Below are 72,089 nucleotides of genomic sequence, written 5' to 3'. Positions count from 1 at the left end.
TACGTTTGAAGTGTAGTCACTGTTGTAATGTAGGAAATGTGGCAGCCATTTTGCACACAGCAAGATCCCACAATGTGATGATGAAATTAAAAGAGAGAATGCTGGAAACACTCAGCAGGTCAGGCAGCCTCTGGAGAGAAATAGAGTGAACATTTCAGGCCGAGGAAACTTTGATCAGAACTGGATCCAGATTTCCAATATGGAACCATAAAGTGGTTCCAGCACAGAATCCACAGTATTTAGATTTTGTTTTAGCAATGTGATAATGACCAGATAATCTGTTTTCCAGTGATGTTGGTGGAGGGATAAATATTTGCCAGGACACCGGGGATAATTCCCCTGTTCTTCTTCGTATTAATGCCGTGGGATCTTTTCCATCCACCTGAGAGGACAGAAGGGGCTTCAGTTTCAAATCTCATCTGAAAGACGAGACGTTAAGTCTTTCATATACTTCAGGGCAGCAGAACAAGGGGTTTGTCCCGAACACATTCTTTGCAGCTGGAATGAGACACCAAGTAGGGTGGTTGAGGCTAGGACACTGGAATCATTTAAGAAATTGCCAGCCACTATAATAGGGAGACACTAGGGTAGATATTCTGGAAGGATGAAATCAAAGGGCTGAAGGATTTTTTTCATCCTAACCTACTTTATGATCACTCAGTCACACAGTAAGTCATTGCACCAACCCATGGGGGCCACACAGGGTATTCATTTTAAATTAAACTTTAAGAAGGCTAATATTCTCTGTAATAACTGCAATAGTGTAATGGTATTTTTATGCAATAGATCACAGTGTATCTAACTGGAAATCTCCAACAGAAAGATAATGCTATTTACTGCTGTGCAGACAGTAATGTGGTCAGAGTGGAAATTAGTGCATCTTTGAATGATTTTGTATGGTTTCACAGTCTACTAATAAAGTGCTGTCACATTTAGTGTGATGAAGAGTTGAATAAGTCCCAGTCAATTTTCTGAATTATTTTGTATCATCCTAGTGTTAGTTTCTCTGATACAGTCGTACTAATAAATATTTTTCCTGATCTGCATTACTATTTTGATGCAGAGGGGTTTGGTGGTGTTGAGCTCTTTGATTTAACAAATGCATCGTTTCCTCGCCATGGCCAATTACGTGACCATTTTGCAATGCAATTGTGGTTGGAACACTGCAGATACTAAACTTAAGAGCCAGATCATTCATTGGATATATTGTCTTCACCAGTTTCTTCCACACAGCAGCAAGGCTGAGATCAGGAACTCAGTGGGGCAGGGGAGATGGTGGACATGAAATAGCCTCTTACTGCTCCAGTACAACAACCCATTACTCTTGTAAAGTTGCCTTTTCTCTTTGTGATATATATTACTGTTTCCTCCAATTTTCTTCCCACCTCTCCTGAAGGTGTTGACTTATAATTGTACCTTGTCCATTTGGCCAGTCTTCATTGATGAGCCTAGAATGAGTGTTGGCGGAGCATTTGTGGAGGGTACTGTAGCCAAGCTTGGTTGTGTCCTCGTTCACACGAGCTCTTTCCAGCAGGGATCACTGGATGGCAGCCAACAGTGAGAGTGCTTGACTGATTTATTTCACTCCCCCTAGCTCAGGCGAATTGAAGCCAATTGTAGTGTCCCAAAAGCTGCTGTGACTGACAACACAGTCAAGCTATCGAACTAAGACTATTCATGGTCGATGTGGCTTAGTGGATGGGAGCTATTTGGGAACAATGCGATCTTTATTTCCCATCGGGATAACAGGAAAGATCTTTGTTCAACATTTTCTCTGAGTCTTAGTACCTTTAGCCCTCTGCCTGGAAAGTGGGGGAGGGATGAGGATTGCATGGGTTTACCTCATCATGGCATACTAAGCATTTAAGCAAATTGGGGACTTGACGCATCTAAAATAAAATAATTGTCAAACAGCATGTCTTCACCAGGATGACACCAGGAATGGGAAACTACAGTTACAAGAAGAGACTTCATACGCTGGGGTTATTTCCAATGCAGCAGAGAAGGCTAATTAAGATATTATTTAGAACTTTTGCAAATTATGAAGGCTTTTTTCACAGATGGAATAGGGAAAGGTCATTTCCTGTGGTTTGGGAGTCAGCAATTTAGAATTGTCACTGAGAGTGATGAGAGAGATTTTGAGAAATTTCTATACACAGCAAGTTGTTGAAAATGGTTGAAGCAGAAACTATTGGATCTCTTAAAGGAAAAGTAGATAAATGTTTGATACAGAAGAAGATACAAGGGTATATGGAGAGAGCAGCACAGTGGGATTTCTGTAGCAAAGGACCAGCGAAGATACAATGGGCCAAATTACCTCCTTATGTGCTGTAAATGTCCATGGTTCTATCAGGAGGATAACACAGGCAAATCTGATCCAGTGCCCACCCGACAGTCACAAGCAAGAGACTCTGGATAGCCAGCAAGAACAGGAATTCTGTTTGATTTTCCGCTCCAAGCACACAAGTTGGCAGTGAAATATTTGCACTTTCTGCAGTTAATTAAACACAGTGGCAATCTTTCCCACAAAATAAATAAAACACAAGTACGCTAATTATTGAAGGGCAGAGTTGGCTATAAAAATATATAAACATTAAACATCTGTATTAGATTTGAAGAGGGATTTCCTCCCACTCTCTTAGACAATTAATCTGTCAAATATGAAACTGCTGTGAACTTCTGGAATTCATTAACTGTGATGTAATCATAGGGAAAGGGAGCAGGAATAGGCCATTTGGCCCGTCGAGCCTGCTCCACCTTTCAAACAGATCATGGCTGATCATCTATCTCTACGCCATTTTCCCCACTACCCCATATCCCTTGATGTCATTAGTATTCATAAATCTATCAACTTCTGTCCTGAACATGCTCAATGATTGAGCTTCCACAGCCCTCTGGGGTAGAGAATTCCAAAGGTTCACAACCCTCTTGAGTAAAGAAATTCCTCCTCATCTCAGTCCTAAATGGCCTGTCCCTTATTCTGAGACTGTGTCCCCTGGTTCTAGACTCACCAGCCAGGGGAAACATCCTTCCTGCATCTACCCTGTTGCACCCTATAAGAATTTTGTAAGTTTCAATTAGATCACCTCTCATTCTTCAAACCTCTCGAGAATACTGGCCCAGTTTCCTCAATCTCTCCTCATAAGACAATCCCGCCATCCCAGCGATAAGTCTGGTGAACCTCCATTGCACTCCCTCTGTGGCAAGTATATCCTTCCTTCGATAAGGAGACCAAAACAGTACACAGTACTCCAGGTGCGGTCTTACCAAGGCTTTATACAATTGATACAATACATCGTTATTCCTGTACTCAAATCCCCTTGCAATGAAGGCCAACATACGATTTGCCTTCTTAATTATTTGCTGCACCTGCATCCTAGCTTTTAGTGACTCATGAACAAGAACACCCAGGTCTCTTTGGACATCAACACTTCCCAATCTCTCACCATTTAAGAAATACTCTTTTGTTTATGCTACCAAAGTGGATCACTTCATACTTATTCACATTATATTCCATCTGTCATGTTGTTGCCCATTCACTTAGGCTGTCCAAATCCCCTTGTAGCCTCCTTGCATCTTCCCCACAACTTACATTCCCTCCTAGTTTTGTGTTATCTGCAAATTTGGAAATATTACAATTGGTTCCCACATCCAAATCATTGATATAGATTGTAAACAGCTGTAGCTCAAACACTGATCCTTGTGGTACCCCACTAGTAACAGCCTGTCATCCTGAGAATGACGTGAAGTACTTTATGATTTTTAAGCAATGTATTATTTTTGTTATCTGGCTACAGTGATTATACTTTATAGTTAATTGAACGGGATTGTAACAACAATAACTACTTTCATTTATATAGCTCCTTTAAAAAGTAGTAAAACTTCCCAAGGCACTTCACAGGAGTAATTATCAAACACAATGGGACACCAAGCCATATAAGGAGATATTAGGAGAAGTGACCAAAAGCTTGTTTGAAGAGGTAGTTTTAAATGAGGAAGGAGAGAGGTCGAGAAATGGAAAGATTTACAGAAGGAATTCTAGAGGTTAGGGTCTTGGCAGCTGAAGGCACAGCTGCCAATGCAGGAGTGAAGAAAATCGTAGATGCACAGGAGGCCAGAATTGGAGGATTGTAGAGTTTTTGGAGGGTTGTCGGACTGGAGGAAGTTACAGAGATGGTGGAGTGAGACCATGGAGTGACGTGAAAATAAAGATGCAAATTTTAAAATCGAGACATTGCTGACCATGTGCCAATGTAGGTCAGCAAGCAAAGGGGTGTTGAGTGGAACTTGGTGTAAGTTAGGACACGGTCTGCAGAATTTTGGATGAGCTCAAATTTAAGGAGAGTGCTAGATGAGAGCTCAGAAGTGTGTTGCAATAGTCGAGTCTAGAGTTAACAAAGATGGAAGTAGGCGGTCCTGGTCACGGGGAGAATGTGGGTCAGAAGATCAGCTCCAGATCAAGGTTGCAAACAATCTAGTTTAAATAGGACATCAATGGAAATTACCCATGACCTAAGGTTTACAATAAAAAGCTAATTTCTACATGTATTTGGTGAAGAAGGTGATCCACGGACAGCAAATGTACCAAGATACTCCAGAAAGTGAACATGCAGCAAATAGCACCAGCTGACTCCACACTATTTTTTGTTAATATGTTTTCTTCCCTTAAAGGCATAGGACAAGAGCAATTAAAATAATTTGCTATTAATAACTCCTTAATTAAAAAAGTGAACAATCTATTCTGATATGACATGGTAAAAGGGAAAATGTTCATCGTTGTAAACCTTTGTGGAAAATCTCAGCACTTGAAGCTACATTTGGAGGACGCAAAATTTCATTAATCTTCCACGTGGGCACCCTCTGAATAAAGTGGCAAATCGACTATAGACTTGAGGCTGACCCAGCCATAGCTACCATCAAACCAGTCATCACAGGACTCCAAACAGTGCTGGCTTTTTCCATCCCTGCACTGCCCATTTGAGGAGAGAAAATTATAGATATCGGCAATGAAGGAACCATCCAACCAGCTCACTGCCAGCTGCAATATATGATGTAAGGATACAATATTCCATTATTAGCCAGTCAAAGCCAACACACACAGAATCCAATTGCTGTTTGCTTTGTGGGCACTTAGCATCTACCGTCTGGAATGAGGAAATTGAAGCAGGAGCCCAATAGAATATTCCTTTCATTTTTCCAGCTATAAGCAAGTTGTGAGCTTCTTTTTCAAGGTGGCCATGTGGAGGATTGAGGAAATGCTACACCATCTTTTGCACTTTCTCTTCTGTTATCTTATGCCTCTGCATGGTAGGTGGTGTTCAAGGATATCAATGGTGTCCATCCAATCCTTTTCTTCTTCGTCTTCCTTTTCATTTGTCCCCAGTTTTGTCCTCTTTTTTTCATTCCTTTCTTGAAGGCACCAACTCAGTGGTGTAAATTTGCACAGTTGCATGATGGCCTCCACAACTGCACCCATTGACCAGATCTGTCAATGGGATAGATTACTGTGAGGACCATCACAGCCAAACCCCAAACGGTTCTCATTGCACATCCGCAAACCTGCACTCTCCAGCAGAATTCATCGGATTAGCATTAAATGGGAACCCTGGCTGATCATCTCCTCCATAGCCCGAATGCTGAAGCTAATTGAGAACCTCAACAGCAGAATCAGCTAAATCAGCACAGACCAGGGGCTGAACCTAAGAACTCCTGGTCAAGAAAGTGCTGGACTGGTTCTTGACTGGGGCATCATATAGAAGGTAAAATAAAAGAAAGTCTTGCATTTATATAGTGCTTTTCACAACCACCAGATGCCTCAAAGCACTTTACAGCCAATAAGTACTTTTTGAAGTGTAGTCACTGTTATAATGTAGGAAACACGGCAGCCAATTTGCACACAGCAAGATCCCACAAACAGCAATATGATAATAACCAGATAACCTGTTTTATTGATGTTGATTGAGGGATAAAAATTGGCCAGGACACCGGGGAGAACTCCCCTGCTCTTCCTCAAAATAGTGCCATGGGCTCATTTACATCCACTTGAAAGGGCAGATAGCGACTCGGTTTAACATCTCATCCATAAGACGGCACCTCCAACAGAGGAATTCTCCAGAGTATTTTATTTAGAGATACAGCATTGAAACAGGCCCTTCGGCCCACCAAGTCTGTGCCGACCAACAACCACCCATTTATACTAACTCTACAGTAATCCCATATTCCCTATCACATACCTACACGAGGGGCAATTTATAACAGCCAATTTACCTATCACCTGCAAGTCTTTGGATGTGGGAGGAAACCGGAGCACCCGGAGAAAACCCACGCAGACACAGGGAGAACTTGCAAACTCCGCACAGGCAGTACCCAGAATCGAACCCGGGTCCCTGGAGCTGTGAGGCTGCGGTGCTAACCACTGCGCCACTGTGCCACCCACTTTTTCTCTTATTAGTCTTGGGTATTTTCTCTGTTTTTTTGCCTCTCCCAAGAGATAAAATGGATGTGGGGAGGGAGGAAGTGTTTAGTCACAATGCTCCAGTCAGCGTGAGTATTGGTGAAGGCTTGACCATCCAGTTAGTCTTTTCCAGCCTATCCATTTCGTATGGTTGTAAGTTTGTGGGTCATCATCACGCTGAGAAGTGCTTTTACCCACTGAGTTATCAGGAATGTTTTCTCTTCGTATTAACCCCAGCCTTGGAGATTCAAGGGGATCTTGTTCTATGGTATGTAGCCTTGGTGAATCACCTCATTAAATATAGAAGTATTATTTATGAATACATGAACTTTCATTCATAATCATCCGAGTGGATTTATTTAAATACGGCTAATTAAGGCATTAAATATATGTTGGCTTACAAACATTTGTGGAATGCAGAAAAAAAGTGGGAATTGGACATTGTGGTTTTGTATGCTTTGTAATATATTGTAACCACCCACAACTTGGCCTGACATTTTATGTCCATAAAAATAACTTACCAGAATCAGTGATTCTCATTAATTTCAAAGTCTTGACTTGTCTTAAAAGAGTCTATGGGAAAGAAAACTTCTGTCACTTTATCTTCTGGAGGTTTGAGGGTTTTATCTGGCATCTCAGTGAGTGTGGTACTTTGTCATCCTGACCTTGTTTAATTTGTTTCTGACATCCTACCAAATTCTCTTGGCATGAGAAATTGCCTTCAACTACTCAGCTGCCTCTTCCTAGGGGTTTGGTAGAATTGTTCTGGTCCCAAAGATGTAGGCTGATCTCCTTTGGGCCTCCTCCATGACTCCTGTGTACATCTCCGATTCCTAGGTGTTTTAGGGAAGTGGAGTATTTTCCCCATTGTTATATTTGTTTCCTAGTTTCTCCCTTTCACTCTTATTGAGGTATGATCCCATAAACATTGACCATCTTCTACTACCTTGGAAAAGCAGCCATTTGTCATGTGTTTGACTAGACAGTGAGGCCTAGATTTTCTGTTCCTGACTGGAGACAAAAGATGTCAGATTTCTTTTGTCACCCTATTGTGACAATCTCATTTCATCGTCCCCGTGCCTTTAAATTTAACTTCCGTGCAATATTCGACTCTCTAGACCTGTCCAAATCTGCATTTGAAGTTACTGTAAACAAGCAGACCACAGTTCCATTTGAATCTCTCCAAAACCTGCCAATAGCTATTCTAGTCTAAACTACAGTGAAAGTTGAATAGGGGCATGTTATACATCATTGAAGACATCAGTGCCTGTCCTCACCTTATCTCCCCACACCCCACTTTAACACACACACACACACACACACACAATCAAGAGCAGGAACTTTACATGGAGTCAAGTTGAGCATTCCAACTGCTGCCCCTTTTGAGATCAACTAGCTCAGCATACTAAACTAACTCACTACGAGTTTGAACCAAGGGGCTTTCCAGGTCTCTATGTGTGTGTTACATTCTACCTTTACAAAGTGAACCATTGGGAGGGACTGCAATTATAGAATTCTAACATTAAGATGGTTTTTACCTTAATGCCTACAGGGAAGGTGATTCATTCTGGGAGATTTCCTTTTGCTGATCACGCTGTTTATCTGTTTATGTAGCAATGGAATAAATATAGGGTTATGTAATGGCGAACCACTAAAGAAAAACAAATGCATATTTCACCAGTGGTCGAACCACACATCCCACAAACAGCTTAGTCACTCTTTGCTTGTGACTGTTTGTCGATCACTGTTGAGTGTTCCAAAGTTCTCCACTGTGCTTCACAGAAACATACAACGCAGAAGGATTCCAAGAACTACCCAATTAGTCGCATTCCTCCTGCTTTTTCCCCATAGCCCTGCAAATTTTTCTTTTCAAGTATTTATCCAATTTCCTTTTGAAAGTTACTATTGAATTGACTTCGACTTCCCTTTCAAGCAGCACGTTCCCGATCACAACAACTCACTGCGTAAAACTAATTCTCCTCACCTCCCCTCTTTTGCCAATTACCTTAAATTTGTCTCCTCTGGTTACTGACCTTCCTGTCACTGGAAATATTTTCTCCCTATTTACTCTATTAAAACCCTTAATTTCTTGAGAGTTGTATCACATGGTGAAAATCATGGCATTCAAACATTTTCTACACTACCCACAATTATTCAGCAAACTTTATACATCGAACACAGGCATGCAATTCATCCCAAAATATGTCATTGCATTGTGAAAATGTTACATTGTCTCTGTCTCCTGGTCACTAACCAGTAATCACAGCCATAAAGTAGATACATCAAGTGAGGTCAGGATTAGGTTCAGCCGTGAAGCCAACCACAGTCGATCATCTGCCTTCTTAGAAAAAGAAAGAGCACCTGATGGCATTTTTGTAACACACCCCAGCAACAGTCACCATCTCACAAAATAGGAAGGGAGATAGGAGAAATGAGAATGCTCATTAGCGTTTAAGCTGTGATCTGAATCATGGGCCCTACCCAGTCTTGAGCAACCCTAAGCCAGTAGGGCATGAAGGTTACTGTTACTGTCCTTTAGTTCAGAATGATGGGGTAGGGTCAGGAAAACTCAATGCCACCATGCCATCTATTAGCATCTTCTGGAAAGATGGTTCAACTGAGAAAGTTGGATCGCCCATCCAAACTAACAGTGTGTGTGATTACAGCATAATCCACAAAATTTGGAGCAATGAAACAATCGAAATCCTGCTTTGATCAAAATAGGTGGACACCAAGATCCAAACCCAGGCCAGCAGTTGTAGAGACCCTCTCTGGTGATCTTGCGCAACCTGGACCTGTACAAGGTAGATTTCACCAGTTCCATTAGTACAGCCATTAGGAGATTCCCCCATCTGTTTGTCCTGCTGGTAATGTCAAAGACTTTTATGGTGCTGCTCTTGTAGAATCTGACTCGAACGTTTGGATTCCAAGCCTAATTATATGGAGTGAATGCTGAGTTACACTGTGAGGCTGCCAGGAGTGTACAATTAGTCCCCTTCTGCCTTTAGCTTCAGGCCCTGTAACACACTCACAGACACTTCTGCAACCCTTTAGTCAATATTTCAGCAGCCGTCAAAGCAGTCAGTGTATTATTTACATCACAGCAACACCCAAGGAGCATTAGATAGATTGCACTTTAAGGTACTTTTTGCCACACTCCAGCCTTGTGCCTTAGAACAAGAGATGGTGTGCGAGCTGAGAACTGTACATACAAACATACAAATTAGGAGCAGGAGTAGGCCATTCGGCCCTTTGAGCCTGCTCCGCCATTCAACAAGATCATGCCTGTTCTGATTGTAACCTCAACTCCACATTCCCGTCTACCCCCGATAACCTTTCACCCCCTTGCTTATCAAGAATCTATCTACCTCTACCTTCAAGATATTCAAAGACTCTGCTTCCACTACCTTTTGAGGAAGAGAGTTTCAAAGACTCACGACCCTCTGAGCTGTATAATGAGATTGACACATGGCAATAAAGGCAGTGTCTTATTTTGTTAACTAACTTTTTTTTCCAAATTGATATCAACATCCATATTCCCTTGAATTAACATTTTTTAATTATTGGCTTCAGTCGCCTTTGATAATGTTGTTAGATTTTATAAAAGATATTTGTGTCTTTTCATCCATTTCAATTTGTTTTCTTATTTTCTTATTTGTTCATGGGATGTAGGCATTGCTGGCAAAGTCAGCATTTATTGTCCATCCCCAATTGCCCTTGAGAAGGTCGTGGTGAGCCACTTTCGTGAACCACTGCAGTTCTTTCTTTATGGGTCCCCAGTCCCCACCAACCCCTCAAATCCCTGCTTGAACCCTGATTCCAAACACATCCATACACCAACTCCCATTCCCCAGCCAGCTGATAGGGAGATGATGTTCCATTTTCAGGTATAAACAAGGTGGGGGAAAAGATACCAGAGATCAACTGTTACTTTATATCCATTGAAGCTGAGATCGACAAACTTGGTAGAGACCAGGGACCTTCTTGTAAAGCCTGGCTCGGGTATAAAATTATAACCCGACCCAAGCCCGACCCAACGAAAGTCAACACGAACCTGACTCGGGCCTGAGTCCTTTAATTTTTTTTAATGCCCAACCCAACCCGAAAATAACAGACTTATTTTTGAAACAGAAAAAGATCATAGACTAAAGCAAAAACAATACAAAACAAAACAGTGCAGCCCGACCTGACCCGAGCCCGAATGCTGGTTGCTGAATACAGATCGGACCCGAACCTGACAGATGTCGTCAGCTTTGGTCGGCTTCGGGTCGGGTAGCCAGGCTTTACCTTCTTGTCCTTTGCCCAGTACCACACAAGATGGTACAATTATCTACTGGGCTATCAAAGAGCTGAACAGACAAGTTCAGAGGACAAATTTCAGAATTCTCCTAACTTACTAATAGTTGCAAGTAAACTTTCCCAGTGTGTTTGATGCAGGAATTGAGGGCCTGGAGCTGATTAAAGCACATTCATTATAACCATCATAATCATTACTTTCAACTGGTCCCACTAGATTATAAAAAGAAAAGGATAAAAAGAAGGCGGCAGATAATTTAAGGATAACAACCCAGTGTGTATATTGTTTCTTGACTTTGAGAACATTGTAATAAACATTTCAGCTGGCATCTGATGCTCAATCTGTGCCAAGTTAGTTGATCTTCAATGAGATGGTATTAGCAATGCTACAATTGTCCTGCTTTCCCAAGATTCTGAAAAAGAAATTTGTCTGGCCTCTCCATTCCTGGTCTCTTCCTGCTTTAATGTGCACGTGGATGCACTTTGAATGAGGACAGGATTGGGCTTGGTGGTGAAGCCTCAGCAGTGGAATAGCCTGCCAACACAGACTGGCTATCCCCTGCACTTGAAGAGTGTCACTTGGATAAGGTGCCCTGCGACCCTGAAAACATTCAGCAGGAGAGGGGAGAGATCAAAAGGGGGAGAAAAAAACTGGCAAAAAAACAGAGCCATGAGCATGACAGAAGTGCTTTGCTCAACTAACAGAAGCAATTTGATTGTCCGCCGCCTTACAACATATCATGTGGGATGTATACACCATCATAGATTAACAGCACTCCCTTAGCTAAATTGCTAGAAATGTAAGTTTCAGTGATGTAAGATTATTAATAATTAAGGACTAATTGGAAAATCACTTCCGAGCTTTTTAGTCTCTTTTGCCTCTGACACTTGCTATTAATGAACAGCAAGGATGGATGAATACTGTGGGGCTGCATCTATTGCCATTAAATATTTACAATCAGTTTGGGCCTTTAGCTAATAGGTGAAAGCTCAGGGTTTGCTGAGCTTCACATTATAGAAATATCAACGGCAATTAACACAAACTTTCCTGCAAGATGATAATTATCCCATATAAACAATTTCACTGTAAATATTGAAAGCAAGCCCACTCTCAAGATACTCGTGCAAGTGTTTACAGGAGCTTTAATTGTAGAATGCAATTAGTCACTAGGTTAATGCTTAAATGTGGTTAAAGAGTACTGCCTGCAATTTCAAACAGCTGTTATTGTATGTTTAAGTGGGTCTGTGTTTTATTCTTCACCCCCCACGCCCCTCTCCCTCTAGATTGTTTCACCTCCTCTTCTATGGGTGCACACTTTTACTGGACTCCAGTCTCAAAGACACTGCCAGCTATGTGCTGCTTCTCCCAAGTGTCAGCCCTTCACGTGGGAGCCTAATTGTGAGTGCAGAAGGCTATTTAACGCTGAACAGCCTCACAAATAAGCCTAATACGTTCTCGCCCACACATACTTGTCCAGCAGAAGCCATTGGGTGACTGCCTTCCTCTGTGCTCCTCAACCCAAGGCACTGAGGCCAATTGTAGTATCTTTGCTGCAGTCCTGGCATTTGGGGATTGAACTTGGGACCATTTTGTTTGTAATGACTTACTACTACCCTGGACAAAGCAATACTTTGCTCCTTCATCATCTATTAAAACTATTGCAGTAGAGCCAGTACCAGGTGTCAACTGCTGCACTTATACACTGTCTGATTATAAACAGTTTACTCCATTAAGGGGCATGAACAGTGTAAGGTGCAATTGACACAGGAAGGTACTTGTATAACTCCTGCCAGTGCAAAAGCTCAAATGATAATTTCTGCATAGTTAAGGATACTGGACATAGAATAAGTCAAAAACTGGGTAAGGACACAGGCAGACCTTGCTCCATCTCCATGTTCTCCCTAATCTGCTCATCGGTAGTACCAGGCTGACATCATCTATAAAAGTTGACAATATTTTCATAAGTTATAGTCTTTCCACACCGGTTCATTTCTATGTCAGTCTGTCCTTTTCAGTGTAGATTCAGAACTATTCAGCTTTGTTTTCTGTGCAGGTTTAGCTCTCTATGTATCACATCAAAAGCAACCAAATAACCAATCATCAATTTACAGGAGCTTTGTTGTGTATTTTGCTTTTCAAAAAATATATATACACAAGCTGCCATATTAATTTAAATATGACAGATTTCTTGGAAGTAAATGAGTTTTGATAATCTTATGCTTTTAAATCTTCTTGTTTTAGTTGTATAAACCGGATCAATGAAAATCAGTTTATAGCCTTAACAGAAGAGTGTTGTAATTCATTTCAGTTCTCACTCATTCACTCGAATTCATGATTTATTTCACAGGATTACAAGGAAGAGATTTTCATGTCTCCAACCAGAACCTGGGATGTGCCTTAAATCTGCAGAACCGCCTACTCGAGTCTTCAGATCGACAAATTGCTGCCCAGATTTTGCATGGATCCATCTGACAGGAAGAGGAAGGGGGTGGGGGGGGGGGGGAGTTGCTGGTCAGGTGAGTGTTATATTTACACTTATTCTAATACTTGAGTGTTTGTGTCTTTTATCTCCCTTCCTGTTTTCTAAAGTTAAAATAAGGAATTTCTTAAATTATTTCTTAATACCGAAGGACTGGTGGAACTCATCGGCCGGTCTCAACAGAGAATGAGGTTACTTTAAATTACAGACCGGAAACTTTTCAACTAGATCTTTTAAGGCGGAGGGAGGGAGTGATCTCACCAAAGATATTAGAAGGAATTCCTCCCTCCAGGTTACTGACCGGATTAGATGTGAATTTTAGCAACTCTTTGGGAAGTGTTTAAGCGCAAAAGCCGCGATCTTATTCACCGGTGTCACATTCTGAAAATCCCTGCAGGTAAAGCGAAAGACCAAACTTACAAAAAGTTTGTCACGATTGAAATGACCGAATATAGATTAATATACCCTTAGAGAGCCACGCTGCAAATGACTGAACTAACTTCAGTTTGCGATAAGGCTTGTGGAAAAAGTAGACTTTGGTGGCGATGTGGTTCGGGGGAATTAATGCAATCAAATCCCAGATTGAAATCAAACAGGAGATTCTCCGCCCTCCCGAAACAATGAGAAATAAACCCATTAGCTGAATTCTGGGGCCCAGCTGTCCTTGGCACGGGGTTTTCTGTCCCGGGATCGCGTTTTTCTTTTGGTTCTCACGTTGTTACAAAAAGACTTTGATTTGAAGGTGAATCTCGGAAAAACTCAGAAAAGAATTGACGTTTGACTTAATCGATAAACCTGTGTCTATCGATTGCTTAAATTTCATTTTGCAAACCCGGTTACCCTAAACGGCGGGGTAATTCAGAAACAAAAATAGGCAGATATAGAGTCAGAATGACAGCTTTTAAGTCGCATTGTGGGAGGTTATTAGAAATTTCGACCCAGTGTGCTGCAGAAATGTAAACATTCTGGGGATTAAGTTATTATAGTCTAAGGAGATCACTATAAGGAACATTATTAATAAACAGTAATTTTATTAAGCATTATTATCTTGAAACGTGATTGCTAGTGGTTTGAGAGGTATTTCCCCGGATTAGGTTGCATTGTTTGTATCACAAGGACGTCGGTACACAATGAGATATCGGGACTATCCTGGAGAACCTTGACCCTTCTTTACTCACCCCCGCCCGCCTGTTATCTATCAGACCTAGGCAACCAGTGAGGCAAATGAGGAGGTAGCAGTGTCTGTGACAGGAGCTATCTGCGGACCCGTCCGTGCATCCAGTCTAAGTAACGTGCCTTTTTAATATAATAATACTTATTAACGTGTTTATGGGTGATATGTCTCCTTTAGATGATTACGTATCTACCTCGCTCCCTATTGAGAAATAAAATCTTGTCACAGTCTTTAGCCTTCTCTCTGCCCACTTGTATTAATCTGTGTAGAAAATCACATTGCAAACTAGCAAATTCAGACATTAACTCCTTGTTACCAAATGAATGATTGACTTCTATTTAACACACTTCAGCCCACGAAAATAAAGAGTCCAAATAAGTATTGACCTGGGTTAAAATTGCACCTGTTTTTTTGCCCCTCTGCTGTTGCTCATTTAGTTCCCGCTTCACAATCTATCCAGTCTATTTGCCAGCGCCTGACCTTTGCGAGCCCATCCAACTTCATTAGCACATCGGGTCATCTGAACTGTGCCAGGCATGTAAACAGACATTAAAGGGATTCTTTTATCAATAGCCAGTAATTAAAATGTCAACGTTTAATTTTCAGTAGACTCCCATTCTGTTGGAGCAATCTTTTTCCTTAATAAGACTGTAATCGAAGAGAGAGAAAGCTAGAGAGAGCGGGAGAGAGAAGGGGATCTAATGTATGGGGCTGTTCAATCGATACAACAGTGAATTGATCTGCCTCTAAAATTAAATTTATTGGGGTCACGGGTTTATTTGCTGCTGATACAACGGTTAAATGGAGAACATTCATTTTGAATAGCAGCATTTATTAAACTTCCACTGAATTAGACCGCCGTGATTTATGTTCCAATCTAGCTCGGAGCCCTCCAGGAAAGGAGAGTTGCTTCTTTATATGACACGGCTTTGTAAGTTTTAACCGAAAAATAATTCGCCCGTCTGCTCCAAAAGTAAAACTGCTGCGTATTGCTGGGGGGTGTGGGGGAGGAAGTCTTGACTCCCAGTCCCACACACGACCATTAGCCCCTCTCCAGGCCCTGCCAAAAATCTCTTAAAGGGGCAAGTCCCATCGCTGTACGACTGGGAATGGGTTTGGGGGAAGAAAATATAAGGTCACCCGGTTCATTGTGGGATGTGGTGTTATTTAACTCGTCCCCCCAACCCGTTCACACACTTACTTAGGTAACCCAGATTACACACAGATATATTCGGCCTCTATGTAATTACTGACCCTCTCTCCATATACAGAACAACGCCAGAAACAAACTGTATTAGTCCTCGACATGCAAACCGTCCCCTATATATGTATACACACACACACACATATATATATATATATATATATACCGATCCTCTACCACAGTGACTTATGTATATAATTAGACTGTCACAAACTCATTACACACACGCACACACTTATTTTCCGGTACAATATTTTGTAGTAACTGAATATGTCAAATTTAGTTTTTACGATATGGGATTCCAGGATTTTTACCAATGTTTTTGAGATCGTATTTCTTTCGTTCCCCCCTCCCGTAAAATAGTAAATTAATCGTTTAATGATTTAATTTGTTACCATTTAAAAAAAAATTCTAGTAATCTAATAATTGGTGAGTTAAAATAATGATTAAACACTCAAGAGAGCAGCAAATTCTGTGTTTTGTTTTAATGTCAGCCTTACTGGGTTTATTATCTGAGTGTTAATTGATTTCTGGAACATGTGAATTAAAATATTGGACAGAGGATTACCCGAAGCGCAGCGTCTGTGCGAGCGTGTGGCGGTATCTTTGATTTTGACTTGTGTGCTGGTCAGTGTGAACGTGTGTGTGTGTCTGTGTGTATGTCGGAGTGATCCTAGTGACAATATGTATATGAGCGTGAGAAAGTGAGCTGTGCACAACTGAGAGTATAAATCTGGGGTAAATAATTTGGAGCGAGTGCAGGTGTGAGTGTAATACCCGCAGGTACCTGTATTTATTTAGACTATTGAGTGTAAATACGTGTGTGCAAGGGGCAGAGGTGTGTGAGTGTGTAAAGGGGCAGGGATGTGAATGTAAGGAGCAGGGGTGTGTGTAAGGGGAAAGGATCTGTGTGTGTAAAAGGGCAGGAGTGTGAGTGTGTAAGGGGGCAGGGGTGTGTGAGTGTGTAAGGGGAAGATGTGTGTAAGGGTCAGGGGTGTGTGTGAGTGTGTAAGGTCGGAGGGGTCTGTGTGTGTAAGGGGGCAGGGGTGAATGTAAGGGGCAGAGATGTGTGTGTAAGGAGCAGGGATGTGTGTGTGTGTAAGGGGGCAGGGGTGTATGAGTGTGTAAGGGTGCGGGGTGTGTAAGGGAGCAGGGATCTGTGAGTGTGTAAGGGGCAGAGGTGTGTAAGTGTCTAAGGGTAAGGGATGTGTGAGTGTGTAAGGGGGCAGGGGTGTATGAGTGTGTAAGGGTGCGGGTGTGTAAGGGGGCAGGGATCTGTGAGTGTGTAAGGGGCAGAGGTGTTAGGGTAAGGGGAGTATGTGTAAGAGGCAGGAGTGTATGTAAGGAGGCAGGGATGTGTGAGTGTGTAAGGGGGCAGGGGTGTGTTTTTAAGGGGCAGGAGTGTGTTTACTTTAGTTTAGTGATACAGCACTGAAACAGGCCCTTCGGCCTACCACATCCCCACCTGTCCCTATATTTCCCTACCACCTACCTTCACTAGGGTCAATTGCTAATGGCCAATTTACCTATCAACCTGCAAGTCTTTGGCATGTGGGAGGAAACCGGAGCACCCGGAGGAAACCCACGCAGACACAGGGAGAACTTGGAAACTCCACACATGCAGTACCCAGAATTGAACCCAGGTCGCTGGAGCTGTGAGGCTGCGGTGTGTGTAAGGTGTAGGAGTGTAAGGGGGCAGGGTGTATGAGTGTGTAAAGGGCAAGGGTGTGTGAGTGTGTAAGGAGGCAGGGGTGTGTGAGTGTGTAAGGAGGCAGGGGTGTGTCTAAGGGGCAGGAGTGTGTGTGTAAGGGGTAGGAGTGTAAGGGAGCAGGGTGTGTGAGTGTGTAAGAGGGCAGGGTGTATGAGTAAGGGGGCAGGGTGTGTGAGTGTGTAAGGGGGGTGTGTGAGTAAGGGCCAAGGGTATGTGAGTGTGTAGGGGGCTGGATGTGTGTGTATGTGTGTGTGTGTAAAGAGGCAGGGTGTGTGAGTGTGTAAGGGGGCAGGGGTGTGTTTTTAAGGGGCAGGTGTGTGTGTATGGGGGTGGTGTCTGTGTGTGTGTAAGGGGCAGGTGTGTAAGAGGGCAGGAGTGTGTGTGTAAGGTGTGGGAGTGTAAGGGGGCAGGGACGTGTTAGTGTGTAAGGGGCAAGGGTGTGTGAGTATGTAAGGGGCAGGGGTGTGTGAGTGTGTAAGGGGCAAGGGTGTGTGAGTGTGTAAGGAGGCAGGGGTGTGTGTAAGGGGCAGATGTGTTTCTAAGGGGCAGGAGTGTGTGTGTAAGGGGTAGGAGTGTAAGGGGGCAGGGTGTGTGAGTGTGTAAGAGGGCAGGGTGTATGAGTAAGGGATAATAAAAACAAGAAATGCTGGAATCACTCAGCAGGTCTGGCAGCATCTGTGGAAAGAGAAGCAGAGTTAACGTTTCGGGTCAGTGACCCTTCATCGGAACTGCTTGGAACCCAGTTCCGAAGAAGGGTCACTGACCCGAAACGTTAACTCTGCTTCTCTTTCCACAGATGCTGCCAGACCTGCTGAGTGATTCCAGCATTTCTTGTTTTTATTTCAGATTTCCAGCACCTGCAGTATTTTGCTTTTATTTTATGTATGAGTAAGGGGGCAGGGTGTGTGAGTGTGTAAGGGGGCTGGATGTTTGTGTGTGTACAAGGGGGCTGATGTGTGTGTGAGTGTGTAAGGGGGCAGTGGTGTGTGTGTATGGGGACAAGGAGAAATACACTGTGACAATCCTAATTAACCCTAACTAATGCACTCTTGATAGACGCAAACCGGTTTCTGTTAACAAATTGTATTTATAATGTGAACCAACAAACACCCTTAAATCAACAGGCTACATTTATATAGCGCCTTTAACGTAAAATAAACGTCCCAAGGTGCTTCACAGAATAGTAATCAGACAAATATTGACAGCAAACCAAGAAGGAGATACATAAACCCCACACCATATTATAATCCGTGGGTACCTTAAAGCTTTGAAAAGGGAGTGTTATGTTAATTTTTCTTTTAAAAGATGAGATTATGCTCTTTTAAAATGATGATCTTCATCTCGAATTACACTGCGCCTTCTATTCCCCGTTCAACCCACAATTAATAATTAATCATGCACCATATTTAACAATTACCAAAACATGCCTAGATATTATTTTTAAAATTCCTACTAATTTGATGCCGGGGAATGAGAAACAATGATAGAAAGTGTCAGTGTTACCCGTTATCGCTGTCACAGGGTCCTTTCTGAATGGGGTGGGTTGGTGAAAGGTGCTATTATGTTCATGGGACATGTAAATATTTCAAAAACATTGTAATTCCTCTTAATGCTGGTCCCTGACTGGTACATAAGGAAAGCCCTCCAGCATGGAATTGAGCGGTTCTGTAATGTCCAGTGTTATAGTTTGGGTACAAACAGGCTCACAATTCAAATGCACCTGTATTAAGAAAAAGTGGAAGGTGAAATTATGGTCTGTGGAGTTAGTCAAATCCGGAAGGAAGTCTAGCAATGGAAGGACTGAGTTTGTAGATGCCCACCAGCGTGATACAATCATTACAGATTGTAAACGTGTTCATCTTCACTGAGGATCGCTTTATGTAACATTCTCTTCTGTTCCGAAAGAAATATGAGCTGTTAACGTGTTCATGAGGTTTTAAATAGAGAGCATGCATCACATTGAAAGGGGTGGGTTGCTTTATGACAAACTAACCTCAACTATTTGTAATACAACTTTGTCTATAATGATACAGGTCACAGGGTAAAGGTCGTCATCGCAGAATGACATTGTGCTGAGTTCCCTAATTTCTTGTCCACGCTGATTTCTTTGTAAGGTGTTGGGAGGCGAGGATTACGAACCCAACAGTAAGAGTTAAGAAGAAGCCAGTGCTGAGGGTTGTCGGAGTTTCAAGAATTGCCCATTCCCGTTGGTCTACCTGAGAATGAGCAGGGACATTTTTGTCTCTTTTTGGACTCCCTTTTTGGAGTGACTCTAAACATTTTTAAAACTCAAGACATTGTAAAAGCAACACAGACAGACCCACAGACAGAGCAAGAACAGCACACGGACACAGACAGACCCACAGACAGAGCAAAAGCAGCACACGGACGCAGAGACAGACCCACAGACAGAGCAAAAGCAGCACAGGCAGACATGCACAAACTCTCACACAAACGCACACTCACACACAGAAACACAGAGATTCTCTCTCGCTCTCTCAGGCACACATCTGATGAACATAAAAAGACAGGTCTGGATGAATGAGGTTGGCCAGTCAAAGAAAATCATCCATGGGACTGGGTTTTTTAGTTTTCCTGAAAACAGCAGGAGTAAATAATATACAAGGAGGGAGTCGGTTTAATGTTTTGTTTTGCCTTGACAGTCCCAAATATAAACATCTAATACCTGTGAGACTACACTGACACCTCCACAGATATAGGAATGGATTTGACCGTCCCACAAATATTCATAACTAAATCCAGAGGAAACGATCAGAGACATTGTATAAATTTTGGAGGTATAGACTCGCCTTTGCACAGCTGCCCCCTTCCCATGCACACATCCTCAACACAGTGAGGTGTCAGCCGTGACACAATAGTTAGCTGTCCAGAGACTTGAGCACACATTCCAGCTGACATTCAGTGCAGTACTGAGGGAGTGCTGCACTGTCGGGGCAGAGATCATTTGGATGAGATGTCAAACCGATGTCCCATGGAAATGGCATTATTTTGAAGATTAGGGAAGTTTTTCCCACTGTCCTGGCTAATATTTATCCCTCAACCAACATCATTTACAGCAGACGAGGTGGCCATTTATCTCAATGCAGCTTATGGGAGTTTGCTGTGCGAAAATTGGCTGTCGCTTTTCTTCCCTTAAATCAGTGACTACACTTCATTGGCTGTAAAACACTTGGGGTCCTGAGTTGTGAAATTTGCTATATTTATTTATTTATTTATTTATTTATTTCTTCCTGTACAGCCCCTCCTCCCCTGTACTGCTGACATGGATACCTCCCTCATTCACAAGTAACTCCCAGATGTTTTAGTGCTAAAATCCCAAGTCCACTTTTCAGCACACATCTGCCTGGCGCTGTCAGTACATTGTTCCTTCTAGGCTGCTCCACACCTGTGATGTCACAAAAACTTTGGAAATGGGATTTTAAAAGTTACTGGGACCGGAACTCGGTCACCGGGTCTACCTCAGTCCAGGCTCCCCTAAATATCGCACAAAGGGGCCGCACTTGTGAAGACAGTCATCATTTTGGATGACTTAGTCATGCGGCTAGATATTAAGTGTAAGTTTGCTGATATAATGGTGCTTGTATCGGATAACACAATTTTTTTTCTGTTTGGAGAATCACGTGTGGGTTATTCGTACACACGGTAAATTTGGGGATTTTGTGCTGTGTTACAGAGATTGCAGTTTGACCCTGAATTGTTGGCTATGATCTCAAACGCCATCATGCGGGAATAGGTGAATAGTTCATTTTGCTTTTCACGCAGTTAAATTATCAGCACCTAGTTGTGTAATAATAAGGCTTATTAACATGTGCTTAATAATTACCCTAAGGGTCAATCTTTATAAGTAACTGTGAGGCACATGGAGGCTGGGGCATAAATTTAAACAGATAGCAAATACTGCCCAGTGGGCGTTTATTAAAAATAGCTTAGACACACCCCTCCACACACACAGCGATGAACTACAAGAAGTCAATTAGATTTCAGTTAGAATCATATTCTGTTCTCATTCCCATTGAAGTTAACAGCACTTTACATAGAATTTACAGCACAGAAACAGGCCATTCGGCCCAACTGGTCTATGCTGGTGTTTATGCTCCACGTGAGCTTCTTCACACCCCATCTGATTAACCTCCTCTTCATTTCTCCAGCTTATACTTACCCCTAGCCTTAAATGCATCAAATGCTTATACGAAGACAGATACAAGTCTCTTGAGCCCCCGGCGGATGGTTCTGTGGACTGAGGTGATCTTGAATTGTTGCCGATGTTGCCCGCTCTTGGTTGTCATTTTTCACCCTGTGGCCAACAGTAGCATCTCGGGCACACCCACAACAGCAAAAAGTTTCACCCCATGTTTGGTATTTGTTGAATTCAAATTTACCTTAGTGTACAGCCGAAAATATTTAACCAAAATGACAGTCGGATTTGATTAAATTGGTTCAGGCAATGTCAGCTCACATCTCATGTTGAGCAGTAATTTCCGACTTTACAGCGGCGACGACAAGAGAACTTCATCGGCTTTAAGATAGTGAAAGACGCTACACAAATTCAAGTCTTTCTTTTTAGTTTGAAAACGGTGTTCAACTGCATGTACCCCCCAGGTACGGATAGGCTGATGGATGGTTCATTTTAGATGCAGAATATTTTATCTTTAACTAACTAGAAAGGCCATTACTAGGATTCCGTGCATAAGTCACTTGTGGATTGTTAAGCCACAAAGTGCAGTTAAAACATCATTGGAAGCAGTAATGTTTTCCGCCCTCTTTCAAGTTTATGTACCAGTCCCAGGCAGTTATTAAAATACATATTGTGTTCTCTGATGCCCGGAGTCCTGCTTGTTGCTTTGCAGTTCCCACAGACAGTATGGCGTCTAAGAGATGCATTTTTCTCTCCAAAATACTCTGATTCCTATTTAACTTTACAACAATAAGCGTTGCGGTTAGTTCATAAGGAAAGAATAAAGAAGCGTCGCGTTCTAAGGGGTGTGGTGAAAATAGGGTATAATGTAGTCAGCTATCTTTATAGAAGCACCGGCTTCTGCCAGCCAAGTAACTTGTGCTTGGTGTTTGCGCTGTGGTGGGATTTAGTGCAAGAGAAATGCAGGGAGCAACCTGTTTGGTACATGGCTGAAGACCATTAGAGTTCAGAGTTTACTTATTAATTGTGTGAGAGAGAGTGAGAGAGTATGTGTGAATGAGTGTGTGTGTATGTGTGTGAATGTATATGCGAGTGTGTATGTGTGAGTGTGTGGTGAGATTCACTGTCCGAGGATCAGTGCTTAATAAAGCGCAACTCAAAAGAAAAGTTTGCAATTACCATGATTAAATGAGCCCATTTTAAAATATGTGATTAACTGTAGGCTTAACAGCTTAAACCAAACGTATTTTGATATTCCCTGAAATTCCTGTTGTTATCATCCTCTTGTTAGGGTCCTGCCGTTATATGTCATGTATATGGACTGACAAACAACCAGTACTGGAATTAACAAAGACTAATGGACAAATCATTAATGAATTGTCCCTCCCATCCTTGCTGATTTTAAAGACAGGGACTGCCTAAGTGCGCGTTCTTTTCAGAACCTGGAGTGAGCTGTGCGCAGGAGAATAGTTGTTTTAATATGCATCCATCTCCAATCTGCCCAGTGCCAGCTCTGGTTTCCACACACGATGCATTTACATCAACTGTGAAAGAGCTTTAATATGAGCCCATCCGTCCGCCCGCTGCAGCCTCACGTTTCCTAAGTAGTTAGGAGACGAAGTTCTATTCACTTATGGATTGATAAAAAGAAAAAAAGGTCCAGAACAAGGGGGAAGCCCATTGACTCAGAAGAGATGAGGTTAGTGACAGTTGGGGCCTCATTACCCTACATAACCAACTCCATGTTATTATTTTACATGTTCTGGGATTGTATTCAACAGGGGTCTGGTAAGAACTTACGTTTGTCTACATTTTTTAAAAAAGTTGATATATTTGCGGAACAGATTATCTCGGTGTATCTTTGTTTAAAAAGCTTTTTTTGTAATACAAAAACAGAGAGGATTATAAGTAAAGGATTGATTTACCTGCCTACAACCATATCGGATCCTGACACCAACACTTTCCAGTAGATGTTTTGTTTTTAGGTCTTAAACAATCAGGTGCGGAGCGTTTGCAATCGGGCTCTGTTCGCTTTATTGGCACTGACACTCATCGACGACATGATTGACTTTCTTGTACAGTTGCAAGCTGGCTTGAAGTGTCTGAAACATTGCAGAGTTTGAGCATGTGTGTGTGCGCCAGTGTATTTGCCAAGCCCCTTATAATCAGTGGAAGTCTACACTGCAAAAGGGCAGTTGTGGCTCACATCAATATGCATGTGTTTAAATAAATATGGATGTCCCCTAAACCTTTGATCGTCGCTTGCAGCGTGTAAAAGGTGAATAATAATATGCTTGAAAATGTTTTTAAAAAAAACAAAATCCGCAACTGAATCCCTTAATGAAAAGCCAGATGTTATTACAGTTGTTGTGAGGGTTATTTGGAACCGCGGCCTCTTCACTGGACATTCGAAGCTGATACGACTGTAGTCGAGGAATCATTGGCCGCGCTGATACACTCACTCTGACCTCTGAATAATTAAAAGGAGGCGAATAATTACCGTACAAGATTCTAATTATTGAGGAGGGGAGAAAGAAAGGGCGGACGTCGGCGCTGCAGAAAGCTGAAACGAAATACAATATCAGGTTTACGTCGATGCTCCTTTACTCAATAAATTTTGCATTTGCTTCATGCTCCCTGAGAGGATATCAAATCCGCGCTGTCGGTTAAACAAATAATACTTTTAAAAAATAGTTAAATATCTTCTATTTTGCATTTCAACAAATACCAGATATTTAAGTTCGAGATGTAAATTGAAAATGGTTGAGTTAGATTCAAAACTGCCTTCCCCCTCCTGAAATTCTCGTGTTTAGATGCTGTGTATAGAATTCATATGGAGTGAGAACTGATGCCAAATCTTCCTTTAGTTCAACGCAAGTCTGCTTAACAAAAGTAATAGCTCGGGGCATTTTCCTGGACGTTATTAAGTTCTGTTTGATTAGTGTAACTGTTCAAATTTGAATCCAGACAGTATGATTAATTACAGTTTAATTAACGTGTCCATTAAGTTCAGTAAACGGCGTCATGTTGCAAAAACAAAAAGAGAAGACAATGTCTGAAGATAGATAGATAAAACACATTTCGAAATAGGAAATGTTAAACATAGTCTTCGATATGTAACAAGCAAGTAGGAGATTTAGATGATTAGACCTCGCTAAAATAGGTTATGTATACTGATTATTCCCAACTTATGGATTGCTCTGAGATATTTTATTGAATTGTAAATATGAGCATGCAATTTTTTTTTCTAAATCACTATCATATAAAATATTAGCTTCGCATTCAGATATATACATAGCCTCCGTTTGCTTCCCACGTATCCACCGGTCTCTCTCTCTCTCTCTCTCTACATAACACTTCTACACAAAACTATAAGCTCGAGTGCACAACGTTATAAAATGACTTTGTATTCACTTTAGAAACAAACATTTACAGCATGTCCTGTTTTTAAAAAAAATACTGCATTTTATACACATTTTTAGGATCCAACTGAAATTGGACCTTAAAACGGATAATAATTTCAGGAAATTTTATTTGGAAGTCGAGAAAATGATGCCATTGATAGCACAGTTGTGTCCCCAGTAGGGCTAAATGATGGTTATTGATCAGGTTATAAATAGTTAATAGAGTCAGCATTGCGTTACACCACTTACCGCAGAATATTGCACAAATATATCAGAGTGTTTATGTACACACAGAGCATCAGCCGTACCGCACGTCGCAGGCAGACTGGCGTTTAAAGCCACATTAAAGGAGTGAAGACAGACCATCATTTTCAGCTGGAGAACTAAGTTTTATGTACCAGCAATTTTAATTGCGTGACTTCCAATCTCCACTGCTGCACACAAAATTTAGGCACAGTATTTTCCTTTAAGGTTTTATCACCATAACTTCACTTGACGAGTTCATTTCCCTATGTTAGTGTTCTTGTTTGCAACTACGTTGACACCGTTAGATTTAATTAAAGACAATTGTGCAAACGTGGATATTGGATGAAAGCTGCACCCCGTGCAGGCCAACAAAAGAAAGCCTCTCTTTAAAAAGTTTGCCCAAGGGCACAACTCAGCGGACTGGGCGTCCGGCCCCGGGCTGATTCTTAATGCCACGTGTGTTTTTTAAAAAAAAGCAATCACTACATTCTGGTTTTCCGATTCGTAATTATCCCCCACCCCCCCCACCCCGCCCCGCTAACATTATTAACAGATACAAATAGGACGAATTTCACGGTGTCTATTCTCTGAAACATCAATTGATATTCCGCTTTAAAAAAAAACGTACCATGACCCTCCAATACGTGGCAATAAAACTCTCTCCATCCTGCTCTGCCCCTCTTGTTCCCTCGTACTCTCTCCCTGCTCTCTCTTTTGCTTTCTCTCTCTCTAATCCATGGGTTTACTTCACAGCATCTGAATTCTAGCAAATGCACAACGCAGAAATTAACCTTTTTTTTTGTAAGTTGGAAGCTTTCTAAGTGTGTATGTCGCCGCTGCTCCGACGTATTCCAGTTGATTGGCAGTCTTTCAGTCTAAAACACTTTTTATAAAACTAAACCAAGGCCGCTGGTTTAGCAATAGCCGGGGATTTTGTAGTTAATAGTTTTTTCTTCCTCTTTCTGTCGACAATTCGTTGAAAGGAAAACAAAAAAATCAACTACATGTTTGATGAACTGAAACGTTTGATCCTTTGAAATAAACAGGAAGAGGAAGAGAAAAATAGGAAGCAAAAAACAGCAAAAAAAACTCCACTCCCCCACATCCCATGTTGCAATAAAATGGGAGCTTACCTCCTAGTGACATGTCTTAAAGATTTCTCTCTTTATTTTCTCTCTCTCTGGCCTGCACAAGATGTAACTGAATGAAACATGGCTTGATTGACGGAAAATAATGATTGACGTTAGCGGGCGTCCCGTAGACAAATAGTTAATGTAAATCGGCTGGCGCTAAGTGGGTGTGTCTTCCTATTATTTTAGCTGTCACTTGATCGATGTAAACCTATTCAACTAAGGATCAGCTTCCACCCATTGAGTTGCCATGTGGTTGCTCTGTTGCATTAAGGCGAGGGGACAATTTTGGGACATGGATTTGCAAGACCTTCCCTGAAATCCGCGATACCTCTACACCCCCTTTCCCAGGCAGAGAGGAAAAAAAACAAGGACCAGGGGATATCGGGATTACACACTGCGGGACAGGAGATTCGGAGCCCCCTCGCCCACCTGCAAAAAGGATAACGGTGCAAAACTGTGGTTACGACCTTCATCTGCCTCATGTCTCCCCGGCAGCAACTTTTATTTTCTGAAAATTGGAAGGCAACATTGTGTTCGGATTGAATAGACACAAAGGGTAAAGTTTATTTTTTCTCTCTGCCTTTCTCGCTGCTGAGTGTGTGTGCACGCATTTCATGACGGTTCGTTCCCCGTCCTATTAAAGTCGTGCATTCCTGGTGTATTCTGTGTAATTACACTTAACGTTTAAGTGAGCCGGTTTTACTGATTCCAACGTGTCAGGTTTACCGTTATCTTTTAGTCTAATCCCTGTGTATGCAGAGATTTTTTAGTCCTTTTACATGCATTTTTTTAAAAAAAGTCAAAAACCTTTCACAAACAGCGGTTGTGATCTATATTGTAGGAAGTACTCCTGATTTAAACCCACTCACTTATCTGATCCGGGCGAGAGATGTGATGTAAATACTAATTGACCGTATCAATCGTTATTGTAAAATCGCTGGAGTACTTAAACTCCGTCGCTCATCCTGTCTCTCCGTTTTTGGATTAAATACATTTAGCAAGATGATGTCTCGTAAGGATTTCAGCGCGGCGGAAGCAAACTAAGTTTATTTAAAGCGCGTCTTTTAAAACAAAATCTTGCTTTAAACATTGCGATTGTCTCCACGGCTGAAAATACCATTTCTTTTCTCTGCATCACAGAATAAGGCTGCCCCTCAATACAAGGCTCTTCTTGAATCCTGAACTGAAGCAGTGCAGGTAGGAATTGGACAAAAAACTAAAATAAGCAACTGGGATTCTAAATGGAACTTTGTGTTCTGTATTCAAGTATATTAATTATTGTATGTGAAAACTGGCACCGATATTTGTCAATCTAGTCGGATCTCACAACTGTGTGGCACTGGCTTTATTAACTGGAGAAAGTGCTTCAATATTTTTTTTTAAAAGAAAATATTATACTTTTATTTGAGAGCCAACATAGCACACAGAAAGGCAACTTGTTCCTGAGTAAATCAGCTGAAAATTCTTCATGTTTTTCAAAGAGAAAAGAATATTTTTTCTGTTATTAACGCATTGTAAATTTAGAGAGGATTTCTTGCCGTTAATTGGAATAATTGCATTTTTTTTACAAATACATTCTGGATAAGACGTAGCCTTAATTACACATTTGTACCGAGATAGCGTTCCATATATTTATAAATGCGAATCTCGTTACTTAGGTCGGAAATGTTTCTCAATCGTCCCAGAGTCTGATGAATTATTTTAATTATTCGTACCAAATTGCACGGTTAATACATAAACTAAGCTTTTTGGTCACAAAATGCTGGCCGTTTTATTCGGTTTGCATAAAATGACTAATCGTTTTGAAATGTAATTTAAAAAAAAAATTATATCGAATTTTTTGGCGCATTTTATTTCTATTTTCTCGACAGAAACTCCGGAATGGAGAAGATTTCCAGTCAGCTGGGAGTAGTAAACGACGCAGCCTCTTCTCCGACTTCGAAGCAGGAACTCCAGCCTTACAGCCAGCGTGAGCACCCCGGTTCCAGTAACCTAAAAACCAACACAATCGGGGAGGCCATTCTATACGGGCTGCCTATTGTCTCGTTGGTGATTGACGGGCAGGAGAGACTGTGTTTGGCCCAGATCTCCAATACCCTGCTGAAAAATTACAGCTACAACGAAATCCACAATAGGAGGGTGGCCCTGGGTATCACTTGCGTTCAGTGCACCCCGGTCCAGTTGGAAATCCTACGCAGGGCCGGAGCGATGCCCATCTCCTCCAGAAGATGTGGTATGATCACCAAAAGAGAGGCGGAGAGGCTGTGCAAGTCTTTTCTCGGAGAGCACTCGCCTCCCAAACTACCCGAGAACTTTGCCTTCGATGTATCCCACGAGTGCGCCTGGGGTTGTCGCGGTAACTTCATCCCAGCAAGGTATAACAGCTCTCGAGCCAAGTGCATCAAATGCAGCTATTGTAATATGTACTTTTCTCCAAATAAATTCATCTTCCATTCTCACAGAGTCCCGGACACTAAGTATACCCAACCAGACGCTGCTAACTTCAATTCTTGGCGGAGGCACCTCAAACTTTCCGACAAAACTCCGTCTGACTATTTGGCTCACGCTTGGGAAGATGTCAAGGCAATGTTCAATGGAGGGAGCCGCAAAAGAACCCTCCCCAACCATGGGTCCGGAGGCTCGTCTGCTCTGAAAGCTCAGGGACCCAGCTCAATCCCTCCCAGGAATTCCGAAATCCCCCACAAAGCCATGAGGTGCGAGGATGAGGGACGCAGTCTGAATCTTGGAAATAACGTGAGGAGTTACCCCGTTATCCCAGTCCCCAGCAAGAGCTTTGGCATGTTACAGAAGATCCCCCCTCCCATGTTCCCGCATCCCTACGGATTCCCGACCTTTGGGCTATGTCAGAAAAAGGACGACAGCAGTGTGGTGGGAGAGAAGACTCAAGGAGGTTTGCCAAGTATGTTCTGGTCCGGGAGTAAGGACACTGTCTACCCATCTTTTCCAATGTTTTGGCCGGCCGCCGGCACATTACCGGTGCCGCCATACCCACAGGCCCAGCCAAAAGTCACAGAGAACCCCAATGCCAGGCAGAATGAAATGGACGTGTCAGAACAAAGTGACCGAAGTACCAACACTCCCAAGGATAGTTTGGCAGACAGCGAAAGATGCTCCAGCACTCACTCCAGGAACGATGAGGACCGATCGGGAGACGAGGCTCGGTCCATAGAGGGAATGTCCCTGACGCCTCGAAAACTCAACTACATCTCAGCCTTCCGACCAGTGGTTAAAGACGCAGAGAGCATCGCTAAACTTTATGGTAATAGAGAGGTATACAATGGTGCAAGGCCCGGCTACGTGTCTCCGGATTTTATGAGTGAAAGTTCAAGCTACAGGTCGGTGTCTCCGGATGTGGACAGCGATGGAGAAGAGCCCGAGGTGGACGTGGAGTCTAACAGATGTCCGGAGGATGATCCTTCACCGGTGCTGGAAAACATCCAAGAGACAGAGATTCCACCCCAGGAAACTCCCGCTAACCCAGAACCCACACACGACAAGTCGAACAAAGAGACCCTGGCAACACCTTTTGGGGAACAAAGATCCGAGGAAGGCAGACAGACCGAGCAAAGTGTGGAAGAGAAAGGTCACGAGGTAACTTTTGTTTTGGGCTGGTCCTTTCTGAAACATTAATTCCGTAATCAAAAAAGTCTGTTGGAGATGTCATTTTCACTTTGTAGTCTGTCCAGTGAAAAACTGGAGAAACAGAAAGTAAACTAAGACGATATACTTGGAATATCTAAACAATAAATGTACAAGTTTAAACAAGCAATGCATCAAAAACCGAAAGACAATCCTGGCCCATGGCGTAGCCCTACTGACACCTGAAAATTAGCATCCAGACATATTTAAATAAGAGTAATTAACCAAATTATCAGAACCTATTGAATGCAGCTGAAATGACACGGGTGCTGTAAATGTGAGAGTGTAAGCACCAATCGGCGCCTGTATTCGGCTGCTAATTTCAGTCATTTTCTTTCAAGTATCCATAACTGCATTTATTAAAACTAGTACACACAAATAGAGATTGATACCGACTCGAGGTTTGGCGATCAATCCTTTAAATCCTGGGGATTTTTTTGGAGGGGGGTGGGTATGGTGTTCAGAGAAACAAAAAAAAAACCGAGTTTCTCCCCTCGCTCTCGTTAAACGAGAGGGATTTTAACCATGTATGTAAGTGGGAGACTTCGCACTATTACAGTAACCGCGTGCAGCGTTCTCTGATTTGCTTATCTATTTGCAGGTGTTTTCACATGAACGGGAGAATCACTTGCAGAGTGTGAAAAATCCGTCCACGGTGGCTCATGCAGCCACATACATCTGTAACACAGACACAGCCGGTAATCCCTCCCCCTTCTTTTATTAAGCTGACTGATGGTGTGTTCCACTTTCAACAGAAACGTTAAACTTTTCTCATCTTTAGCATATGTTATCGTCATCTATAAAAGTGTGAAAAGTAACAAGAATGAAAGTAATACCGACATAAAGAAGATAAGCTTGTGGGGTGGGGGTAATTGTTTCTTGAGCAGTCAGAAAAAATACTCGGTGTTCAATGGTTAAAGATAAAACATAGATGTCGAGGTAACCCAATCGGGAATGGACTTTCAGAAAGGGCTATGGAAGCAGATTCAGTAGTAACTTTCAAAAGGGAGGTGGATAAATACTTGAAGGAGAAAGGCTATGGAGAAAGTGCAGGGGAGTGGGACTAGTTGGATAGCTTTTTCAAAGAGCCAGCACAGGCAGATGGGCCGAATGGCCTCCTTCGATGCTGTAGGATTCAATGGGTATTGATTTTCACGCGTCATAATGAAACCGTTCACATTTTAACTTTTTAATTTAAAAATTGTGGACAATATGGAATAGCATGGACAAAACTGTTGGAAAGGATCTGTTGTGCTACAAACAAGGTTGACGTTTTCTTTATTGCGTGAGAGAAACCTTCTTTGAAACCTCCAGGCAATTTTAGAGGCCGCTCATATGGGCTATTGGTTGTCAGTCTTGCAATTAGGATAATGTGTCGGTTTCTCACACTGAAAATCGGTTTGTTGCCTCCCAAGAGCAAGATAAGGAGGACAATCAGTGCACGGCGGAGGACTCCGAGTCGAGGAAATCATATCAGGAGCAAAACAGCGTCTCCCAGGACACCTCGGCGAGCACTGAGCGGGGTGAGTGATCTTTGCTTGGGATCAACAATTTTAAGAAAAGGAATTCGTATAGAAGTTGGCTCAAGTCAAAGCAAATCGCATTTTTACCCGAAAGTTTGTACTTGGCATTTAATACAAAGATGTAAAGATATTAATGCCAATCACTGACAAGCAGGCCAAAGTGTACAGTGCATATTGAATAAAAACAGTGAATATCTCAATCAGATTTTACATAACATGCATCTTCAGCGCAATGTTCCATATTTTCATTATTTACCAACTTTTGGGAGAGTGTAAGCAAAGTGTTGTTGCTTTGTATTTTTCTGATCGTTTAATTTTTCGAGCTCAAGAGAATCCAAGATAAAGTTTCTTGTTCAGAGATACAAACTGACTCAGATTCACTCACCTCACAACCTGTGATCTTAAGGTTTCCGACCACACACAACACCCCATTCTCACCAGTAGGCTCAAAAACATTCCCAGAAGCTTTGTGGTGATGCTTTAACCCCAGGTTTGAACAGATAGATACTGAAATAACTTCACAAATAAACAGTGGTTTTTAGCTTATTGTATTTGACAAGGGTCAACTGTGCTTATGTCCATCATGCAGGTGAAGATGGGATTAGACTGGAGACCCCGAGAACCCAATTGGTCGAAAAAGACATTGAAAATATGGGGAAAGGTCTGAATTTTGACTTTCTATAAATCCTACATTCTGCTTAGGAACCGACTCCTCGGGTAGATTCTATCAATGCCACCTTTGCTTAGAATCCGTTACACTTACTCGGGAAGTGGGATTTCACAACCTATGCTGCAGCAACGTATAAATAATTGAGAATCAGGATCATTTTACTTTTAATGTTCTTAACCATTTGATTCCTGTAATCTTTTGGCACCTTTTCTGCCGAACTATTCAGAATATCCTGACATTTAAAGTTGGGACGGAAATTTAAGGAAAGACTAACTTTAACGGAACAATACCCTGAAGGTATAATTGGCGCCTGCGCAGAAAGGACCAAACGCTGAGAATCTATGCATGGATATACTCGATTTATCGAGTTTAAATTTAGTTTAACAATTTATTTTGTTCATCTTGTAGCTTTGAAATAGTTAGTGTGTCCCTGAGTCGACTCTCACCCTTGGAGGAGAGTCACAGCCTCTAATCTTTAGTATGTTTTAACATTTTTTGTCCTCTTTGATTTTTAAAATTTTTTATTACCAACTGAGTCAGGATTAGGCTGTTATTTTATATCTGGTGAGCAACCTTGTGATTACTGCGAAGTGTAACGGATCTGACTCAGTCTCTTGTAAATTTATATGTAAGTTATAGAACTTAGTGTTGGATTTTGTGAATCGCTGCTGCCACTTTAAAAAAAAAATTCTCTAGAGTTAGTGGTTCTGCATCTGGTCGCGTATTAAACCAGGCTGAAATGTAATTAAGCATCGTGCGCACCCTGGATGAATTAAGAGGTGTTACCGCTATTCCAATTGTTGGCAAGTGATGAACAAAGGTGTGGGGCATGCACAGTGAATAAAGTGTTAGTGTATGTGGCTTGCTGGTAATCGTGAGACGTCCGTTCTGGTCAATGAGTAAGATGGTTAGTGAGAACTGCAGTGTGTGGCATGGCTGTATAAACTATAGCATGACTGCTATAATATTCATGCTCACTGGAAACGCTCAGCTGAAGTGACACTTTGGTCAGAAACACAAATGCCTGCTTTCACACACATCCCTCACTCACTCCATATACATCCTAATACATTTTATAGAGCAGATTGAAAATGCCTTTTCCTTTAGTGGCTCATTCAGTGTCCCTGCAGCAGGTTTCTGTACAAATCTGGAAGTGGTTAAGACCCCTCCCCTCACTCTCTGTATTCATATTTCAGAAGAATTACAAAAACTGCTTTTGGAACAGATGGATCTTAGGAAGAAGTTAGAACGGGAATTTCAGAGTTTGAAAGGTATGTCACACTGAAACTGCTATCCAGAAATAATGTTAACCCGGTATATTACATGAACTTAAAACTCTTTGTTTCAGAAGGTTGAGCAGCTGTAACTATTGCTCCCAAATTCTGATGGATAAATCTGTTGTGATTTCATTTTGTTAACAAACTTATCGTCCTATTAAAAACAGTTGTGGATAATAGAAAATGATTTATACACCGGCTACAAAAATAGTTTCATCCCCTTTCATAATATAAGTATAGAGTTTCTATCAAGGCCAAAAATAGGACAGTCTTTGGGTGAGAAAGGAGAAGGGAATTGGTGACAGTTGTAACAACATGAAAGAGAGAACAAATTCATTAATTGGGATTAAACCCAATAGACAAGCCGAAGAGGATCATTTGAAATAAATCTATTCTTGATGGATCAAAAAAGTGTGTCAATAAATATTCACTTGAAATCTGCCCTACTTTTCTACAGATAGTTTCCAGGATCAAATGAAGAGGGAATTGGCGTACAGAGAAGAAATGGTTCAACAGCTTCAAATCGTTAGAGGTAAAATGCGATCACATGTCGGTGTTTATAGGACTGATCTGAGCACTCTCCAGTAAGCATTTCATTGAGTGCATTAAGACCATTTATAGTTAAATTATTTTTCAATAATTTCAATTGAAATAACACTGACCTTTTTATACGTTACCGTGAAACGTGCCCTTACCTTTTCACTACAGGCTGATTAGCCTCTGCATTTGAATCCTATGTACAAACGGCTGGAAGGCATCATTACAAATAAATGATTGAATTTTTCTTCCACTGCAATTTTCATGCTGTCTAAATTAAAAACCGAGGCGTAAAATTACCTGTGAAGTAGTGCCTAACTTTGGTTAATTTTCAACTGGTTTTCAGCTTGCCTTCCAGCGCATTCCACCTCCATGCGCACAGAACATTTGGCTGCGCCGCGGATTTTTGTGTGATTTTGATCTGTTCATCTAGAACTCATTTGAGTTTGCAAGGCAGCAGAGTGAGAGAGATAGGGAAACAAAAAAAAAGCTGGGGTTGTTTTATTGAGATCTGCTGAAGTTCTCAGGTTTTGTTCAAGCGTTTCTGCTGCTTTTCTCAGTGATGGACTCATTTCGTTTTGACAGACACTCTCTGCAATGAACTAGATCAGGAGAGGAAAGCACGTTATGCCATTCAACAAAAGCTGAAAGGTAATGACTTCATCCCAATAATCTGAATGGCACGGTTGTTATAAAAGGGGGTGACAATAGGCGAGACAACTATCCTTAGTCTAACGGGAAAGGGTCGCAGGTGGACGAGACAATGAAGAGCTGCAATAAAGGATTGAGGGAAAAACGATATTAAGAATGGAGAATATAAGGAGGCAGCTGGGAGTAGAAATAAGTTAAAGGTGAATATGGTAAAATGAGTTAAAATACTGGATCAGTTTTAGGTGGAAAGTCATTGAAAGTAAAGGAAAATAGAACAGAAAAATTATTTATTCGGGGAGTTGAGAATTTTTTTTTTACACAGCGAGTTGTTGTGATCTGGAAGGCGCTGCCTCAAAGGCGCTGGAAGCTGATTATATTGTAACTTTCAAAAGGGAATTGGATAAATACTTGAAAAGGAAAAACTGTGCAGGGCAATCGGGAAAGAGCAGGGGAGTGGGACTAGGTGGATATCTCTTTTAAAGAGCCAGTATAGGCACCGATGGGCGGAATGGCTTCCTTCCGTTCTGTAATATTCCATGATTTAGTAACATCATAAATATTGATTAAGTGCACGCTTCAAATCAATGCTGATGAGAATGATGTTACATATAGAGTGCACAATTTCCTAATCATTTCTCTGTTACATTTCCATCTCTCTGTACACCCAGAAGCACACGACGCTCTTCATCATTTCTCGTGTAAGATGTTGACGCCTCGACATTGCACTGGAAACTGTTCCTTCAAACCTCCTCTGCTCCCGCAGTGATAAACCAGCCGTTTACACAATAAAAGCGACATTATAAATTATCCTTAGTACTGTAAATAATAATTTAAGAAAGTTTTTAATAAAAGGTGCAAACCAGGACATATGGAAAGCCGAAGGCGACCGAAACCACTGACAACCAGGAGAGGCCACTGTACCTGTACTTGTCGATGGAGATTGTGAATATAAATTCAAGGACTATAAGCACGAAATTTTCTATATGAAGAATGAATAGATGACCTCAGGGTCACTGTTACATACCTACCTGTTTGACTTAATGTCCACTTATTTAAAAATATTGTTCATAAGAAATAAGTGGTTATGTGCAATTTATCTTTATGTAATGTGATTTCGTTCGTACAGTATTTAATGGTTGTAATTTATTGATTTATTTATTATTTATTTGCCTTTCTCATCCTGAAATCTAATGGGGAACAAAATTACCTTTGTATATTATCGATGTTATTAAAAGAGCACTTTAAGAGGTAATTCAGTGTGTAAAGATTCTGTTTGGAAATCTGTTAAGTGATTTTGTTCTTAAAATAAAGTCGGCCTTAAACCGTTTTCTTGACTTGGAATATTTTAATTTTTTGTTGTGGTGGGCGGGTGAACGTTTTGAAAATGGAAAAGACAAGATGCAGGTTCAGGTCCCGAGTGCAGGGCTCATCGTGGCTGGATAGAGGAGGAGAGAAGAGTTTGAGGCGGGCGGATGAAATGAGGTGAGACCTCGCTTGAGGGCGGTCAGGGGATGACAGAGGGAGGCGTGGAATCCCAGAGTTCTGAATTCTGGGCAAAGTGAGTTAAGAGTTGAGATTGTGAGACGAGTTTTGATGAGAACACGGGAATGCAGGGATGAGGGCGGATTATTCGGAGGTTTCAGATATTGGCCATCAATCAAAGTAACATTTTACAATGTACACTTGCCACATTCTCCCAGGATAGAACACACGTGATGTCTACATTTCCTTCTGCACAGACTTGTCACTTGCTCCCGCTTTCTATGCTTTCTCTTGCTGTCACTGGAGTCTAGGATTTACAGTATTAGACATTATAAAATCAGTGTTGATTTAAAATTAGCCTGGCCAAAAAAAAATCTAAGGTATTTTGAGCGGCTTTGATTGGGGAGTGACTATTGATGAGAATAAACTGACTCGGGTTACTGAGGTCTCGATGTCGTATCATTGTGCAGTTGCATAGCAAGTGGGCTGATGAAAGTTTTTCTTGGTTCGGCGTTTTTCTTCCTCCAAATAGTAAACAAAGGACTTTAACATTTTCGTTAGCAATGCCCAAGGGAGCCAACCTTCGCTAAAGCGTTTGCGACACATGGCCAATCTACCCCGCTTTTCAAAGGTCAAATTCACAACACCAAAATATATCGGATATAAAATTAGGGAACAATTCAACAAGTGTGGAGCCAAGAGATAAAGGAACGCGGATTTACATAAACCCAAATGTGGGAGATTGGAGAAATCATTAAACATAATGTCTGAAAGGGGAAAGGCCCAGAGTGCAAATAGTTTCAAACACAATTACCGCAAACGCATTTTAAACCCCTCCAATTTTCATTCCATTTTTGAGGGGTTGGCGAGGAGAGATTTTGAGCTCCTGGAAATTCTTAACACGGAATAAAAGCATCAGGGAATCCGTGCAATAGATGGTTTCTGGTTCTGAAAGAATAGGCTCCCTTGTACACAGAAAGGGTAACTAGTTACCTGACTTTTCATATACAGTTTGATGGAGACTGACAAATATTAGTCGTCCCTAAATAAGTAAAATTATAATTATCTTGGGACATTTTAAGGACTGAAGGTGGAGAATAGTTAAGCTTAAAGACTCAGTTATTAGGTTCTTTTTAGAAACTGGTGCTGAATATTTTACCCTTTTTCGGGTTTTTTGTTCCTCGTTAGCAGCGTGTTTGTGCTTCAGAGTCAGTGGGGGAAATCCGTCCGAAACGAACATCAAATAACCTGCAAATGAAGTGCAACCAAACTGGCGCTCTCACTTCAACTTCACGTTTTCTGTTTGAGACAGATTCCAGAGGGAAAAACAACGACATCTTTACAGAAAAAACAACGGACCCTGTTCAAACTATTTCATGTCCTGGTGTCTGTGTCTGGCGGAACGTGTTGGTTGGCCTGTCGCATGTGTGTGAGTAAGTCATTGTCAAACGCAGACCCCGGCCCGTTTTAGCCACTAGATTCATCCACCATTTATTGTGTGCGGGACCTTCCTGTGCACAACTTGGCTGCCTATGAAATAGTGGCTGCATTTTATGTGCAATCCATTGGTTGCGAACCATTTTGGGATGTCTTCAGAATGTGAAAGGTGCTATAATAATGCAAGTTCTTCCATACTTAGAGAAACAAACCAGGAAACATTTGCAGGAAAAATAATAATACCTGTGGGGTATTAGCTAACGCTTCATACCTGGGATGAAATAACTTTGGGATTCAGGTTTATCCATTTATAATAAACTGCTTACAGCTGGTGTCAAGTCTAATTAGTTGGATCCAGTTCCCTGTTGCTTTAGTCATGGGTTTGAATCCCATAATTGCCAACAAACAGACAACTTTCACCGCTATTCACAGGAAAGTGTTAAACACAATGCAATTTCTATGCTACAGTCACATGCTCACAGCCTGTATTTACCCTGAGCTCCTAACCCCACCCAAAAGTACTATACTGCCTGGTCGTCGGCGATGATCAAATGCAACCAATTAGCACGTCTGCTTGGTTTGAGAAAGTTAAGTTTATTTTTTGTTCCTTTTTTTTTCCTCCTCTGCTGAAGAAACTGACTACCCTCCAGAATCTCCAGGACAACCTCTTGTGTCCTAACTCGCACCAAGTCCTGTCCATCCACCAACCTGTGCTCACTGACCTACATTGGCTCCCAGTTAACAATGTCTCAATTTTATATTCTCATCCTCCTTTTCAAATTTCTCCATATCCTCACCACTCCCTATCTCTGGAACCTCCTACAGCCCCACAACTGCACGATCTCTGTGCTCCTCCAAGTCTCTTGCACATCCCCAATTTTAATTGTTCCCCCATTGGAGGCCGTATCTTCAGCTGCCTGAGCCCTAAACTCTGGAATTCCCTCCCTAAATCTCTCCGCCTTGCTACCTCTCTTTCCTCCTTTAAGCTGTCCCTTAAAACCTACCTCTTTGACCAAGCTTTTGGTCATCTGCTCTATTGTCTCCTTGTGTGGTGCGGGTGTCAAATTTATTTGCTAACACTCCTGTGAAGTGCCTTGGAATGGTTTGCTGCATTAGGGACACTATGTAAATGCAAGTAGTTGTTGTTGGTAGTTTCATGAATGTCTGTAACTTCCGGTACCTTGTCATTGGGCTATTTGACCATGGACAGCACCACAAAAGAGCTCAGCAAACATGCCCATGCACACACCGACATTTCAGTGGGGTGATTGGACTAAATCCCTGATTAATGACTTTGCTCAATAAGCTCAGGGCACTGAAGACAACTGTAATGTCCTGAACTGCTCCCTCAACTAATATCAGCTAAATCAGCGTAGACTGGCGGATTTCATAGTTTAATACCAGGTATTACTAGCAGAAAATAATAAATTAATTATTCGCTTTTATGTGGAGTGTTAGCATATTGTAACATCTTAATGTGCCTCTCACAATGAGTTACTGAAGGCATAATAACTGCTGTTATGTAGGTGAATAGGATTGTATGAATAGGGTGGTGTGTTATATCAGTAAAATCAATAGGTGGTGAGATTATTCTAATAGATAAATGGGGGGAACAAAAAGAAATTTAGTCATCAACTGTGATTGATATCAGGAAATGTCTCACACACAATGATCAATACCTGGAATAGATTATCAGCTGGAACAGTAGAGACATTGGGCCAAATTTTATTAGCACGCCGCACATCACGGCAGTGCACTTTGAACTCGGTGACCTCCGACGTGGAAGTGCTACCGCTGAGCCCCCACGATATTTTGCGTGGGGGCTCATTTATACAGGAGGGGGGCGGAGCGGCTACCCCCGATGACGGAGAGGGGGCGACCACTCCCTCGCCGCTGGCGGTAAAATTGCGATGGGCCTTCTCGGCGTTGGGGGTCATGGCGGGCCACTCCCGCAAATATTTTACCAGCCCCCACCCCCGCCATGACCCCCAACGTCGAGGGGCTAGTAAAATTCAGCCCAGTTACTCAGGAGGGAGTTTGATGCTGGGTTTGGGTGGGTTCTTGGTTTCCATGCAGGGATGAGCTGAATGAGTTGGATAGCCTCCATCATTTGTATTTATCTTTGTGACCTTTATGAACTAACACATATAGTTTGTGAGGATTTGGGAAACTTAAAATAAAACTTTGGAAGCAAGTCTTCTCTGGGATTAAAAAGAGCAGTCTTCATGAAATAATATTGTGCATGTTTGGGGAGGCAGGAGAACCAAACGTCATAAACATTTTGTCACCATGAAGTGTTCAAGTAATCTGGTGATGTAGCTTTCATCATGCGTTCATAAACAATTCAAAAATGTTTGCCAATAAACTTTTAAATGAGACAGTGTCTTTAATTTTTGTGGAGATTTGAACATTCTCTTCATTGCATCATTAGTGGTTCATCTCTTCAGCTGTCTGGACCTTAAGCTCTGAAATTCCCTTCCGAAACCTCTCCACATCTCTCTCCTCCTTTAAGACACTCCTTAAAACCTTTTCCACCAAATTTTGTCCACCTGTCCTAATGCCTCTTTGGCTTGGTGTCAAATTTTTGGGGAAGGGTGAGAGAATGGGTGAAAATTAGAAGCAACAGAAAATAGATGCTAGGATGATCACATTGATCTTTTAATACATTGCTTTGCACTGGGTTGGAGTTATACTGCATGTGGTGCAAGAAACTTGGTGTCAATGCTTCTTGGGGAGTCAGATGACTGACCTGACTTTTGATTTGTACACCTGCCTCATACTGATTTGTATCCAACACCACTTTGTGAATGAAGTGGCCTAATAGCTCAGTTAGAGATGTTCACACGGCTGTGAAATATTTGCCAGCAGTGGCAATAGTAAACAGGCAGAAGGAAAAATTGTTTTGGAAATAATCTGCATTGAATATAAAATCCCCCAGAAGGAGACACCAGATTGGTCACCTGACGAATGATCATCAATCTGAAACGTTAACTCAGTTTCTCTCCCCACAGATGCTGCCTGACTTGCTGAGTATTTCCAGTATTTCTGTTTTTATTTCAGATTGCCAGCATCTGCATTGTTTTGCTACTGATTAATTCCACTTGCAGAATTCCAGGTCTCTGCTTGGCATTCCTGTTGAGTTTTGTTAATATTGATGTCATATGATATTTAGAAAGTCTTAAAATATTTTTAAAAATTAATTTATCTACAAAATTAAACAATATTCTTAACTTACAACAGTGACTACACTTCAAAAACACTTCATTGATTGTAAGGTGCCATGAGACATCCTAGAGTCTGGAAGGGGGTTATATAAAGGCATGTCTTTCTTTTTCCATATATGTTGTGGATTGCAAATGTACATCACACCGGGTCAATGATAGGCACACATCCCAGAAAGCCAGTAGTCACTTTCTCATTGCAAAACAGTACACCCGATTGGAGGGACAGTATAACTCCAGTCTGCTGGACAGGGAAACACAAATGTCTTCCACATTACTTTAATTCAGTACATTTACAGTGTTGTTTAACAAGCAGAAGGAAGAAATTTGTGCAAATCTATTCCACACTTTGCTACAATTCAGAAGCAGGATTTGTGATCTGTGTTAATGGAATTCACACATTGAACATGGGGATGCAACAGCCCCGCATTCCCACGGCAGCTGTGAATTCTAAGCTGCGAAAGGAAATTGGGAAAGTTGGACTGCCTGCGCACTTTTTAAATGTTGGCCAGAGGTTGACACCAGCCATCATGCTCTTTGTTATCATTAACATTTGATTGGCTGTTGGGGTGGCAGATGGCCAAAGAGCAGCACAAAACTGGCGAAGTAATGGCATTGTTACACTTAGCCCTGGGGTTGACTTAGGGAAAATGTTAGAAGCTATTAGTAAAGACATTATAGCAGAACATTTAGAAAAATTCAAAGTAATCAGGCAGAGTTAGCATGGTTTTGTGAAAGGGAAATCATGTTTAACCAATTTATTAGAGTTCTTTGAGGGAGTTACATGTGCTGTCGATAAAGGGGAACTGGTGGATGTATTGTACTTAGATTTCCAGAAGGTATTTGATAAGGTGCCACATCAAAGGTTATTGCAGAAAATAAAAGCTCATGGTGTAAAGGGTAACATATTGGCATGGATAGAAGATTGGCTAACAAACAGGAAACAGAGAATAGGCATAAGTGGGTCAGTTTCTGGTTAGCAAAATGTAAGGAGTGGCGTGCCACAGGTATCTGTGCTGGGACCTCAACTTTTTACAATTTATATAAATGATTTAGATGAAGGGACTTTAGATGAAGGTATGGTTGCTAAATTTGCTGATGACACAAAGATAGGTAGGAAAGTAATTTGTGAAGAGGACATAAGGGGGCTACAAAGGGATATAGATAGGTTAAGTGAGTGGGCAAAGACCTGGCAAATGGAGTATAATGTGGGAAAGTGTGAAATTGTCGACTTTGGCAGCAAGAATAAAAAAGAAGCATATTATCTAAGTGGTGAGAGATTGCAGAGTTCTGAGATGCAGAGGGATCTAGGTATCCTTGTGCATGAATTGCAAAAGTTTAGTATGCATGTAATTAGGAAAGCTAATAGAATGTTATTGTTTATTGCGAGGGGAATTGAATACAAAAGTATGCTAATTCTGAATAAGGGTCGCTGACCTGAAATGTTAACTCTGCTTCTCTCTCCACAGATGCTGCCAGACCTGCTGAGTATGTTCAGCATTTCTTGTTTTTATTTCAGATTACCAGCATCTGCAGTATTTTTCTTTTATTACAAGAGTAGGGAGGTTATACTTCAGCTATACAGGGCATTGGTAAGACCACATCTGGAGTACTGTGTACAGTACTGGTCTCCTTAGTTACAGGAAGATGTAAATGCATTGGAGGCAGTACAGAGAAGGTTTACTAGACTAATGCCTGGAATGGGCAGGCTGTATTACGAGGAAAGATTGGACCGGCTAGGCTTGTACCCGCTGGAGTTTAGAAGAGTAAGAGGCGACTTGATTGAAACATACAATATCCTGAGGGTCTTGACAGGATGGATGTGGAAAGGATGTTTTCCTTGGTGGGAGAATCTAGAACTAGGGGGGTCACTATTTAAAAATAAGGGGTCGCCCATTTAAGACAGAGATGAGGAGAAATTTTTTCTCTTAGAGGGTCGTGAGTCCTTGGAATTCTCTTCCTCAAAAGGTGGTGGAAGCAGAAGTTTTGAATATTTTTAAGGCACAGTTAGATAGATTCTTGATAAGCAAAGGGGTGGAAGGTTATCGGGGGTAGGTGGAAATGTGGAGTAATCAGTTCAGCCATGAACTTATTGAATGGCGGAGCAGGCCTGAAGGGCCGAGTGGCCTACTCCTGCTCCAAATTCGTATGTTGGTGCTTGAAGGTGTTTGTGTGTGACTTTCTGTGGCTGTGATGCTCTCCTGTGCTTCCATTCTCTTGTTTAGGGACCAGGGTGAGTCTGATTGGGATTTTAAGGTCACTGGCCTGAAACGCTAAGTCTATAACTGCACAAATGCCGAGTGTTTGCAGCATTTACTGCCTTTACTTTGGTACCAGGTGGGGTTCAGGATAGTGGAGACCCAGGACCACACAAATGGGTCGATTCCTCTTTTATTACCAAATTTCTTTTTAATAAATTGGATCAGTGCATCAAACACACCCGTGTCACAATCTGACAGCAGACTGACTCTGCAAAAACTGGAAGCAATTGTTTGACTCAGGGAAGAGTGGCACACTGCTGCCACCGCCTCAGCAGCCTGGCTACCTTCAGGCTTTGCCTCCTGCCAACAACTGAACGAGGAGCAGGACTGAGTGATTGACAGCACTGGGGAAATGTGCCAATGTGTAACTGGAGTTCCTCAACAAGGTACTCACAAACTGATACCTACAGTAATGATGTCCCAGCAAACCAAGAGGGCAGACAGAACAGTTAGATATAGACAGAAATGACTTTCTATCAAAGTGAGAGGACCTGCGCATTCATTAATAGTATTGTGATGTAATGGTTTATGTGCTGGACTGGTAAACCAGAGATCTCACCACACACATTTTGAGAATTTGGATTAAATATATTTTAAATATAAGAATAAAAAGCTGGTATGGATAAAGATGACAATGGAATGACTGTCCTAGCAACCAAACTGGTTCATTTAAGTCCATTAGTGAAGGAAATATCCGCTTTGGCCAATATGTGACTCCAGACCCATAAAAACATAGTTGACTCCAGGGATAGGCACCAACATATTGCAACATGGACATTTGACAAAATTATTGACTTAGCCAGGGACATGGGGGCAATTAATCTGTATATAAAGTGTATAGCCAACCTAATGCCATCAAAACACAGAATGATTTAAAATGCATTTTTGCCTATTTAGTGAGATACGTGTTATTGCTTTTGCTTGGACAAGTAATCAATGTCTGCCCGCACACGTGATATCGTGATGTGGAGAATTCAGGCCGATGTCCATCTGTCAGGAGTGATCTTGATCTTTTTCTCTCTCTCTCTCTCCCCCCTCCCTGTCTCCCTGTCTCTCTCCCCTCTCCCTGTCCCTCTTCCCCCTCCCTGTCTCTCTCTCTCTCCCCTCTCCCTGCCTCTCTCTCTCCTCCCTCCCTGCCTCTCTCCCCCTCCCTGTCTCCCTGTCTCTCTCCCCCCTCCCTGTCCCTCTCCCCCCTCCCTGTCTCTCTCTCTCTCCCCTTTCCCTGCCTCTCTCTCTCCTCCTTCCCTGCCTCTCTCCCCCTCCCTGTCTCCCTGTCTCTCTCCCCCTCCCTGTCCCTCTCTCTCTCTCCCTCCCCTCTCCCTGTCTCTCTCCCCCCTCCTCCCTCCCCTCTCCCTGTCTCTCTCCCCCCTCCTCCCTCCCTCTCTTGCCCCTCCCTGTCTCGATTCCCCTCCCTGTCTCTCTCTCTCCTCTGTCTCTCTCTCCCCTCCCTATCTCTCTCCCCCTTCCCTGTCTCTCTCCCCCCTCCTTGTCTCTCTCCCCCTCCCTGTCTCTCTCCCCCTCTCTGTCTCTCTCTCTCTCCCCCCTCCCTGTCTCTATCCTCCCTCCCTGTCTCTCTCCCCTCTCCCTGTGTCTCTCTCTCCTCTCTGTCTCTCTCTCTCTGCCCCCTCCCGTCTCTCTCCCCCCTCTATGTGTCCACCTCTCACCCTGCGTCTCTCTCTCTCTCTCTCTCTCTGCTCCCTGGGCTGCCTGACTCTCAGCATGCTCCCTCCACACCTGTGTGCTGGCTGCTTCCTGCTCTCCCCTTGGCCTCTCTCCTGCTCTTCCCTGCAGCAGCCACTCCCACTCACTCCCTCAACTGTGTGGAAACAGCAGGAGCAGCCAATCTCAGTACGTCTGCACCATGAACCAGCCAATGCCAATCAGCGCTCACCCAGCCCAGGCTGCCCGCTGTCACTCACAGTGACCACAGTCTATCAGAGGCGGTTCCAGTCCCTTTACTGGGGAGCTGTCAATCAAAGCCCAGCTCCAGGCTGTCACTCAGAGGATTTGCTATCACAGAGATTGGTGTTCGTGCACGGACACATTGCTGACCCTTGGTTGACACTTAACTGCCCTCTGAAATGGCTGAGCAAACCACTGAGTTGTACAAAAATCAGTTGAAGAACAAAACCCACCATCACCTTCTCAAAGCAACTCGGAATGGGCAATAAATGCCAGCCTTGCCAGTGATGCCCAGATATCTCACTATTCCTCTGTAAAGGCATTGAAATAATAAAAGTTAAACATGTATATTTATATAAAGTACATTGATGCAGAAATTATCAACTAGGAATTTCTCACACTGTCATCCACTATCAGTTACAATGTCATCATGGAATAGAGAAAGTAATTAATGGAGGTAAGGATATTATGGTCTGTAATGACACTGTAATCACAGGTGGGTTGGATGTGGGTGTAACTGGTGAGGGCAGCATTTGTTGCCCATTCCTAATTGCCCTTGAGAAGGTGGGCGCTTATCAATTTCTCTGAACAGCCTCTAATTACCACTTCAGCAGGACTGTTAACCTATTTTAAATACAGGGATTAATAAATGTCCTCCATTGACAGGCATTTCAAGTGCATTCGTTAAAGTGTTCTGCTGCTGACCAATATCATGGGCTGGCTAAATGAAGGGGGAAGTGTGTATGTTAGTCTAGTGATCATGGTAGTGGCCTAATAACCATGGGGTTAAATTTTTTTTATTCATCATGGGATGTGGGTGTCACTGGCGAGGGCAGCATTTGTTGACTGTCGCTAATTGAGAAGGTGGTGATGAACCCCCTTCTTGAACCACTGCAGTCCTTGTGACATAGCATAGCAAATGATTAAAAAATAAAATCAATAAATCCAGTGATTTGTGAATTGGTTAAATCATGTTACCTTAAGCGAGTCGATCCTACAAGTAACTCCAGTCCCACGCTATACGGCTGTCCCTTGAGAAGCAATGGCCAATCAACAGTATCTTGTTGCTGGGATAGACCTGTTGGGCTGAATGGCCTTTTCCTGTGCTATAAAATTCTATGTAAATAACGAGAACATTAATAAAAATGAACAAGTACCCCCAGATTTGATTCGCACAGGTGAGGTGACAGTGTCCCACAGGTCAGGGTTAGTATCTGTTCTCTATTGACACAGATTGATTTTACCTGCACAAGGACTCAAAACCAGAACTATTACCAGAAACTAAATTTCTGATCTCACTGCTAAACATAAAATGTGTGAGACCGCTTCTAAGAGTTAACCTCCCTAAGCCTCTCCCTTTCTTTAACTCTCTCCTCCTTTAAGGCACTACCTACCCCTTTGACCAAGTTTTTGGTCACCTGTCCTAATATCTCCTTATGTGGCTCAGTGTCAAAGTTTCTTTCATTACACTCCTGTGAAGCAACTTGAGACACTTTACTATGTTAAAGGTGCTATATATATGCATGTTGTTGTTGTGTATTTGCTATTCACCTCAAATTCTCCATGTGATCACAAGTTGCGCATTCTCACCACTCTGTGTAAAGAAATTTCTCCTGAATTCCTTACTGGATTTATGAGTAACTATCTTATATTGATGAACTCTAGTTTCCTCTCCCCAGAACAAGAATGCTGTGGCCGATTGTAGCAACGCCACCATTGCTGAGATCACTCGCTTCGTCAGAGACAGAGTACAGAATGTGGGGTCTTCTGGTCTACACATCCGACAGCCACAATAGGCTGCTAAAAATCTTTAAGCAGTGGGCAATATTACCTTAACATATCTCATGTCCCTATCACAAATGACAGTGATTATGTAACGAAACACAGGTACAGAAAAAGATTTTACCAGCCATTCCTTTTCCATTTTGTGACAGGAAATTAAACATTGGGTCTGGAGTTGATAAAATTGTGATATTTCACAGTATGGATAAATGATTATCCCCGATCCTGAAACTCCCATGACCCTGAGAGATAGGCAGCTAAAGAAGCTGAAAAAGCTTGGAAGTGGTATCATTTTCTTTAAAAAAAAATAATGTTTTAGTAATTTTTCTTTGTATCGGTCACAAGTTGTGAATAGGAAGGGCAAGTTTTTTATTTGTCTTGTTGTCTAATGTCACCTGGACCGAGATTGCGATTTCCCCAAACTCATTTCACCCAAGGCCCTCAAAGCAATCAGCGAGTGGAGACTTTCATCTTATCTGTACAGGCTGCATTCAAAGCTGGGTCCCAGAGGTGAAAGGCCAACCTGATTGTACCAGCTGAGGTATTTCAACAAACAGATTGATTCCGAGTTGATTCTGAGGCCAGAGGAAGAGGATGTTGATGTAGATGTAAATGTGCCTCTCTCTCTCTCTCTTTCTCTGTATATCTGTGTTTGTCTGTTTCTTGCTGTCTGTATACTTCTGTCTGTCTCTCTTTGTCTATTTGTCTGTGCATGTCTCTATCTCTCTGTTTATCTGTGTTTGTCTGTATCTGTCTGTTTCTCTTTGTCTGTCAGTCTATCTGTTTTTGTTTCTTGCCTGTCTGTCTGTTACTGTCTGCCAGTCTGTTTCTCTTTGTTTGTCTGTCTGTCTGTCTGTTTTTGTCTGTCTGTCTGTTTTTTGTCTGTCTGTCTGTTTGTTTCTTGCCTGTCTGTCTGTTTCTTGTCTCTGTCTATTTGTTTCTTGTCTGTCTGTCTGTTTTTTGTCTGTCTGTCTGTTTGTTTCTTGCCTGTCTGTCTGTTTCTTGTCTGTCTGTCTGTTTCTCTTTACCCCTCTGTTTCTGTCTGTCTTTCTTTCCTTGTTCTGAAGGACTCCATCAACAACACTTAAAAAATCAAACATTACAGAGTTTAACTGAGTGAGAGGCGGGCAGACTGATATTCTGAAGCATCAGGAAAAACTGCAAAATCAAAAGGGCCGGAACTCAGCATTAAGGCAGCTCAGTTCTGGGGTCGGAAATAAGTATCCAGAGGGATCCCATGGAAACTGAACAGACACACTGATCTCCAAAAAAAAACTAATCTTGTGACTGAGTGGAATTCTGCTTCTACACAGAAGATTGAATGCACTGAATACCATATTTAACAAGACTTGCTGCAGGCTTTGAGAAATCTCTGCCATTGCCTAACAAGAAGTAGGACAGCATTGTCATTACTGATTCAGTTTCATCACCGGATGACGGATCCACAGTTGTGGTGTGCTTCATCTGGTGGCCCTACTCAGAACTCACCAAAATGCTGCAGCTAATTTTATTGTATTGGGGTAACCTCACCTATAGGCAGTCAAGATCCACGGTGCAGGACACCATCAAAGCTGAATGAAGCAGGAAAGAGAACCAAGTAAGTCAGCAGGTGGTGATTAGATGATGACAGCTTGCCTTTCAAAAGCCTAACATTTATTTGGAGCCATATCAGGCTCTCAGAAACATCTCAAAGCACTTTACAAACAATTAATTACTTTCGCGCAAACACAGCAGCCATTTCACACTCACCAAATTCACAGCAACAATTAAAATAACAGGAATTCTGATTTTGATGTGTGTTGGTTGAACGAGTAATGTTGAGCGTAAAAGATCGCATGGAGATGCCACCTTTAGGATGAGATGTTAAACCAAGGCTATGTTTGCTCTCTCAGATGGGTGTAAAAGATCCCACAGCCATTGTTTTTGAAGAAGAGCAGGGGAGTTCACTTGGCCAATATTTATCCTTCAACCAAATGCAACAAATCATGTGATGATTATCACATTGCTGTTTGTGGGGTCTTGCTGTGTGCAAATTGGCTGCTGTGCTTCCGACATTGCAACAGTGACTACACCTCAAAGCATTGTAAGATATGTAAGGGACCTAATGCATGTTTTAGTTGGCTGCAAAAATTGTCCAATATTTGGTCAGATGTGTTCCCAGTGTCCTTGGGATGTAAAACGTTGGTCCCAAAACTGGATCTTGTTGCGTCCACTGTTGAGAAGACCTTTCTGCCAAGTTGGGCAGCGCAGAGGCTAGCAGGTGCTGAGGTTCCTTCAGCTGCCACTATGGTCGTTATGAAAAGGTCAGTTTAAAAAATATTTAAAACAATGTTTTCATAGCTCAATGAGTGCTCCTCTGACACCACCCAATTCCGTTACCACTTTACTCCTCCTAATGGGAATGACCTTTGGGCTGTTACTGGTGAGGGAGATCACCTGAAATTCATCTTTTTAAAACAGGTGAACAACAGCTCACCCACAAAATAATAATGAGACCCTGGGCACAATTTGGGCCAGCGTTGATCCTCTTAGTTCAGGCAACAGGCCTTGGGCCTTTTGGTTCAGACCTCAGGCCTCCCAGTTCGGGCGTCAGGCCTCGCCGGGCCTCCTAGTTCAGGCCTTAGGCTTTGGGCCTCCTGGTTTGGACCTCCTGCTTCAGACACGCATCTAAAAACAGGCCATGACTGACCTTTACCTCATAATCCTTAATCTCACCAACTGGTAGAGGTTTAACAAAGACACGTTTCCTTAAAGAGCCGCTGCTTCTAATTTTTGGGCCTCCTCATTTGGGCCTCAGGCCTGTTGATTTGTGGCTCTCAGTTCAGGCTTCCTCGTTTGGGCCTCAACTTGAGCCTCGTGGTATGGACCTCTTGGTTGTGCATCCAGAAACAGGTCATGACTGATTTTCAACTCATAATCTTTAATCGATGTTCGAGTTTTCACAGACTGCTGATGTTGCACGAATACATACTCCCTTAAAGAGTCTCTGCTTCTAATTTTGGCATTGTTTGTCCCATCATTAATTTCAAAACATCTCTAACTAATGGATGAGCAAAAGAGAGTAATTTAGAGCAGCGATGTCCATAAATAATAGCCAGAAAAAATTAGTGAAAAGTACATAATATTTATTTAATTGCGTAAACAATTCAGTGTATCTGACTTTTCCACGCACAACTGAGTTACCCACTGCAGACTGAGTGTCTTTGCTGAGCTCCTGTTCCACCAGATTAAATAAACAGATCAATCAAATAAATAAACCTTAAGCTCAATTACTATTTAATGACAGCATCGTAACACAATATTTGGGAAAGTTTACCACTGGAGAGTAGGTCTTGAGGAGATCATATTGGAGTATTCGGAACTCTAAGTGATGCAGATATATTGAACAGCCTAATAATGTGTTTGGCATTACCAGAAACGGCCTGAGTGACGTGGTATGTTGGTTCATTAGTAATCCAGAGGCTTGGATGAATAATCCAGAGAATCTAAATTCAAAATTCTCAATGGCTGCTTGAGAATTTATTTGAATTGCAAAAAAAGAAAATGCTGGTATCTGTAAAAATGATCATGAAGCTGTTGGATTGTCCTATAACCCAACTGATTCACCTCAGGGAAGGAAACTTGCCACCTTTACCCTGTTTGGGCCTATATGTCACTCCAGTCCCGACGTGATTGACTCTTAACTGCCCTCTGAAGTGGTCTAGCAAGCCACTCATTTGTCAGGGCAACTAGGGATGGGCCATAAATGCCGGTCTTGCCAGTGATGCCAACATCCAGGAAAGGAATAATAACTGCACAAGCAGTGGGGAGGAAACCAGTTTTCGTTGGTTAAACCCCGGCAGGAGCCTTGTGCACTCTTGGCGTCCCTAAAGCTTGGATTTGCCAATTTGCACCATGCAATCTGGAAATTAGCTAATTGTGACGTGTCCTTACAAGGAGAGGGTGTGCATTCCATACCGAGCAAACAACAACAACAACTTGCATTTATATAGCATCTTTAACATAGTAAAATGTTTCAAACCACTTTGCAGGAGCACTATCAAACAAAATCTGAAACCGAACCACAGGGGGAAATATTTGGCCAAGCAACCAGGTCAAAGAGGTAGGTTTTAAGGAGCACCATAAATGGAGAAAGAGAGATGGACAGGTGGAGAGGTTTAGGGAGAGAATTCGACAATTTAGGGCCCAGGTAACTGAAGGCATGGTCACCAATGGTGGAGCGATGAAAATCAGGGATGCGCAAGAGGCCAGAATTGGACAAGCGCCAAGATCTTGGAGGGTCGGAGGAGATTATAGAGATAGGGAGGGGTGAGGCCATGGAGGGATTTGAAAACAAGGATGAGAAGTTTAAAATTAAAGTGTTGCTGGTGCAGGAGCCAATGTAGGTCAGCGAACACAGGGGTGATGGGGGTGCGGGACTTGGTGCAAGTTAGGATAGGGGCAAAAGACAGGTGCTCAATAGGTAGAGGTTCCTCAGTAGTTTAGTGCAGTGACAGAGACAGATACTGTCAGAAAGCACTAGATGGATATATCTTTCATAGAGAAGGTGAATGATAGACTGGTGTATGGGATTAATTGAACCATGGGAACTGCCCGATGGGCCATAAGTCTCTTGCATGCCTGAGCACTTCTATTACTAACATTATTCCGATGTCCATATAAAAGGTGAAAGGCTTGAATACATCAAAAGTAATGCCGGGAGTGGGGGTGGGGTTTGGAGAACGGATGGTGTTCGAGGCCTCATGTGGTGCGTTGCTGAGCAACACAAACACCATTTTTCCGAAAGAAGTTACCTGATCTGATTCCCAGACATGGATTGGGAAATATTTTCTTCTTTAGACCTCAGTTTCCTCCTCTCTAAAGGACCAAGTTCATGCTGAGGTATGGGGCCATGCTGCTACTTGGAGAGGGGATGGGGGGTGCGGTGGAACTGGAGTGGGGGCAAGGGGCGTTGGCACCACAGTCAAATTCACCTGTTGCCCGTACTTCCCAGCAGAGATCACTGAGCGCAGGTCAGGAGGAGGAACCATGTCCAATATTTACACTCCGAGTCCAATTGTCAATGACACATCTGGGACCACCTAATGCAGCAAGACTACAGCATGAAGATGGGCCCCCTATTGGTCTGCATGGTAGCATAGTGGTTATGTTACTGTGCCAGTAATCTGGAGATTTGAATTCAAATCCCACAGTAGCTTGGGAATTTAAACTTAATTAACTAAATCTGGAGTTAAAAATCTAGTATCAGTAATGGGGAGCATGAAACTATTGGATTGTCATAAAAACTCATCTGTTTTACTCTTGCCCTTTAGGGAAGGAAATCTGCTGTCCTTACCCAGTCTGGCCTACATGTGACTCCAGACCCCCAGTAATGTGGTTGACACTTAACTGCCTCTGAAATGATCTAGCAAGCTGTTCAGCTTTATTCAAGAAGGCAGCTCACCAGTGCCTTCCCATTTTGCCAGTCAATTAGATTGTGGTTGATCTGTATTTTAACTCCATGCCGTGGTGCCATATCCTTTAATACCCTTGCCTAACAAAAAATTTATCAATTTCAGTTTTGAAATCTTCAGTTAAACCCCAGCCTCAACAGCTTTTTGGGGGAGAGAGTTCCAGATTTAACTAGGTTTTGTGTGAAGAAGTGCTTCCTGATATCACCCCTAAAAGGCTTAGTTCTAATTTTAGGTTTTGCCCCCTTGTTCTGGACTCCCCCCCACCAGAGGAAATAGTTTCCCTCTATCTACCCTATCAACTCCTTTAATCATTGTAAACAGTTCAATTAGATCACCCTTAATCATCTGTACTCGGAGGGACTAAAAGCCCTGTTTAAGTATCCTGCCCTGATAATTTAATCTTTTGAGCCTGTGTGGGAACATTGGGTGAGGGCAGGACTGGGACAAACTCTGATATTTGTTATAGCATGTGTTATCCTGGTGATGCCCACTGTCTTGCTTCATGCTGAAGAATGGCCAATTGGGTGAAACACTGAGGTCAGGGGTCAAGGGTCAGGGGTCGCTAACTCCCTCCATCGCTTCAGGAGAGGAGGGTACAAAATTAGAAAGATATAAAACCAATAAAACAGAAAGAAAGAAATTAACCTTTAGAGCATCAGCCTCTCCAGGGGATCCTCTACCTCTGGGCTGGCCATTTCTTTAACATTTCAACACACACAAAGATGTTGAAGGATCACTTAACATTACCGTTAACATTACAGTAATAAACCTACAGAAAGGTCAGAGAGGTTTATTACCGTAATATCACTACAGTATTAACTTTAAAAAACTTTTGTCAAATCTTTATTTGCAGTCTCATTACTTCTAGCCTCCCATTCTGCCCCAGTTTCTCTCCTCCCTGCCCTGGAATCAATGACTCTTGCTAGAATGTGATTCTAAAATTGCCACCTGCCCCCTCCTTCCAATTGGCCATTTTATCTATAACAGCAAAGGAGTATGAGTGTCACATTATTGAGAAACTGGCTCTGATTGGCTGAAGGCTGGTTGAAAAGGCCAGTCTTCTTCATCCCATCTGAAGGTGGATTATTAAAAGAAACAAAAACTTGCATTTATATAGTGCCTTTTATGACCACAGGATGTCCCGAAGCAATCTACAGCCAATGAAATACTTTTGAACTGTAGTTTCTGGATCAAACTTTCCAATTACCTATTGGTCATCTGCAGAAAACTAGGAAACTGCTGATTCTGAGGGAGTGCTGTCGAAAGTGTCGTTTTTTGGATGAGACGTTAAACTGAGGCCCTGTCTGCCCTCTCAGGTGGCCGTAAAAGATCCATTGGCACTATTTTGTAGAAGAGTAGGTGAATTCCTCCTGGTTTCATGACTAATATTTACTCCTCAAACAACATCACTAAGGAAATAAATTATCTGGTCAGTATCTCATTGCTGTTTGTGGGAGCTTGCTGTGCACAAATTGGCTGCTGCATTTCCTACATTACAACAGTGATTACACTTCAAAGGTATTTCATTTTCTGTAAAGTACTTTGGACATCCCGAGGTGAACGGTGCTATAGAAATGCAACTCTTCCTTTCTTTCTCTGCTGGAGCAAAGACATGAAGTCTCACTAAAAGGTAAACAGATATACTGAGACGTTATCCCAGCAACTATGCTCAGGAGTGGGGTAAAATTAATGAAATAAAACCTATGGGGACAGATTTCTGTTTTCATTCAGCAGCATGCTTAAAGAGGATGTACACTGGTAAATCCCCAAATTTTAAAATGATTCCATATTATTTTTTTTATCAAGGCTCCAACACAAATTTCAAACAGAAAATGTACCAGACCCTCCCCAGCAGTTTCATGCTGGAACACAGGTTTCCTATTGACAAGGTGGGACCAATTGTGAAACCTTTAAACAAAGCAAAAAAATGCAGATGTTGGAAATATGAAAAAAAAATAGAAAATGCTGGAAATACTCAGCAGGTCTGGCAGCATCTGTGGAGAGAGAAACAGAGTTAACGTTTCAGGTCTATGGCTTTTCATCTGAGCTGGAAGACTTTAGAAATTTAGCAATTTAAGCAAGTACAGAGCCAGGGAAAGGGAGGAATTGAGGAAACAACAACAAAAACATACATTTAATGTAATAAAACATACTTCACAGGAGCATTATAAAACAAAGTATGACACCAAACCACAAAAGGAGATATTAGGTCAGATGACCAGAATCTTGGTGAAAGAGGTAGGTTTTAAGGAGTGTCTTAAAGGAGGAAAGTGAGGTGGAGAGGTGGAGAGAAGGAAGGAGATTATTCTGGAGTTTAGGACATAGGCAACAGAAGGCGTGGCCACCAATAGTGGAGTGATTAAAATTAGGGATGCACAAGAGGTCAGAATTAGATGAACACAGGTATCTGAGTGGGTTGTGGGGCTGGAGGAGATTACAGAGATAGGGAAGGGCTGAGGGCATAGAGGGATTTGAAAACAAAGATGAGAATTTTAAAACCAAGATGTTGCGAGACAGGAGCCAGTGTAGGTCAGCGAGCACAGGGGTGATAGGGGAACGGAACTTGGTGTGAGTTAAGATACAGGCAGCAGAGTTTTGGGTGACCTCACGTTTACAGAGGGTAGAATGTGGGAGACCAACCAGGAGTGCTTTGGAATAGTCAAGTTTTGAGGTAAAAAAGGTATGAATGGGGTTTTCAGCAGCAGATGAGTGAAGTCAGGTGATATTACAGAGGTGGAAATAGGTCCTAGTCATGGTGCGAATATGAGGTCGGAAACTCATCTCAGAGTCAATTATAACACCAAGATTGTGAGCAGACAGATTTAGTCTCAAGACTGTTGCCAGGGAGAGGAATGGAATCAATAGCTAGGGAACAGAGTTTGGAGTGGGGACCGAAAACAATGGCTTCAGTCTTCCCAATGTTTAATTGAAGAAAAGAACCAAAGGGAGGGACTGAGATGGGGTGGAAGGCAGGAGAGATTAAATGACAAAAGGGATGTTAGTGCATGGTAAAAAGGGGATGGTAATGGGACAGGTAAAGAAACAAGAGAGGTGTCTAGAGAAGATGTAAATACCAACAGCAGAATCATTCCCAGCACCCACTGTCTGAAAAAAAAAATGGGAGCAGAGGTTATGATCTGAAGTAATTTAATAAAACTTTTAATGTGGCTTCTGCAATAATTATAACTAATGAGCTACAGTGGGGGATCAGGGGCCATAGGACAATGGAAATTCATTGATGCACTAAACCCTCGACAGCCAGTGTGGAACTGAGTCACACTGACAAGGATGGTCCGAATTTGGAAACCCCAGTCTATGATCACTGCCAGGCAACAACAGCTGAACTTAATGCTCTGGAGGGGCGAAGAATATCAATATTTTCAATCTGCAGGAGAGCCACACTGAGGCTACTAGCTGGAAAATGAAATTATATAGACACAAAAACAGAAAATGCTGGAAATCCTCAGCAGATCAGGCATCTGCAGAGAGAAAAATAGAGTTAATGTTTCAGGTCTGTGACCCTTCATCAGGGTCAGACTTGACTGTGATGCCCTCCATATTTGAGTAGCATACACAGTAGACAGTTCCTGTGAAGCCCAAATTCCTGGGCTCAGCACTTCAACAATCTTTAATGTCCACCTGAGGGTTTAATGTCTCATCTGAAAGGCAGCATTTCTGACAGTGCAGCACTCCCTCAGTACTGCACTGGGAGTGTCAGCCTGGATCTTGTGCTCAGGTCTCATGGAGTGGGGCTTTAAACCATAAACCTTCTGACTCCAAGGGAAAAGTGCTACCCACTGAACCACAGCTGACTTGGTTTTGACACAGAGTACTAGGAAAGGTTAGGGAGCACCAGTGAAGCAGTTGGATTATTCCTGGCACTGAATTTCATTTCATAACTTCTTGAACCTCTGGTTCACTAGTGCAGCACTCTCACCATTGCACCGCCACACCCAATAGCAGCAGGGCTGCTGTTTCCCTGACAAATATTGAGTACCGAAAGTAGGGATCTAACCCGCGGCTCAATTCTAAAACCACTTGTGTCCCGAGCGTTTTCCGGGTACTGTCTGTGCCCCCCAGCCCCCGTTAACAAAATCCAAATGTGAGATATTGCTGATGTCAGCAGGTATCGGCCTTTATAGAATTCAGACTTCTCACCCCCATTCCTGACCTAGGCCTGGAGGCTGCAAACAGGCATTGGGCCAAACAGACCGGCAAGGCTAACTTTCACCAAAACAATGTATAAATCGATCTTAAACTTCTCATCCTTGTGTTCAAATCCCTTTGTGGCCTGGCCCACCCCTCCCCTATCTCTGTAATCTCCTCAAGCCCTACAACCCTCTGAGATCTCTGCGCTCCTCTAATTCTGGCCTCTTGCTCATCCCTGTTTTAATTGCTCTGTCATTGGCAGCCATGTCTTCAGCTGCCTGGGCCCTAAGCTCTGGATTTCTCTCCCTAAACCTCTTCACCTCTCTACCTCTCTCTCCTCCTTAAAACCTGCCTATTTCACCAAGCTTTTGGTCACATTTCTCATGGGAAATAGCAACTGTGCCATTTGGTGCTGTCAGGGTTAAAATACACATGATGAAAAACAGCAATAATAAAATAGTTTAATGGCTTACTGATTAAGTTAGGGGAAGAGTGGTTTCGGGTAGATGATTGCGAGCAAAAGCCAGAGTTTTGAAACGTTGTGGTCACATTGGATCATGTTCCAGTGCAATATTGCCACCTAGTGGACAGGGAACAAAGTGCCATTGCTTAGACTCAAAACCGAGCACTGGTATGACATTTCTGCAAGTGATCTTGAGGTTCAAGTTGATCTGTGACAAGCAGGATTTATTAATTTAATATGGGCAAACTCTCCTATCTTTAGTTTCACTTGTGGTATTGTAGTCAATACAGTAAGTAAAATCTGTTTTCTATCAAGATGGATTTTCTTTTGGGCCTCCTTATCTCGAGAGACAATGGATACGCGCCTGGAGGTGGTCAGTGGTTTGTGAAGCAGCGCCTGGAGTGGCTATAAAGGCCAATTCTGGAGTGACAGGCTCTTCCACAGGTGCTGCAGAGAAATTTGTTTGTTGGGGCTGTTGCACAGTTGGCTCTCCCCTTGCGCCTCTGTCTTTTTTCCTGCCAACTACTAAGTCTCTTCGACTCGCCACAATTTAGCCCTGTCTTTATGGCTGCCCGCCAGCTCTGGCGAATGCTGGCAACTGACTCCCACGACTTGTGATCAATGTCACACGATTTCATGTCACGTTTGCAGACGTCTTTATAACGGAGACATGGACGGCCGGTGGGTCTGATACCAGTGGCGAGCTCGCTGTACAATGTGTCTTTGGGGATCCTGCCATCTTCCATGCGGCTCACATGGCCAAGCCATCTCAAGCGCCGCTGACTCAGTAGTGTGTATAAGCTGGGGGTGTTGGCCGCTTCAAGGACTTCTGTGTTGGAGATATAGTCCTGCCACCTGATGCCAAGTATTCTCCGAAGGCAGCGAAGATGGAATGAATTGAGACGTCGCTCCTGGCTGGCATACGTTGTCCAGGCCTCGCTGCCGTAGAGCAAGGTACTGAGGACACAGGCCTGATACACTCGGACTTTTGTGTTTAATATGGGGTGGATGTGAGATGATTAATTGCAACATATTGGACATATAGAATTATAGATTTATGGAGTTATATTTATAAGTGCTCAACTCTTATGTGTGTTATGTCCAAGTACATAAAATTTACAGCCTAGTAACAGGCCATTCGACCCAACCAGACATGCTGGAGTTTATGATCTCCATGAACCTCCTCCCAAACTACTTCATCTCACCCCATCATGGAATCATAGAATCATAGAAAGTTTACGGCACAGAAAGAGGCCACTTGGCCCATCGTGTCTGTGCCAGAAACATAACCTTTATTCTTTTCTTCCTCATGTGCTTATCTAGCTACCCCTTAAATGCATCTCTGCTACTTCCTCGACTATTCCATGTGGTAGCAAGTTCCACATTCTCAACACTGTCTGGATAAAGAAGTTTCTCCTGAACTCCTTATTCGATTTATTAATGACTATTGATTAATTATGGCTTTAGTTTTAGTCTCTCCCACAAGTGGAAACATTTTCTCTACATCTACCTGATCAAATCCCTTCATAATTTTAAAGCCCTCTCATAGGTCACCTCTCTTTTCCAGAGAAAAGAGCCCCAGTCTGTCTGGTCTTTTTGGATAGTTATAACCTCTCAATTTTTTTTGCACCTTCTCCAGTGCCTCTATATCCTTTTTGTAATATAAAGACCGGAACTGTGCACAAAATTCTGAGTGTGGTCTAATCAAGGTTCTAGGCAAGTGTAACATAACGTCTCTGCTTTTCAATTCCATCGCTCTAGAACTGAATTCCAGTGCTTGGTTTGCATTTTTTGGGACTTGTTGACAGTTAATGTGTTTTCTTGGCTTCTGTTGTGGCACTTTTACCTGTGATGACAACAACCTTGGGGAGGTGGGAGCAGCTTGTTTTTTCATTTTCGCTGTTGAGGGATGGAAGCTGAAGAACAAAGTCCATTGTGTAGGAGACCACCAAGTCTGCAAAGTACAGAAGAGAAGTCAGTTGGAACATCATGGTTAGAGAAAGCCAAGCTTCGATTTTAAAAGTCTGAAGTTGTAAGAAGAATGGGAGACAGAGAGATGTAAAGAGTGCCACAGTTTTGAGGACCCTGAAAAAGTAACAACTTAAGCGTAGGAGGTCTGAGCAATGAGTCCTAATTTCAACACAATGAGGATGCACAGAGCAGGTAAAGGGTGCAGGAGGAAATGATCTCTTCCAGTTGGGAATCAAACTTTCGGAATATCATAAATATTCCCACTAGTGGGTGAGCCCAAAACTAGAGGCTGCAAAAATATATCACGAATAAATTAAATTAGGAATTCAGGGAAACTTCTTTGCCCAAAGAGTGGTTAGAAAGTGCAACTTGCTACCAGGAGAAGTAGTTGAGGTGCATTTAAGGGGAAGTTGGATAAGTATTTGAGGGAGAAAGGAATAGAGGGATATTCTGATAGGGTGAGATGAAGAAGAGTGGGAGAAGGCTTGTGTGAAGCATAAACATCAACATGGACCAATTGGGCTAAATGGCCTATTTCAACATTGTAAATTCTATGTAAATGATTTTTGTAAAGAATCCCCATCTCACCTTGGCCAGTCACTATCTGGCTCAAAAGGCCAGGTTTAGTTAGCAATTGGGGCTGTCAGAATTGTTACATTAGGCAGGATCATTCTCCTCAATCTGTAGTGCTTTAAGACATCTTCCTGCATGTGAGTTTGGCTGTAGAAAGACAAGCTATTGCTGAATATGATAATCTTTTGCTTAAGGGACTAGGTATCAGCTGTGGCTCAGTGGGTACCACACTTGCCTCTGAGTTAGGAGCTTGAGGGTTTAAATCCCACCTCAGAGGCTCGAACATGTGATCCACGCTGACACTGCTAGTGTGGTACTGAAGGAGTGCTACACTGTCAGAGGTGCCTTCTTTCAGTGAGACATTAAACCCAGGCCCTGCCTGCCCTCTCGGGTTAACGTAAAAGATTGCACAATGCTATTTTGAAGAGGAGCAGTGAAGATTTCCCAACAGCCCTGGCCACTATTTGTCCCAACATCACTAAAACAGATTATCCAGTCATTATCACATTGCTGTTTGTGGGAGCTTGCTGTGTGTGTTTCCCTACAATACAGTGAATACTTAACTGGCACCAAAGTGCTTTGGGATGTCCTGATGTTGTGAAAGTTGCAATGGAAATACAAGTCTTTCAATGTTCCTCCACCCAGGCTGGTGCTGTTGTTGGAGTCTATGCCCTAAATTATATATATGACAATGAAAATTATTCATGTTCATACATGCCACCCTTCAGCTCTGGCAGTCAGCTTTTTTAACCCATGTGGCAATTTGTCAGCACTTTATAAGAAAAATCAGCTTTTTCCACTGACTTTGCCAGCATCAACCAACCAGATCATTTGGAAGGCAGGACTCAAACCAACTTGATATTCCCACAAAAGCAAAATAAATCAGACATCTGAAATTTAAAAATCAGATTCTGGTAATGATTCTGCTGATGCTGTTTACAGCTCCTCAAGACCCATCTTTTGTTTCTTTACTTGTCCTATTACTGACCCCTTTTGCCTTGCCCCATCATCCCCTTTGTCATTTAATCACTCCTGCATATATATAGCACCTTTCACACAATCTCAGGACATCCCAAAGTGCTTCACAGCCAATTAATGACTTTGAAGGGTAGGAGGGTAAATAGTGTTGGGGTACCGACCAGTCACGATCTAACTAAATAGGCTCGAGGGGTTGAACAACCTACTCCTCATCCTTGTTGATAGGCAGCCATAATTCTGAGGGTCTGATTGTTCCCTTATTCAAGGCAATTTGTAACTTTAATAATGTGGTAAATTATTCATAGGCAATTAAACTGATCAATTCAAATATTCATTTTAAAAGTTGAAAATACTCGGGAACTACATGCTGAATTGGAACTACTCAGCTTTTTCAACCTGCTGTTTTGTTATCGTTGTAGTAATGTCTTAGAATTCAAATCTGTCTCCCTGCTGAAATCCGTGATCGCACAGCACTGGTTTACACATAGACTTTAGAGCATAGACACAGGCCATTCGGACCAACTGGTCTATGCTGGCGTTTATACTCCACACAAGCCTCCTCCCTCTCTACTTCTTCTTACCCCATCAGCATATCCTACTGTCCCTTTCTCCCAAGATCCAAAAACTGCAATATGACAATGACAAGATAACCCATTCATGGTTGAGGGATAAATGTTGGTCAGGACACTGGAGAAGAACTCCCCTGCTCTCCTTCAAAGTAGGGTCATAGAGAGATACAGCACCGAAACAGGCCCTTCGGCCCAATGAGTCCATGCCGACCATCAACCACCCATTTATACTAATACTACATTAATCCCATTTCCCTCTCACATCCCCATCTACTCTCAATTCTCCTACCACCTACCTTCACTAGGGGCAATTTACAATGGCCAATTTACCTATCAACCTGCAAGTCTTTGGCATGTGGGAGGAAACCGGAGCACCCGAAGAAAACCCGCGCAGTCACAGGGAGAACTTGCAAACTCCGTACAGGCAGTACCCAGGACTAAACCCGGGTCGCTGGAGCTGCGAGGCTGCGGTGCTAACCACTGCGCCACAGCATTGTAGTAGCATAGGATCGTTTACATCCATCGGAGAGAACAGTTAGCATTTCATCTGAAAGACAGCCCCTCTGACAGTGCAGCACTCTCTCAGTACTGCCCTGGATTGCTAGCCTAGATTTTGTTGTCAGGTCCCTGGAGTGGGATATGAACCCACAAACCTTCTGAGTCAGAGACAAGCATGCTACCCACTGAGCCACGCTAATCAAAAGCAGGGACCTTGGCTGATATTTTATTCCCCTTACAATGGGAGCTCTAGTTTATCTTCAGCTTACTGCACACTGAGGCAAATTGTAAAGACAAAGACACACGTGCACACACAAGCACACAGATGCTCGCGAACGCACACACACACACACACACGCACACATCCCCTAGTGCAGGAGTCTGCAACTTGCAGTTCTTTAACATCTCATTTGTGGCTCCCAACCTTTTCCAGTTGGATCACATTAATGTGATATAAAACCTAAAAAAAAGTCATGAAAAGTAAGAACCATGTTCTTATTGTGGGGATAAAAAGCTATTTATTATGCTGCATTTTACAGTTTCAAATGATTATTTTAATGAAAAATATTATTGTTCTTTAAATAAACCTGTTTGAGTGGTATAGCTACAGCACAGTTATAGATAATACCTTTGATTCAAGGAACAGGTTTAATAGTTGCGACTATTATTCTAATATAGCTGATAAATTATTCTGAATGTGCACTTTGAAGCTTTTTTTTATCATGGGAATCAATAGTTGAAAAAATTGTCTTAATTCTTCTCATCTTAAATTATGGTATATCTTAAAGATGACTTTACTGATAAAATTAGTTTAAAAAGTTTTTAAAATGCGGTATTTCAGAGTTAGGCCCATTTTAATTCCAATGTTTTCTATTGATATGTAAATTCAATACATACATTTTATTATAAATGCAAATTATGCATTCTACCAAGGACACGTCACAATTTACCAAGTATTTGGTTTAGAAATGCTGAAATTTTGTCTTGCGGCTCCCAATAGCTTTTATTTTTGGCAATTTTTTTGAAAGAAGTCTCTTCGGTTACGAGAGGTTGCACACCCCGGCCCTAATGCCTCTCAGCTGGCTCAAATTGGTTCATTAAAATTTATCCTGAATAGCACCAGGTGTGTTTTTTTTTCAAAATCTCTTTATTTTCCAGTTAGCTTGTTTTTTTCCTTCTCTTTCACTAGTTCGAGGTGATTGAACTTAATTGTAGCCTCTCAGCTGCAAATGAGATGAGCTAACTTTGCACACAGTGGGAAATGAAGCTGGGGACATCTGATCTGTGTGACTCAATAACGCTTAACACAGTGTCTTTTTTATCAAACCAACCATTGAGGAACTATTTCTACCAGGTAATTTAATAACCTTAAAATCTGCGACTCAGAGGGAAAGAACACGGGGGAACTAAAAAGAGAATCTAATAATAAGCAGCATCTGGGGAAAATCCATCAATGATTTATTTAACGAGATCTGCAATAAGCACCGACTGGGGGCTGGTAATGAGACCGAGCTGGAGGAATTGGGGGCACCCCAGATGCACCCACTAGGTGGTGCCCCAGTCCTAGTACAGGCTGAAACCACAATGGTGCTGGTCAGTCTGAGGATCTCACACTGATGGAATAAATTTCCATCACCAGGGGATTGGTTCCGCTGCTCACATGAGTGGCATTGCAGGCGCAATGGGAAGGTGTCCTATTGTTTGTTATTTCTGCTGTAATTATTGTAAATGAAGGTGGTCACAACCTGCATTGTTACAGCACCTTGATGTAGAAAAAACTTTCTAAGTTGCTTCAGAAAGAAGCAGACAATAACAACAACTTGCATTTATATAGCACCTTTAATGCAGTAAATAGTCCTGAGGCGCTTCACAGGAGCGTTACTGAATAAAGTTTGACACTTAGCTGCATAAGGAGATATTAGGATAGGTGAATAAAAGCTTGATCAAAAAGCTAGGTTTTAAGGAGTGTCTTAAAGGAGGAGAGAGAGGTGGGGAGGTTTAGGGAGGGAATTCCAGAGCTAAGGACCCTGGCAATTGAAAGCACGGCCGCCAATGATGCAGCGATTAAAATTGGGGATGCGCAAGAGGCCAGCGTTGGAGGAGCACAGGGATCACGGAGAGTTGTAGGGCTGGAGGAGGTTACAGAGATAGGGGCAGCAGGAGAGTGTTAGGGTAATGACGCAAAGCGTGTATCATGAGACCTCTAAAGGCAAAGGGGAGGAATCGAAAGTGGAGAGGCTTTTGGAAAAGGAATTCAAAAAATAGAGAGTTGCAGGTTCACAGAAGGGGGAGGTTAGGACAATTAAGTGAAAGTTAATTGAAAATATAGGTTTTGAAAAGGCTTGCAAACATGGAGAGTTTCAGAGAGAAGGGTAAAGATGTGTGGACGCCCTGACAGTAAAGGGTGAACAGAGAGAGGGGACGATGTACAGATGGACACATTCAGAAGAATGAAGCACAGCCTGGAATTGAGGGCAGGGACAGGTTGCAGAGCAACGGTTAGGGATTTGTAAATAAGGAGAAGGAATTGGAAATTGATACTCTGAGGGTTCAGGACCCAGTGGAGGTCAGTGAGAATGAGGGGGAAGGGGTGATGAGTGAGTGGGACTCAGTGTGGAACAGGATACAGACGCAAGGGATTTGGATGATTTTGACTTAGTGTGGAGAAGACTCAGCAAAGAAGGACATTGGAGAAAGTGAGTGTTGAGGTAAGGACGGTGTGGATAAGGGTAAGGGAAAGGCAGAGGGAGGAAATGTGGAGTTGGGTGAAAATATGGGGCTTGAAGCTCAGCTCAGAGTTCAACAAAATGCTGAGGCTGTGTACTGTCTTGATCAACATGCAAGAGGCCATTCTTGCTCAGCACATCTCAATCTCCTTCTATTTGTTTGCCCGTGGAACAGATCACTAAAAAAATCAGATTATCTGCTCATTATCACATTGCTGTTTGTGGGAGCTTGCTGTGCACAAATTGGCTATCATATTTCCTACATCACAACAGTGATTACACTTCAAAAAATACTTCATTGGCTGTGAATTGTGTTCTAAGATTGTGAAAGACACTATAGAAATGATGGGGGAACAGTGTGGGTAATAAGGATGGACATCTTGCACAAGGTGCATTGGGGTGAAATTCACAAAACCACAAAATGGACAACAGCGAATCCCGGCCTGGTTTACGGCTCCACCCTGGATTTTCTTTCTCCATTGGCTTCAATGTGTTAAACAAGCCTCTGATTTGCTATTGCCAATTATAGGCTTCCATTAAAGACCAATTTCAGTACCACACAATCACCCCCTCGCACCACCACCACTCACTTTAACTGGGTTTTGTTCCTTTTGTCTCAGTCTAACTCCTAATCCATTCCCCACTCGCTCCAGCTCCGTGTTTCCTTTCTGTCATTGTGATAGTTTGCAGATCTGCAGCAGGGAAAGGGTTAACCTGTGTCCCTGAAGATTTGCTAAGCCACAGGGTGTTGCCCAGCTTCCATTGTCCCTGAAGCTTATGACAAACAGGTTTCAACCGGTTTGATGCAGACTTACCCAGTCCAACAGACCAGGGGCCAGCGAATCTCTGGCGTTTAAGCTGTTTTTATGATGGTTTACATCCTGTGCCTGAACTGCTGAATCCTGCCCTTCGTTAACCTTCCTCAAGGGCCTCTGCCTGAACCATTGCCTTGTCTGCTCTCCTCACTGATGCCCCTGACATGCTGAGTGCTTCCAGCATTTAATCTTATCTGACCAGTGTAAACTTGCCACGTTGGCTCAGAGTAGGAACCACTCATCAGCTGCAGCAGCAGTGCCTCCAGGAAGCAGCCCATCTCTCCCTCACAGATATTTTCTCTCTCTCTTTCTCCATCACACTCTGTGAATCCCCCTGGGTCTCTGTCCTGCACATTTTCTCTTTCCATTTTTATCACACATTTTCTCTCACTCTCTGTCTCACATTTTCTCCGTTTCCCTGTCTCTCTCACAGACATTTTCTCTTTCTATCACATTCTTTCTCATTCACCCTCACTCACTCTCTCTCCCTGTCACACATTTTCTTAGTCACCCTGTCTCTCTCTCTCTCTTCCACCCCATTTTCTCTTTCTATCACAATTTATCTCTTTCAATCTCTCTCTCTTGCACTCACACTCTTGTGCTGAACCCCACCCTGCAGTCTGTTACTGTGACACTGATCCACAGCATTGACCACAAGCCAGGATTTGAAAGTCATTTCGAGACGGAAGCAGCGTTGTGAAGATATTTAACCTCTGACCTGCTTTCTGGAGTTGGTTTATCGCTCTTAATGCTGAGCTGCCAGGGATAGATTGAGCCACATGTAGAACACTGTTGAGTTACAGCACTGCACAGGGATGGTGACTGAGAGCTGGGCAGGCACAGCATGGGAGCAGGTTCTAATCTGCCTGGCCAACACAACCTGGTTTGCATCTAGAGCTCGGGGAGGACCCCAGCTGATTCCCCTCTCCCCCCACACCCCCCCCCCCCAACCCCGCACCTTTCTGATCAAGGAAGAAGGAGGCCAATTCTATGAGCTCTGACTATTGCCCCAGCTGAGATAGGCTCACCCAACACAGGACTGAGAGTCAAACCTGGCCTAACGCATTCTGTGCAGCAACACATCACATTTATATTCACTGAGATGTTGAGGGAGATGCCGAGCTGTGTTTTTTTTTTCCTCTGCACTAGTTCGAATTGTAAAGCTGCACATCCCCAGGGCAGTGTTTCCAACCCTCCAGGATTGCCCTGGAGTCTCCAAGAACTAAAGATTCATCTCCGAGAACACTGCTGAGAGCAAACACTATAGAAAAAAATTATAAGGACCTAAAATAAAATAGTGTGGCTATTTTTTTCATTTTCTTTAAACACCTTCACTTATTAGTAATAAAAATATTGGAGAAGGGATAAAATGGCTGTTTGACAGTCAAGCATCAACCAATCGGGTAATTAAGAGCCTGCTTGCACTGTTTGACAGTCAAGCATCGGCCAATCAGGTAATTAAGAGCCTGCTTGCTCTCTGATTGGTGATGGGGCTCCATGAGAATGGACACATCGGGTGGTTAACGGTGGGAGTGTGAGGGCCGGGGCGGTTGGAGGCAGGCGATCATGTGACGAAACCTCCAGGAATATGCCCAACTAGGGTTGGCAAACCCAACTCAATAGTCCTTATCTGGCTGAAGTTGGGTGATTTAAAATTTACCCTGGTGGAATCTCCTGATCTTTCCCTTTGTTACCTTTATCCTGGTGCTCATTTGAAGTGACGTCTGTGAACCAACTCCCTATATTTACACTGGCACTTACCCTGACAATAGAATTGTCGACCTAATGAAATCTGGGCTTAAGAGAACTGGATGGAGCAGTACTCTGGTGTCAAGGAATCCAATGCTCCAATAAAAAATCACTTTTTATATGCCAAAAACAGAATCACAGAATCACAGAATAATACAGTGCAGAGAGGTCCTTTGGCCCATCGAGTCTGCACTGATGCATTAAAGACACCTTTAAAGAAGGTAATATGCTTCTTTTTTATTCTTCCTGCCAAAAGGGGCGGCGCAGTGGTTAGCACCGCAGCCTCACAGCTCCAGCGACCCGGGTTCGATTCTGGGTACTGCCTGTGTGGAGTTTGCAAGTTCTCCCTGTGTCTGCGTGGGTTTCCTCCGGGTGCTCCGGTTTCCTCTCACATGCCAAAGACTTGCAGGTTGATAGGTAAATTGGCCATTAGCAATTGCCCCTAGTATAGGTAGGTAGTAGGGAAATATAGGGACAGGTGGGGATGTGGTAGGAATATGGAATTAGTGTAGGATTAGTATAATATGGGTGGTTGATGGTCGGCACAGACTCGGTGGGCTGAAGGGCCTGTTTCAGTGCTGTATCTCTAAACTAAACTAAACTAAAAGACCTGTCTACCTAATCCCATTTGCCAGCACTTGGCCCATAGCCTTGAATGTTATGACGTGCCAAGTGCTCATCCAGGTACTTTTTAAAGGATGTGAGGCAACCCGCCTCGACCACCCTCCCAGGCAGGGCATTCCAGACCTTTTTGTCTTTTGTAATTCAGTGTCTTTCAGATCGTAACAACATCTAACATCCGCCCCCCCCCCACCCCGGCCAGGTTATTTTGCCAATTTTCTTAGCTCAGTGTCCTCTGGTTACTGATCCTTCTGCCCTGGAAACAGTTTCTCCTTATTTACTCTATCAAAATCCTTCACAATTTTGAACACCTCCATCAAATCTCCCCTTAACCTACTCTGTTCTGAGGAGAACAATCCCAGCTTCTCCAGTTTCTCTATATAAATCCCTCATCCTTGGCACCATTCTGGTAAAAGTCCTCTGCATCCTCTCTAAGACCTTGATGCCCTTCTGCACTTTAAATATATCCCACAAAAACCAAATGGATAGAGTCAAATTTCAGGATTGGAAAATCTGGTTCAAATAAAGGATTTGAGAAAAAATACTCACGCTTTAAAGGAAACTAGAGCTGGAAATTAGTTTTAAAAATAAGGATTAACTTGTAACATCATTTTTCAGAACTTGAAACGCCAAAAATGAAATGTTATTTTTCTATGATTTATGTATTTAGTTAAATGGGGAGATCATTTTGGTTTTATGGAAGTTAGTCTTTCAAAGTGTAAACAGTGAGAGATTAAAGGAAAAGTTGGCAGCAACACAATAGCCAAATATTATGTTAAATCATTGTTGCATGAAGTGTTTGGTAAATAGAGAAGTATGATGGATTGGGCCGACTGTCACAGGCCTGTCGGGATCTTCCTTCGCCTGTGTGTTTAGCAGCGGCAGGAGACGGTAGGACTGAGCTGGTGGGTGGGTAGGGGAGCATTTAATGGAAATGCAATTTGGTCTTCGAACCCTTTTGCAACATTGCTTAATTCCGCCAGATGTAGGGGTTGGGCACCTCTTGCATTGGTTGCCCCCATCCCTGCTCCATATGGTGAGACTGGCAGGATGATACTATCTGCCTGACATCCTGTTGGTTGTGCCTCCATTCCCACCACCTCTACCCCAGTGCTAAGTATGCCAGCCATGATGCACAGGAATGGAGGTTCCTTGGCACTGTGGTGAGGCACTGGGCTCTGAAACTCTGATCCCTCCCCCTCCCAGTGTGGACCTTCCAGTAACACCAGTAAAGGTAAATGCACCTATTTCCCTCCCTGCCCCGCCATCACCCCCTCCCACCCACCCAACCCTGTGCAAATGATCCTGACCTTGGGATTTGGAACAAGGTAAAAGTCAACAGCAAGCTGGCAGCCTGAAGTTGCACATTTCTCCCCTCCACCACCCCCAGCCAATCCTCCCAATAAAGCCACCAGAAACGGGACAGGGCAGGGCATGAGGAATGTTTGGCCCATTGTCTTGACAGACTCTATCAGGTCAGTGCTGCCTGGACAGCCCTCGCCAGTGCATCACCAGGGGCACTAAACCTGCCTGGGCTACAGAGCGCAGGAAATAGGGTCGAGATTTCTGCTGCTGATCGCCAGTTGGTGACTCAGAATGGGATGAAAGAGAAAGAAAGATAGGGACAGAAAAACAGACAGAGATTGAGAAACAGAGGGCAAGAGAAAAACAGATTGAGAGACAGGGAGAGAAAAAAGCAATGGGCGACAGACAGCATGAGAGACAGAAGAAAAACAGGTGAGAGAGGAAAACAGAGAGAAAGAGATTGGCAGTACAAAAGGAAGATAGTAAGATGGTGAGGGTGAATGGGTTTGTGAGGAGGACAGAGGCACAGTGATAGGGAAAGAGAAGATCTGAGTTTGAGAGACAGTGATTGTGAGCAGGAGAATAGCAGTGCAGTTAATGATAGACAAGGCAGTGAGAGGATGACTATGAGAGACGGCAGTGAGACATGGCCGTGAGTATGAGTCAAAGTGAGAGACATTCACTAACAATGGCAGAGGAAAGACAAAATAGCAACAAGCAGCAATACAGTGGGGGCAGAGAGAAAGGGAATTGCCTGATTCAAAACATGATAAAACAACAAAAATATCTGAGAAAACATTCAGAAATACACTGAGTGTGAGACCTGGTGAGAGAATGTTTGGTGCCTCTCAGCATGGCAGAAAGTTACTATAATGGAAATCACACCTATGGAACCACTGTGCACAAATGTCTGGGCAGTGGGCTGTGCCGCCATACTTCAACACATTGTTCATAGAATGACATTGAATTTTACAGCACAGAAACAGGCCATTCAGCCCAACTGGTCTATGCCAGTGTTTATGCTCCACATGAGCCTTCTCCCACCCTACTTCATCTTACCCTATCAGCATATTCCTCTATTCCTTTCTCCCCTCATGTACTTATCAAGCTTCCCCATTGCTAAGTTGAAGCAACAAGGCACACAGATGGACCAGTTCCCAGGTCTCGATCAACAGCGACGTCATTCCTGAATCATGTGGGGGTAGAAGTGATTTCTCCATGCTGAGCATTTCAGACCTTCCTAGATCTCACACAGTGCTAGAAGACAAATAAGGAGAATCACTGGCTATAGCCTTTCAGGATAACACAATGGTGATTTGATATTTGTCACCTGGTCTAGTTCTACCCATGCATCACTCTCCAGTGACCCGGCTCTACTTCCGTATGGAGCCTCACATGAAGCAAATGCACAGTGTGGCTCCCTGGGTTTATATTACTAAAACCAGCCCCCTTTATACCAATGGATGAATCTTAGACCTGGGCTCGTTCGCACCATGGGAGTCCAGACGATGAATGGAGACCAGGGCTTCCTCTGTTGTTTGCACTCGTATATAACACCTCTGGTGCCAGTCATCAGCATTCCCAACAAGGCTGAACTTCAGTGGACAGCATCAGGAGGAGAAAGCACCTTGAGGCAGGAGGTCATGTGATGAAACCCCCAGAGGTACATCCAACAAGAGTTGGCAACTGCAATGGAAGGTTAGACCCCATCTTGAAAATTGCTCTAGTTCTGGGCCACACACCTCAGGAAGGATATGTTGTCCTTGGAGGGGGTGCAATGCAAATTCACCAGAATGATACCGGGGCTAAAAGGATTAAATTATGAGGAGAGGTTGCATAGACTAGGCTTGTATTCCCTTGAATACAGAAGATGGTGATCTAATTGAGGTGTTTAAGATGTTTAAAGGAATTGATTGGGTAGACAGAGAGAAACAATTTCTTCTGCTGGAGGAATCCAGAACAATGGCTACATGTTCGGGGTGATTTCAGGAAGCAGTAGTGGAAATCCAGAACTTTCCCAAAAAGCCGTTGAGGCTTGTTGAAGGGGGGTGCGGGGGGAGGTCAAATAAAAATTTCAAAACTGAGATTGCTAGATTTTTTTTATTAGGCAAGAGTATTCAGGGGTTCGGAAACAAAGCGGGTAAATGGAGTTAAGATTCAGGTCAGCCATGATCTAATTGAATGACGGAACAGGCTCGAGGGACTGAATGGCCTCCTCCCGTTCCTGTGAAACCTGCCTGATTTTTCCACTCCCTAGCATTCCTAACGCTGCCCTACCCTAGACCAGGAAACTCAACAGAGACTGACACCTGGACCATCCCACATGGCTCAGCTATTCACCCAATCATCAGTGATGCCTTTTCAGCTGTAACATTTAATATTTAAAATAAATACATGCAGATGTGGAGCCGGCATTCTGAGAAGGTTCTGGAACAACGCCAACACTTTGCTACACAGGTCTGAGAGAAACAGAAATGCAGAGTGTGCAGCTTATTTTACTCTACCCTTGATGCTAATTGAATGTTTCGAAGTTCCAAGGTGTTCTTTTGACAAAGCCTCTTAATGTTTCTTGTTCTGACAAGAGAGAATTCGAACTTGCCGCCCACCTAGGCAGCATGGTAAACTATTAAAAATTTAATCTGCACGCCCTGTGGAATATTTTGATATGAGCCTGAGAAAGACTCCAGCCTTTTCTGAAGAACTGCTTGGAAGTGATGGCTCCAGCTCCCATAGGAGGCTCCCTGGTTTGATTCCTGATCTTTGCCAAGTCTTACTTCATTATAAATGGCACACAGAGGAAAATCCTTCCCGGGCAAGAGACAACCAGAAGATCCACAGTCTTTGAAGAATTACATTTTATTTAGAAATGTGTTTGCCTGACATCCAGGACTGTAATCATTCTTCAAATTTTGACTTGACTGAGTAAAAATGGCCTCAGCTGATATGTGGCAGATCCACAACTAGTCATCCAGTTAAAAGGTGCGGTCTTCCTCCTGAAGGTCACTGTCTCCTTGGGGATGTGTATTTGATGTAAAGGCTCTTGTTCTGTTTATTTACCAGGTGCAATGTTATCCAAAAAGTGATCATTAAGGAGCCAGAGGCTGCTTCAAATGGTTGATCTTCGTTACATCAAAAAGCTCAGACCAGATGGAACTGCTTAGTGTCTGGAAGATTTACTGGTTTCAGTGCTGCTCCTTTTACTCACTTTAAATTGAGAAAACATCCAATTAACAAGCTCCTGCTGTAATAAGGATGGTGCATTTGAAGTGATCATTTGGGACTGTCCCGATGGCTCACTTGCTAGATGCACCACTGAATGTGGGATTGAATCATAAAGGAGAGGAAGATACAAAGTGTGATCCTCATTACAGCAGTGGCTACACTTCAAAGGCACTTCATTGACTGGCTTTGCATGAAAAAATTTAGACTTGCATTCATATGGTGTCTTTCATTACGTTTTTTTATTAGTTCCTGGGATGTGGGCGTCGCTGGCTAGGCTAGCATTTATTGCCCATCCCTAATTGCCCTTGAGAAGGTGGTGGTGAGCTGCCTTCCTAA

At 42.7% G+C, this 72,089-nt stretch overlaps 1 protein-coding gene across 1 annotated transcript; it reads left to right on the top strand.

Annotated features, from left to right (window-relative positions):
• Positions 1–27,403: 27,403 nt before the first annotated feature.
• On the top strand, positions 27,404–35,861 carry skor1b (SKI family transcriptional corepressor 1b). The gene is made up of 9 exons (XM_068017648.1): positions 27,404–27,455; positions 28,130–29,870; positions 30,520–30,616; positions 31,334–31,441; positions 32,031–32,102; positions 33,308–33,382; positions 33,846–33,920; positions 34,511–34,576; positions 35,245–35,861. The coding sequence occupies exons 2-9, from the start codon at positions 28,140–28,142 to the stop codon at positions 35,340–35,342; spliced, it is 2,322 nt and encodes a 773-aa protein (XP_067873749.1). The 5' UTR covers positions 27,404–27,455; positions 28,130–28,139; the 3' UTR covers positions 35,343–35,861.
• Positions 35,862–72,089: the final 36,228 nt, after the last annotated feature.

Source organism: Heterodontus francisci, chromosome 38 (genome assembly GCF_036365525.1).
Source record: "Heterodontus francisci isolate sHetFra1 chromosome 38, sHetFra1.hap1, whole genome shotgun sequence".
Classification (NCBI taxonomy): Eukaryota; Metazoa; Chordata; class Chondrichthyes; order Heterodontiformes; family Heterodontidae; genus Heterodontus; species Heterodontus francisci.
Note: the sequence above shows the minus strand (reverse complement) of the source record. Positions and strands in the feature narration are given on the sequence as shown.

Coding starts and splice junctions, on each gene's coding strand:
- skor1b (XM_068017648.1), top strand. CDS start 28,140: ATGGAGAAGATTTCCAGTCAGCTGGGAGTAGTAAACGACGCAGCCTCT. Junction 32,103..33,307: donor CATTGAAAATATGGGGAAAG/GTCTGAATTTTG, acceptor TTCATATTTCAG/AAGAATTACAAAAACTGCTT. Junction 33,383..33,845: donor GGAATTTCAGAGTTTGAAAG/GTATGTCACACT, acceptor ACTTTTCTACAG/ATAGTTTCCAGGATCAAATG.